Here is a 72,089-nt window from a genome sequence, read left to right on the forward strand (position 1 = left end):
TTTCCATGGACACTAAATTTAGATACAGATGAGAGAGAAAGAGAGAGGTTTGATATGGTGTTAATATCCTTCCAAGTTATGAAAGGGTGCTAATCTCCTCTCCTTCCAATCTCACCAATTTTTGCCAATAGATATTTTGGAAGATTCGGGTTTGTTCCGGTAAATAGAAATTAATTGATAAGAAGAAGGAAAAAGAGTGAGATCGGCTGGCATTTCTAGGAGAGAGAAATTAGTGATGGCTTGCATTCTCGGAATTCAACAAAATAATAAAAAGTCGTTCTTTAGCTTTACGAGTAAAAAGTGAGATTTTTATTTTGTGTTTTATAATTTATTTTATCATAACATTGTACTGAACAATTATTCAACTTGTTTTCAGGATATGAAAATTTGTATGGGACTCAAAATAAGATAATGAATAGGCCTTAATTATTGCAATTATATTATTTTAGTAAGCTTTTAAAAAATGGTAGAGCAATTTAAAAAAAATACTACTCAATAATAAATTTAAAGATGTTGATATTTTGTCTTCGAGCTACTTTTTATTTCTCGTATGACTTTCAAGAATCTATTTTTTGCGACTACTCTGCTAATTGAAAACATAAGATATTAATTGACATCTAGATTTTTAAATTCTCTGTAGTTCGACCCCAAAACTCACTAGTTTATATTATAAGTAGACACTCTTATACTTAGGAGTACTCAACCACTTTTGTGTCGTGTCACTACTATTTTGAGGAGGGAGTGTTGAAGAATATAAATGATTGGCTTGATGCACTACATATTATCCTTTCAATTACAAAATATTTTGTTCTCCAAATTTATATACTTTCCTACTTTTATTTACTTAATTTTAGAGATTGCACAACTTTGTATTTAGTTGCTTTCCATTACTAGTCTTTAGAAGTCAACTTGAATTTTGTATATAATTATTTATATTTTACACATGTTAATATAATACTACATGAAAGCATTTTCCAGACCTTGCATTTTTATTACATTGTCAAAGATTGGAACAACAATAAATTTATAGACAGATTAAAAAATATATTTTTGAGTCGAATATTAAACATAAGAAGAGATTTAGAATTTGTTACGAGTAAAGATAAATTATAATAAAATTATAATAAATTTGTAAGATTTTTAGAGGTAATGTGAGTGATTAGAACATTTATAGTAAAATATAGGGCCTAAGATACAAAAGACTAAAGATACTGGAAATATACTTAATTTTAGGATATTTTTGAACTCCTATTATAATTTAGTACATGACATTTTCATATTAATTTTTTTTTTCAAAAATCTTTCAAGTGCCATAGTCTATGTCTGTTACCATCCGTCCCAACGTGTTCAAATTGTAAAAGTGATAAATGACTGAAAATTTTAATTTGGGATTAGCCTTAAGTCATATCATGTTAGATTATACTTATTGGAACCTACCTATTAACTTATTGGGTCAAGGACTGGAAGCTCCAACTTATTCCTTCTTTAGTCTCATTACCAAATTCAACCTATTTAATCCCCTCCTTGCAATTTAAAAAATATAAAAAAGAATTGCTGCATATTTTTAATTTAAAACTTACATAAGATTTTACAATATATATATTTTTATAATATAAAACTAAACAAAAGAAAATCTTAAGAAAATAATTATTGATGTTTAACGTGACTTATTTTGTACTTGTTTATACAATTTCTTGAGTAACAGTGAGCTTGTCGCCTATTGCACTTCAAATTGATTCCACATAAACTTGCATAATGTGTATAGCATACACTTACGGAAACAAAAAATAAAAAAGGAGGAAAAATGAACTACCAGTAGTTATAGGCACCAATACTAATAATAATAAAAGAAAGTGTTAAAATTTTAAATACTAATAATAATAAAAGAAAGAAGATTTACATTACTTGGGTAGCATTATGTTTGGAGAATAAATTTTTCTTAAAGTTTAGAAGATATAATACCGACTCTAAGTTTTTATAGTAAATACTTAAGTATTTTAATATTTGTAAAAAAATTACATGAATAGAAAGTTTATAAAATTTTTATTAATTTTTAATTAAAAAAGGTAGAGGTGGGTAAAACTTAAATCAATTTTTTTCTTTAAAACTTAATAATTTGAGATATTAAGATATTGAATTATTAATATAATGTTTTAGTAGGTTATTTGGTGAAACATTTTTCGATTCTTAAACCCAAATTGTACTCGTGTGTAATGAATTTCAGTGACCCATTAACAATCTAATCTACTAAAGATAGACCCAACAATCATTTTTATCTAATAAACATAACACGTCCTAAATTTAATATACGTCTTTAAGGCCTCTCAACCACAGGGTAAAAAGACATCCTTTATTGAGCATTAAATATACTTTGGATAAACACAAACACTCACATCCTCTCTCTTTTTATATTTTCAAGTTATTATAGTTGAGGCTCTGGATATTTCACTCAAGCATAATAGGGTTTTCGCAAATAACAATGTAAAGTCATCGATCTTTATAACGTTCCCCTTGAATTTACTATTTTATTACATACAACTTTTTTTATGTGTATGAATTTAGATATGCTTAGTACTGCCTTATTAAAACCTTGCCAACAAAACCTAATGAGACAAAACTTAGTTGAAGGAAAAATAATACAATGCACAATTGTCTAGTATAACTGCACAAGTTCTTTTTTTTTTTTATACCTCAAAGTACCATGATTAGTAAAGTGCATTTACATGACATCTAGCTCTTTTGGAGCTCATGATTGTTGAAGATTGCTTTTAACTTCCTTTATTGAACTTAGGCTACATATAGGAAACTTGGATAACCCTCAACCTTTGAGTTAGGCCTGTAGGCTCTTATATGGTATCAAAGACAAACTTATGCACGAGTAAGCCCATACTAGCTTACCATTTGACAAAGACCAATGGAAAAGATTGGCTTACACCCAACGGGTGGTGTCAGGAAGAATATCCCACATTGACTAAGTATTCAACTTAGGTTAAGTACATAAGACTTGGACAACTCTTAACTCTTAACTTTTAAGCTAGCTTTTGGGTTAAGTTAGGCCTATAGGTTTCTATAGATGTATCCTTTTTGAACCTATGCAATATAAAAGCATTGTACATTGGAAGATTTGAAATAAAAGTCAATTTTCTTGTCCTCTTAATACAATGGTTTGATTAAGTGTGATATGGTATCAAAGCTCAACTTATAGTGAATTTATGGTATGTGTTTTTAGTAGATTTTAAGGTGTGAGTGGAAGCTACAAACCTAGCTAGGAACAATCAATTTATTTTTGTTGGGATGTAGGGTACCTCACTTAGTCGGGGTGTATAGGCTGTCTTTTTGGAGATGAAGGAAGAGTGAGAGGATGGTGGAAATAGTAAAGGTTCGAATATGGTCTCAGAAAGCTTGCAAAGTCATCTTAGACTTTAAAAACAATGAAAAAGAGATTAGAATTGGAGATGGGGGTGGACCAGCGACCACACTCTGATGCTCAAGCTAGAGGGTCAGAGAATCAACCAATCTTTTAGGATAAGGCCTCCTTTATCACCAGACATTTTTTCGAATATTGTTTTGACCTTTCTGCCCTTATGTAGTGCCACACACACACTCTGGATAGAATAAGACCTAAGTCTAGAATTGAAAATGCAGCTGGTGATTTTGTATGTTTAAGAATGAGATCTGAGGGTTGATGAATCCGAGCAAGCTAGATGACAGAGCTAAGTTGTTTATTGCAAGATTGTGTGAGTGAAGTGTTAATATTGTTGTCATTATTTAAGGAAAAGTAATGGTTTAAGTTTGAGGGTGTGATAACTCTATGAAATTAGAGTTATCATGGTATTTTTAGACTTAAATCAATATTACTTAGAAAGTAAATGATGTGTTTTTTTTTCATTTTTAGTTACATTTTGCATGAACATCTATTTAAGTTTAGTTTTAATAAATTAATTGTGTTTTAGATTACTTTGTGCTTTGATTATGTACATGATTGTAGGTGACCAAAAAGCTCAAGCTTTATTACTGGAACGCTACGGTAACATAATTGCAGAGATGACAAAAACTTGTCCGCAGATGAACTAAAACAAGTCTGAATAAGAGAAAATGTTGTAGCCATTGCTGCAGTAATCCATGAGCAACTGTATACAAGATTATGTGTGTGTTAACTGACAAAGCAGCAATAGGTGGCACAAAAAGACATGTGATCGAAGGTTTCCAAAAAACGAGACACGTGGCCACATGCTTTTGGTTGCCCTAATTCCAATATATAAAAAGAGCACACGCGAAAGAAACAAGGGAGAGTCGTCACTCAAGAAAAATAACTGAGAAAACAAAAGAAAAAAGAGAACAAGAGAGAGTTGAGGGCTGCAGCAAGGGATTCCAGAAGAAAAAGAAGGCGAGATCGCAAAGACCTAGCGGAACTCAATCCTTATTTTTATTTTCTTGTTTTTATCTCTCTATGGGAATGTATTTAATGGCAAAAACGAGTAGTTTTACTATTTTATCGCATATCATGAACTAAATTTGATGTAGTTGGGTGTTAAACAGGCTTAATGGTCATTTGACTTATATATGTGCATTGTGTAGAATCTGCTGTAGTATTTTATTTTGATTTTATTTATTGCAAATCCCTATTCAGTTGAAAGCCCATTTAGTGGATACTAACTAAGAAGGAGCTTAAAAAATGTCTAACTTAATAGAACAAATTAAGACAATACATAGTTTTAGATTAAGTTTCCCAAGTTGAGTTAATTTCAATTTAAATAGGGTCATACTTGATCTAAGATTAGTGAAGAAATAGACATAAGGATTCACCTTGTATGACAATTGGAATCTAGAATATATAATATTGTATCTAATGTTAGCATAACAACTAGTCACTGTTAAGTTGCATTTAGATATAAGATATCCAACATGCGACAGTTGAGGACGTATAAAGGATTCTACTCAATGTTGTAGCAACAATATCATAATTGAAAAAAAGTCAATACTATTAAGTGAGGATATATGATGAATATAAGATATCCAATTTACAACAGCTGAGGATGTATGAAGGATTTTACTCAGTGTTGTAGTAGATGTTGTAGTAACAGTACCATAATTGAAAAAATTATCAATACCATTAAATGAGTTTAAGCATTTAACTACTCCTTTTTCATTGAGTGCATCTTTGACTTTGACTAGAGATTTTTTATATTGTATTTTGTTTATTGTTGGTTCATTAATTATTTTAATATAGACTAAAATTTCACTATTAAGATTGTTGTAATAAGTCATATAACATTAATCCATGTGGAAACGATATGAATGCTCATCATTATATTACTTATTGTGTACATTTGCACATTGAAACCTATAGCAATAAACATCAACAATATGCCTCCGCATGTCTGATATAATGTAAAATAGAACAAAAATGTAATTATAAAAGTAATCACATAGAAATTTTAGGTAATTTTTAAAATATAAAGAATTAACTAAACAATTAACCTGAACTTCAAGTACTAAAGAATTCAATTGGACAACAATAGAAATAACGACATATAAATTTTAGGTAATTTTTAAAAATATCATAACTAACCAGGCAATTAACTTGAACTTTAAGAACTAAGAAGAATTTAGCCATCGAAAGAGTTGGTTGGACTAGGGGTGTCAATTCGTTCAATCGCATCGTGTACATGTCGTGTCTTATTCATATCACTATTGGAAAAATGATCTTTACTAACATTATTCTAATGTCAATAATTACTTTTAGTGACACTTATTAATAGTGTCAATAATCTAGTAGTTAGAAAAATAGTGACACTTGTAAGTGGTGTTAAAGATTACTATTACTACAATATTACAACTTTTAAGTCACTATGGTGATAGAAGTTACTAATAATTATTATGTGTCAAAAGTTCGTTTCATGATAGTATCACTAATATTATGACACTTTAATGATAGTGTTTACGAACAATTATTACATGTCAAAATTTTGTTTCACCATTGTGACAATGTTTTCTAACAATTATTACATGACAATTGTTTGTTTTTATACCCACAAATATGACATGATAGAATACATATACTAATACTTTAATGTCAGTAATTAGTATTATTATAGTATCATTAGTATGATCACCCCAATAGAGCTGGTACTTTCTGATATATTTTTTTTATTGTCAATGACTTTTAGTCGAATTTATAGTTTAGCATTTTTGTTGTTACTCTACTGTTTTCATTGTTATTTTAGTTTTGCCAAGCAAATGGTGTTATTTAAAGAAAATATTAAAACTAAGCTGAACCACTAAACTGAATAATTAAATATAGGATTCCTAATAAAATTTAAATAAGTATCAAATCAAACACTAATACAAATATCTCAGTAAAACAAATATTTCAAATATAGTTTGAAAACAACATAGTGAAAGTTTACAGAAATCAATCAATTATCTCGAGTACATCTGCTCCTTGAACTTCGCCTTTCCCTTTCCCTTTTCCTTTCCCACCTACAAGCACCACCTACAAGCACAACATATACAATCAATTAGCTAGTATGCAAATTCTTGGATATTTACAAGCAAAAATATACATATAATTTTACTTGATTATTGTGTGCTACAATTAACTTTGAAACATACGTGGCCCACTCATCGCGAAGTTGCGAAATATCATCCATAGTGTACTCATCACAACTCTTGAACTTAAAAAATAAAGCAACAAAATGTATAGATTTATTTTTAAATATGTTATGATTAACATCAAAAATCAAGAACATGCAAATAAAGAGTATCACTATAGTAACAATAATTACTGAAGTTGCATAACAAGTTGATAATTTATAATAATTATTTTACTTCACTCAATATTACTTTAGCATTCAACATTGGGCTTCATACGACTTCCATTTCTACATCCAACAACTGCGGTCGTTCTGGTTTGCACTAAAGTCCTTAAATGCAAGCAGAACACACTAAAAATTAGCATCAATTTTGCCAAACAACATCTTGAATGCATTCAACAAAATATTGATAGATTATGTTGAAGTAATGAATCTGCCCACTCCATTTAAAACTATAGTAGGATAAAATCTGGACATAGTTATGTAGCTTTTACCTATAATACATATGCCAAGTAAAGTGCATGCGATTATCTTAAGCATACAAAGTACTTCCCCTCATCCCTAGCTACTATAAATATAGATATTGCAAATTCCAAGCATTAAGCAGCAAGCAATTCAAATATTACATCTTTGCAATTCACATAATTGACAAGTTAGAAGTTCCTCTTGCAATTGGTTGAGAGGCTGAGAGAATCAAGTTATATTACTATGGAACACAAAGAATTAAAAAAGAGGCACAACTTGATTATGACAAATCTAACATTTTCAACCAAACAATTTTAAATTGTCAATGGTAGTAGTTATTGCATCAAAGTATGACGATCATGAAACTTAAGCCCGTGAAGATGACAATCATCCATTGAAACATGATTTCTAAAGTTAGAACAATAACCATCAAGAACTTTAACATCTCGTAAGGTTTCACAGAACATTTTTTTTCTCTTTCTTACTTAAAGTGCATGGGACAATTGGTAAGACTTTACTTTGTTCATTAGGAGCTAATGCAATAAATGCTTTATTTATTTTCTCTCTAAACTTTGGACGGGTAAGATCTTTTCTAGCATTAATTCAATCTTTTGTTTTCCCAAATTAATGGAGTAATGTGCCATATTTGCTCTCACACATATTTTTCGTAATGTGCATCACATCTAGTTGATGGCGAACTAACAAGTGTTATCTTTTTGTACAACAACCAAGCTAAATCCCCATTACACTTACTATCACCCTCATCCTCATCCTCACCATCACCTTTACTCTGACATTCACCTTCACCATCACCCTTGCCTTCACTCTCACCATTACCCTTACCTTCACCCTCACCATCACCCTTCCCCTTACCGTTACCCTCACCCTTATCCTCACCCTCATCATGTTTTCACTTTTTTTGGATTTTTTTCCCAAACTTGGTGTCAATATCAATCACTAAATTTAAGATCTCTGCACTAGACAAAGGTTTAAAAGGGTTCTTAAAAAACTGTCTATGGCTTATATATAACATTTTTCGACTATACGGCAGCCAACATACACATATGTTTATCCCACAAATTAGATAACCATAGTATCCCTTAAAAGTACACTCAGACAGGTTCCTATATGCTGGGAAGTAACTAATTGCCCACATCAACACAGTCTGTGAATTAAAATTTTCTTTCCTATATACATCGAACACATCAACTCCAATATCGCATAGGGTTTTCAAGTCCTCAACCAGAGGCACTAGGTATACATCTATATTATTTCTAGGTTGTTTAGGGCCAGATTGAAATACTAACTAGGCAACCCAAGAGGGGGGTGAATTAGGATATTAAAACTTATGCAAAATAAGCCACACAACAATTCAATCTAATGCCTTAATGGAATCAAAAACAATAAATTCAATCAAGCACACTAATAAAAGATAATGGAATAAAAAATGATAAATTCAATCAAGCACACTAATAAAAGAGTAAGGGAAGAAAAAACAAACACAAGGATTTTTACGTGGTTCGGCAATCCCTGCCTACGTCCACGCCTCCAAGCACACCGAGATTGAGGATTTCACTATCCAAGCCTCTCAAGGCTTCAAGCGCTTACAATTGACTTCCAAGGTGTCAATGGACCTTTACAACAAGAGATTATCCTCAATCTCTTAACCCAAGTGTATCCTAACACTTACGACCACTCAATGATAAAGATTATAAATGAATTTTCTCTCACACAATGTGTTTGATTACAAATGTATGCTCAATATGTGAATAAATGAATCAAGAATGAATTTAAAACTCAATGAATGTTGTATTCTCGATTACAAGCTCAATGATAATATTGTGATTCACACTTATTTGAATTTGATTGAGCTTATTTATAGTTAAAGCTGAAAACTAGCCGTTATTGACTTTTTGCTTGAAGTCGGATCGCCATTAACTCAAATTCGGATTGCCGTTTTGACTGGTCCAAGTTATCGTTGGACATAATTTCAAATTGTCGGATCGCCGTTTTCAAGATATCGGATCGCCGTTAGTGCAGTTATCAAGATGTCGGTTAGTCGTTTGCTACAGTGAATGCTACGGTGAACTATTTTCCATAATTATATTTTTACCCCAAAACTTTATAAAATTATATTGTGGCGTAAAACAATATGAAACTTTTCACATAAGTCCTTCTCTAGAATTCTAAGCAATACTTGTTAATTTCAAAGTTCTCAAAATTCTTTCAATTAGACCATAAACTAGAAAAACAACCAATTTTATAAAATCATTTTTTCATTAAATATAAAACATTTATAATGTGAAAAAAATGATTTATTTAAAATGTGTAAAAAAATAATTTGAGCTTTTAAAAACTTAATCATTCTTAATTTTGTTTGTTATCATCAAAATCAACATTGTGAATACATAAATGCTAACACATATATCAGTACAGATAACATCATAAACTTTCTCTTCATACACAACAATAGAGAAAGATTATATGTTATCAATGTAACAAGCCAACAACTATAAGTCATGTTAAGTGTGCTATATGGATTAATCCCATTAGATGATAAAGTCAATTGAAGATTTCTCGGCTCTTGGGGAAAATCAGGCCATTTATTGTCAATTAGCTGCCAAGCCAGTGAATCTGCCGAGTGGCAAAGCTTGCCATCTCTAGTTCTTTTATTTTCATGCAATGTTAAGTTCTCAACAGTTTTTGGTAATTGAAACATTCTTTTGGATTTAAGAATTATTGGAAAATACCATAATATCTTTTTAGGCATCCATTTTTTTAATTTGTTTAGATCCATCTTTTCTTATTTGCCACCTAGATGCTCCATAGCTTGGGCATTCAATAAGATTTTTGAACTCATTCTTATAAAAAAATGCAATCATTTGGACATGCATGTATTTTCTCATACTCTAAGACTAATATCTTCATTGTTTTTTTGGCCACATACACTGACTTAGACTTATTATTATCATTTGGCAATATCTCATTGAAGACTTCTAATAAAGCTGAAAACCCACTGTCAGGCCAGCCATAAAGTCCTTTTATATTGTACAATTTCATTAAACCCGATAGCTTTGAATGCTTTGAACCCAGATATAAGGTTTTTTCAACATCTTCAAGCATATTCTTAAAGGAACTAGGATCTTTGTCACAGTGCTTGAAATCATCATGAACCATGTCACCCAAATTACTGTAATTCGGACATTTAAAATGCTGAATCTTTTACTGGTCTTGGCACTTTGCAAAGGTAGGTTTTGGGTCTACCTCACCATGTCAATTCCAAGCTAAATAAATTTTTAAAAAACATTTTTTAAATAGATGTAGCCTCACTTGTTCAGGGGTCAAAAACTTCATATTACAACAAGAGGTACATGGGCATCTAATCGACATTCTATTTTCAAAATTAATAATGGCAAACTCCTCAAGAATTCATCAACCCCATCATAATACTCATCGGACAATCAATCACAGAATATCCAAGTTTTGTCTATAACATGTATTTTGGCCTGTTGATTTATTAGATATTGTTAGCCTAATAAGTTTAATTAAATTTGCACAAATAACTTCAAACTTTTAGGTTTAAAACAAAAATACAAATTACAAAACAAAGCAAAGTTTTGTTGCTTAAAGTCACTTAAATACATGTTCACATCAACAAGTCAACAAAACATGCCATACACATTTTTCAAAACTTCACTTTCATATTAGAATAAACATAAGTATATGTATATCAAAAAACAATCAATTTAATTCCAAAATAACCTATGCAACAAAAACAAAACAAAAATCGTGCATGTAAATAATTAAAAAATGTTAATACAAGTAAAACTCAGAACACAACAATAATAGAAACAAAAAAAAAGTGAGTGATTTGTAAGACTTACCAGATGAAAACAACTTTTATACCCAATACTTTTGTGATTATTCAGAAGCGAGAGATAGAACTGAACATATTGATTTAGGTGATTAGAAAAGAAAAATGCAAGATTCAACAAAAAGTAATAACAAACTAAATATTTTGGTCGAAAGTCAATAATGTCATATTAAAAACCAAACAAAAGTTTCCTATATAGGAAACAAAAGTTCCCTTTCAAAAAAAAATTATTAATTTAAAGATCATGCAACCAAAAAAATAAAAGACAAGCTGCCTGCCATAGTCAATAATCAATGTTCAATTATTCACGTCTTATTTGTTGCATTTACATTGACATTATAATCCATCAAATCCAATGAAAGTGCATATGAAATTAATTAATGGTGTGAAATATCTAATAAGTCTCCTAAACTACATGGCATAATTAAATTCATTCTCTAAATTTGCAATTTTTTGAATGTGATGATAAAATCATAAGCATTACTAACAAAACTCCATAGAATGAAATGACAGAAAGTGTCAGGCAGTTACAAACAATCAAGTTTACTGAAAGAATTAAGAATTTTAACGCCCATTCTATAGTTAAAGCGCAATAAAACAACATGTATGAGCAAAATATAAACTATAAATTACAAAATTAATTATTAAGAAGAAAAAAATGGTACCTTTAGAAACGAATGGATCGAAAGGGAGAGAGAGAACCAAATTGTTATAGAGATGTATTGCATTGCTTCGGCCTTGGTTGGGATTGACAATGGGGTTTGATTAGAATGTGCAATATCATGGATTTCAGAGTTTTGCTGTTTACTTGACTTTGATAGAGAAGATGAATCCAGAGGAAAGAGAACCAAATCATGATAGAAACAAATTGCTTTGCTTCGGCCTTGGTTGGGATTGACGATGGGGTTTGATTAGAATGTGCAATATCATGGATTTTAGGGTTTTGCTGTTTACTTATCTTTGACAGAGAAAACAAATCGAGAGGAGAAGAATGAGTTCATGACTTAGAAAAATATGTGGCGTTGACTTTTATCTACGGTTTGGTTTAAGACAATGTGTTTAACTTATCTTTTAGTTCTTTTCTTTTTCTTTTTTTTTATTTATTGAAACTACACTATTTCTAATTGGAAACTTGAAAAAATTCAATTAGAACTCGCTAAAATTTTCACTCAAGCCGCTAAATAAATTTTAAAAAATTATATCTTAAAATATTTTCCTTTAGTGTTACACTCGTGTGACTAGCAAAGAACCACAACAGTTTTTACCTTAAAAGCTGGGGCTCTCGAGGTCTTGTGTTCGAAATTGATCATGAACAAGATTAGAACTATTTTTTTTCTTTTTATTGATACATTAGTGTCATTGATAAAAATTATAACGGTCTTTTGACTATTAGAGGTCATCGGTTTGAGTTCTATTTGGAACAAGATCACAATTACTTTACTTTTTTACTAATACCTTAGTGTCAGTGATCTCTAATGTCTAACTTACAGACACTATAGTATCAGTAATTTGTGATACTTGTATGTTAAATACGTAAAATGACCCATATGTACGTAAATACTGATACTTTAACAAAGTGTCACAAACCAAGTGTCAATAAAGATCATTTTTCTAGTAGTGTATTATGTAAAATTTAAGCAAACGCAGATATGTTCCATTTATTAATTGTGTCGAAACATGAAAATGCAGATAAGGATAAGTTTATAATACAATATAGAAATGATAAGAATAATTAATTTACTATACATACATATATATATTCATGTTATAAACATGTAATCATGTTTACACAACATAATTATTTATGATATTGTGTCGTGTTAACTCATTTATTAATCGTCTTAATCTTTCTTAACACGAATATGGAGAAATTGCATCCGTGTCGTGACCCATTTTGTCACATCTATTCGATAAGGTTTGCTTATTACTTTTTAACCATTCTTCTAAGCTAAAACACAGTTTCTAACGTTTAATTTAAAAGAAATTCCTTTTGGAAAGAAAAAGAAGATTATATTTTAACATTTATGTCATTCTTCTAATTTACACAATCCATGTCTAACAACGTAACATTAATTGAGATATCATTATGCTTTATGTTTAAAATATGTTAATTTAAACTTTTAAAATCAATGGCTTACACGGGTGATTCCAATCGCTAAGAAGCGTGTTGCATCATTTTTTACCACAAAAAATTGAAAGCTTGTTTTATCAGTGATTCAATTTTTTATTTCATCCAATAATTTTCTGCCATTTTCTGTTTTGCAGCTAACTAATAGATAGATTTACATTGTGATCGAAATTTTGCAACCAGCAAGTTTAATTGTGCGACCTCAGCCAGGCTGTGTTTTATGGAATGGAAATGATTTCTTATGCAAACAAATAAATTAAACATAATTAATGTTTGCATGTATCACTCACTAGTTAAGAGTATACAGGTTATGGCCTATATATCCTGATGAAAATTATGTAGGTCTTTTATTTTTAAGTAATAATAGAGCCATAAACTCTTGTACAAACTGATGGGGCATTAATTTATTGATTGAATAAAAATAAAAATAAATCATGTGGGTCAAGAGATACTTAATTCAACTAATTTTATTATGTCACATCAGTTTGTACAAGATAAATTTGTACAAAAATTTATGGTTGTATCATTACTTTTTATTTTTTTATTTTTTTCGACCTTAATAGTATTATATATATATATATATATAAGTCTCGAAAAGTTGTTATGTCATTTGCTCTAATAATGTAATGCATAACAGTTTTTTTGAATTTTAAGAAAGTTTAAAATCCTAAACCATTTGAGTATAGAATGATTGGCGTTGTAATTCTTTGTAATGCCTTATCTTACATATGTAAATTAATATGATAAGAAAGTTAATTTGAGGCCCGTGTCACATCTTATAATATGCGACAGAATGTCGTGTTTCATGATCTCATTGGTTTGACAATAAGACCCACAATTAGGGATGGCAATTTCCGGGTCCGGGTCCGGGTTTGGCTGTTCCGGATCCGGACCCGGACACAAAATTCTCATAACCGGACCCGCATTAAACCCGCTTTTTTTTAATCCGGGTCCGGTCCGGGTTCAACCCGGAAAAATCCGGGTTTCCGGATTCCGGATTTTGAACCCGGATTGCTTTGTTTTTATCTTCTATTCCTCTGGCCAACAATGCAAGGTGTTCAAAACAACGAACATGGTTAGTGCCAAGATGATGATTGAGTAATGTTTATTTTATTTTATTTTAATATCTATTCTTTATCGTTTGAGTAATGTTTATTTTATTTATATATTAGCCTCCATATTTTTTGCTTCCAAAAAACGTTGGCAGAACCGCAGAAGGAAAAAAATTCACTCAAGAAATAATAATTAAGAAAATAAACATCAAGCTTTTCTAAAAGAACAGAGCTGGCTTGCTGGTAAAAACTTGTTATATAGCTGTTTTCCCAAGTGCCGTCGATTATGTAAAGATCTTTCGGACTCTTTTCGACTAGTTCCATTAATTTTTCTCTTTTGTAATTTTCTTTTTTTACTCTTAAATTTGATCAACTACATCATCGATTCATTTCCAATTCAACAATAAATTATAAATCCAAAAAAATATGTATTGTTTTTATACTATCCAAGACCAAACCAAAATTCATGTTAGGAAAGACGGTACTTACAAACGTTGAATCTTCTCAATTGTTAAGCCCTAACAAACCCAAGCAAAAATTTAATATTTCATCCCCTAAACAATTTAGACCACTGCCACCAGCTGTCAAAATTGCCGATCATGTCTAGTAATCAATTCCAGCTGTCTCTATTCTGCATATGCTTAATGCTCTCGTCTGTAGTCTCCGCACACAACTCTTAACACCGTGTTCTAAATGATGCTGAAACTTTAGATAAAAGAACACGCAACGCCAAAAACTGATTGTGGAACACAACCGCGATATGATGAAGAAGAAGATGATGATCCCAGTTGTGAATTTCAACCCCTTTTGCTGGCCGCGACAGAGTGAGAGATGAGACGAGGGATGCTGATGACTCATGAAACGAACACAGCCGCACCGTGAAGGTGACGACAGGCCATGCCGCGAAGGATCTGATCTGATCGGATCTGAAGAAGAGATTACAGGAGAGTTGAAGAGAGAGTGAGAGAGATTAAGTGAGGACTGAGGAACAGGTCACGGGTGAGAGAGATTGAGAGAGGAACGGATGAGACTTGAGAGATTGAGAGGAGAAATTACAGTAGAGTTCAGTTGAAGAGAGTGAGAGATTGAGAATTCGAGAGAGGAACGAGAGAGATTGGGAGATTGAGAGATTGAGAGATCTAGGGTTCACTTTTGTTTTTTTTTTTCTATTTATATTTACGGATTTGCAGATAAAAATTAACATTAAAATAAATAATATCCGGGTCCGGGTTTCGGATTTGCGGGTTCACCTGAAACCGGAACCGGACCCGGAAACATGCGGGTTCTCAAAAACTGATCTGGATTCCGGATAAAAATCATTCCGGTGCGGGTTGAACCCGGACCGGATTTTCCGGGTTCAGTCCGGGTCCGATCCGGGTCCGGGTTTGGTTGCCACCCCTACCCACAATAAAGGCCCGCACCCGCACCGGATTTTCCGGGTTCAGTCCGGGTCCGATCCGGGTCCGGGTTTGGTTGCCACCCCTACCCACAATAAAGGCCCGCCAATGAGATCTGACACGAGTCTCACTGCACAACAAAAGATGAGCAATGACTCGTATCAAATCATAATTCATTATGATAATAACTTTCGAATATATATATATATATATAAGTTAAAACTTTAGTTGGGCCTAAACGAATTTGAGCCCATAATAGTATTAATGAAATCCATGCCTATATGTATATATAAAAAGAAAAAAGAAAAAGAAAAGAAAAGAAACATTTGCCGCTTTTCCTAGAGAGCTCACGGGTAAAGAGAAGAAAATGAGAAAATTTTGAAGGCTAGGGAATTTTGCCAAAAATTGAGTTTGGGTATACAACTTGACTTTGGGAATTATTCCAGAATATTTCCATCCCTAAATTCATTTGAGAATATCCATTCCTAATAGATAGATTCACATTGTAACTGAAATTGTGCAACCAATAGGTTTAATTGTGTAGCCTGAGCCAGGTTGTGTTTTGTAGAAAGGAAATGATTTGTTATCCAAACAAACAAGTTAAACATAATTAATTCTTGCATGTATCACTCACCAATTAAGAGTATATAGGTTATAGCCTATACATCATGATGAAAACTAATTCTTACGAAGGTCTTTTATTTTTTTATTTTTTTATTTTTTTCGACCTTGATAGTATTCTTTGATGAGTTGTACGCGAAAGAGAGAAAGTTGTACTTAAGTACATGCTTCTGGATATAGAGAAAAAATTATAATACAAGTTATCACGATATATCATACACACCATTCAAGAAACCATGATGTGTTGATGTAATTCCTCTCCAAATAAAGCAAACAGAATTTAGAGGACTTTCGGAATATAAGCTTTTCATGCCGAACTAACAAACATTCAAGATAAATAAAAACATTATCCAAACTCACCACAATTCAAAACACTAGGAGCTCAAAAAATAAGAGACATTTGGAGCCTTAGAAGTGCATTTTCTTTCAAGCACATAAAAGAACTGGGGTATTGTGTGGTAGTGACGAAAGACCAAGGGAGGGCTGGTATAAATTAAAGGAAAACTATCCACTGTCCACCCATTTTTTATAATTTTTTTTAAAATATACAATTCTTTTTTTTTTTTTGCTGGAATCTATCTAAAGTTACATTTTGTTTCACTTTTCCACTTCCGTTTGGAATCCGTTAAAAAGACTAACAAAAACTTTAAAAAATGATCATTTTACCCCCAAAACAAAAATTACAATTTCACCCTAAAAAAATAAAAAATAATCAGATTTAATGATGAATATCATTATTGGTACGTTAATGACGTACAAAAAAATCTTAACTACTAGAGATTATAACTCAATGAATAATAAAACTCTACTTATCTTAAATTCAATTGATGGTTTGCGAGATTGGGTTATTTTTAATACTACTGTTATAATTTAGCATTCTAATTACAGACATATTTAAAAAAAAACCTGCATTTGATGGTTGTGGAATTAATTTCTTTATTGACCGATGGGAAAATAATCAGATTTATTTTTGGTAATTTTTAAGGTGAAATTGTAATTTTCGTTTTGAGGGGTAAAATGGTCATTTTTTAAAGTTTCTGTTAGTTTTCTTAACGGATTCCAAATGAGAGTGGAAAAGTGAAACAAAATGTAACTTTAGGTAGATTCCAGCCAAAAAAAGAAGGAATTGTGTATTTTTGAAAAGGTTGGAAAAAACGGGTGGACGGTGGATATTTTTCCTAAATTAAATTCTTATGCTTTTGCGAATAGGTAAAATGGTGTGGTAGGCTTTTGGAGCTATATTCCATAACCATGAGGAATTAGTGATGGCGCATTAGTCAGAGGATATTTTATGATGATGTTGATTGTTGAGGCCAATGTCTTATGCCTTTTTATTTGATTTATTGGAGAGATTGATTTATCTCTATTGATAGTTAAGTCAGATTCTTTATGCGTTGTTCAGTTGATTAAATGTATACATCATACTCATATTGAGTTGTTTTGAATAATTACTGATGTTTAACACTTACACATACCAAATTAGAATTTCAAAATTTGTCATTTTCTTTTTACTATTCTAACTTCACTTTTGGTCTAGATAGGAATCCTAAGTTGTTTTGTTATTTTTTAATCCTTTTTAGGAGGTTAATGAGGTATTTATTAAAAAAAATCACTTCTTTGCTAGTTGCATTTATTAAATATAAACTTCAAAAACCACTTTGTAGAGTTTTATCTGCCCTTACACTTCACAAGATCAACAAACTCTGCCCAAAACCACTCTCAAGATCAAATTAAGTTGTGCACACACTTAGACGAACCAGAAAGATTTAATTAAGACTAATGAACTATAACAAGCTATTTGGATCTTAATCAAGATGATCAAACTATGTTAACAAAGAACACGTAGAATTATATGGTTCAGTCCTTTGCAAGATTTACATCTATGGATAAAACCACCGGTCACAGCTTTATTGATTATTCAAGAATTGAGTTACAATAATATAAAATTGAGATTACAGAGAATAAGACTAAGCTTTCTCTTATAAAAATCTCTTTGATCAACTCTTTAGAATCTCTCCTAAATCAGGCTAGAAACTCAGCTTATAAAACTCAAGCATAACAAACTCAGGAACCACTAGAACAAAAATGTACATTGTCATTTATTTCTAGGGGACCTCAAAATCCCTAGGTAAATAGCCTATTTTTGAGGGATTTGAAGGTAGAGGTGGGCACGGTTTAGTTCGATTCGGTTTGGATCGAGATTGAGCAGAATTGATTAATTCGATTACTTTATAAAAAGAACCGAATACAATAAAGAGCCGAACATGAACCAATTCATTCGGTTTGGTTCGATTCGATTTTTTGGTTTTGAGCCTATTTTGAATTCCAAACTTTTAGCCCATTGGGCCTCATTAATAGAATAATTTTTCTCAGTAATCAGTTCATCATAATTTCATTACAAATACTAACAATAAACACAAAGTATTCAAAACACATTTATCACTATTGTCTTACTAACTACTACTAACAAAATATGAAATATTAAGATTTAATAATGCAAATCTAGACTCTAATGCTCCATCTAAATAAACATAAAGTTGTAAAGAAAAATAAAAATAGCAATAGTTACAACACAAAATAAAAATAACAATCGTGTATTAGTAGTTTTATTATAATCATTTTGCATAGCCAATTAACATATAACACATTTCATGTTTTGCTAAAATTACAAAAACATTTCGATTCTTCGGTTCAGTTATTTGGTTCAACTGAGTGAACTGAAATCTAAACCGGTATTTCGATTTTTTCTTATAAATAGGATGTTTGGATATTTATAAGAATTAAAATCGATTTGAACTCGAACAAAGCCACCGATTCGGTTTTTCCTAGGCCTCGATGTTTTTGTCCAGTGCTATTTTAAGGTTTCTTTAGTAATTGGAGAAAAATACACATGTTTTTACCTACGGTAACATTCCCCTCAGAAAAAGGAAAAAAACAAAACAAAATCATGTTGTTAAATTGATTTTTTTTTTTTTTGCTGGCATTATAGCGCCAAAATTTGGAGCAACGATAGGGTGGGCAAAAAAGTCTGGTCATGCTTGGCCCAAGCCCGCGGGCTTCAGCTCGGCCCTCACACATGAGAGCCTGGACAAGGGCTCAAGAAAAAAAATGGGCCAGGCCCAGGCCCACAATTTTTTAAAAAATTTATAAATTAGAATAATATAATTAAAATTAAAAAAATAACATAAAAAAAAAAAAATTAAATTCTTAATTTATAAATCAATGATAATTTGAAAAAGTTGAATTTATAATACTAAACTCTCTCTTATGCGTTAATTGGTTAAGAGAGTGTTTGAATTAGAGAATTCAGTATTAAAAAATTTTTTGTAAGCTTTTATTTATTATTTTACTTTGAAATATTTATTTTCTTTAATTTATTTAAATTATAACAACTTGTTGATTTCTAAATCATTTTAAATTTATAATTAATTTTAAATTTTTTTTAAAATAAATAAAAGTCCAAGTTCGGCCGCCTCAAGCCCAGCCTAGACCCGACCTTGATAATTATCTTAAAAGAAACTTGGGCTTGAGGTTGGGCTTGAAAAGGTTCGAACTAAACCTGCTTTTTGCCACCCCTAAGCACGACATCAATTACCCTAGCAAATAGGAATTTTTAAAATTTTTTTATTTTAATAGTTGTTGGAAAGACAAAATAATCCCGCGGTAATTACTTGTTTTTAGTATAATTATCTAGAAAGCTAAACTGCTAAAGGCACCTGTATCATGCTTTAGCTCACCACATTGTGATTTTTTCTCCTCATTCATGAATAAACATTTTTATTTTTTTAAGAAAGTCGTCTCCAAATTAAGTTAGAGAGAGCGAATTGTAGAAATGGAATTCTTGACCTCCATCAAAATCCTTATTTTGCTCCGATGAAAGTAATAAAAATCCACAATCGACGACGGTTGCGGAGTTGCGATGGTTTTGTTGCAAATCAGGTCGGATTTGAGCTATTTGAGAAACTGCTAGAAGTTGGGATTGTCTGGTTAAAGTGTGGTGCGTTTGATTTGAAGCCCCGGATGACATCAAGATGCACCTAATGCTGTGTAATAAAGTCCCATGCCTTTTATTGCATCAATTAATTTTTTATACTTTCGTAATGCATGTAGTAACTTTGATTTTGATGCATTTTATTGTGATTTGGACCCTTTGTATCGTTTTTTTTTTTTCTTTAAAACTTGCTTGCATGAATTCGACAGCTAATTCTTCTTCTTCTCCTCCTGTTATTATTGCTTTTGTTTCTGCTATCAGGAGAGCTGCTATCTCTGTTCCTCACGTAGCTGGATCATCGCCTCTCACCTCCTGGTGACAGGTTAGTTTTTCAACTACCAAAACTTATATTTTATATGTGTTTATTATACGTTATATGAAAGATTTTGTTTGTTTGTAGCTTGGATAATAAAAAGTAAAATTTTATTTTCTAAGAGTGAAGAAGTTTTAGGATTATTGACAGGAAAAACTTTATGTCGGTTATCAATAATGAGCCCATGGAAATCGAGCTCTTGATTTCTCTGATATTCTAGTTTCAATATAATTTGTGAATTATCTTATTTTGATCTTTTTTCAGTTTTTTATACTCAGATCATGATAATCATTAGTTTGATAGCTTCTAGTGTATAATTGGATATTTTAAAGTTGCAAAATCATATTGTTATTAGGAATGGCAGTGGAGAAGGGAATGGAGGGGAGGGGAGGGGAGGAGAGGGGATTAACATCGCCATATCCATCTTCGATTCTACTTATGTCCCTGCATCCTCTTCGTCCCCATTATAATTACTTAAGGGGAGGGAATGCGGATTCCCAAGGATACCCGATTCCCGAATCACTAATACTTACGGGAAGATAAATGTTACATTTTTGCCCATATCTTAAATATAAAGCCATATGAATTGAATGAGTGCACATGATTTATTGAATATAAGCAGGTAGTATCATTATTTATTGATTCATTTTAATAGTTTATGGCTGGAGCACATGTAATTTGGCTTTAAATACTACTTAAACTATTTAGAACGGTTGACTAGCTTTTGAAGTTTATATTTAAAAAACCTGCTTTGGACTAATTTTCCTGGCAATTCCCTGTAAACTTTAGATAGATAAATCGAGGAAACAATTATTTCGGTGGCCTATTGTTGAAATCGAGAAACTTTGCATTAACTAAGCAAAATGTCACTGAAGATTTCTGGCTGAAGTTTCAAATGTTCTATTCAGGTTAAGTTCATGTTTAATTCAATTCAAGTATATGACACTAAATTATCATGGCCTTGTCCCCCGGTACGGTGATAAAGTGAATTTTGATACAATAAAGTGCTTAACTTTCTAAAATTAATTACCAACACAAGAGTGAGATGTGAATCTCTATTCTTTTGTTTCTTTCTTTTCTTTTTCGATATTTTAAAGTTAATTCTTTTACATTTTAAACGAACATAAATATAAGGAAGTTTTTGCATGCAAAAAGTGTTGCATACTCCTTCCTCCATTTTGCCTAATTAATGTGTAAAATATACAGTGAAATGGGGTTTTGACATGTACATTTTAATAACTATTTTTCTTGAACATTTCAAAAGTTGCATATGGTAATTTTAACTTTGTTTAGGTTGCTCCGTAATGGAGGTATATTTTCCCAAAATATCCTTAAACTTGATGTTTATGTATTTAGATAAATTAATGACTTGAAAATTTGATTGGTAGTAGTTGATTAGTATTAAAAATAGTGTGATTATCAAGTGATAAGAATGTTATTTTGTGCTTATATTATAATTTATACCTGTGTTTATGTAATATATTAGGAATTATTAATTATGTTTAATTATATTTAATTTTGTGTATTTTTGTGTGTTTATTAGGTAAAATATTAATTTAACCTAATTCAAGGCTCCAAACAGATAAACTGATGCCAAATTTGAATTTCAGAGGTCTAAAAACCTTAAGATGAGTCCAGACCAGCTTAAAATTGATATTGTATAAAAAGTTGACTTTTTATGTTGACCAAGCATTGATTGGATGATAAAATGAGCTTACAATAGATACAAATGCATTGAATAGCTATTAATTTTGACTAAATCTCAACCATTCATAATTCAATTGCCACGATCGTGCCACGTGCCAATGGTTGGTGAAGTAAGTTGAAGAATCCAAACCTTTGTATTTGGGTGGACCCAATCCACCCATTAACCTTCTTAATCTCAACCATTCTTTGACCGAATCAGATGCTTCATATGATGCCACATGTAATGCTAACTTTTAAAGTTTAATTTTATACATTTTTTATTTAATTTTTTATATTTTTATTTAATTTTATATATTTTCTATTTAATTTTATACATTTTATACATTTTTTATATTTTGAAATTTTGATTTATTGTAAACAAATAAAGGAATTTTGGCACAATAAATACTTAATCCATAGTAAAATTAATGGGAAAATAATGATAATTTATACAATTAATCTTTTTGGCAATAAATCTAAATAAAAGAAGGCAAAAAGAATTTATTAAATTATATTTATTACTAAGAGTGAATCCGTAACCCTAACTAATTTAATTTTATGCTTTTGCTTAAATTAAGTTGCATATATTTAAATTTTACTTTCATTTTTTTAGATAAAGTAAAATAAACAAATTAAATTTTTTTCTTTGTAGATCAACCTCGGACTCATTGAATTATAATATAACTAAGTACTCTTATACTTGGGAGTAAATTAAACACTTTTGAATCGTATCAATAGTGTTTATGCATGTAGATTTTTTAAGATTGATGACTTTACAGAGCACATTTGTAGAAATTAAAGGTACGCATGCTGTGTAATTCTTGTTACATATTCTGGTCATGCATAATTAGCATGGTTAAAAATCGTATTTTGCATAGTTCATTAACTATTTTATGATCTCATGCATCAAAATAGAATCTAGATTCATCATGAATTAGTTTGACAGTGCTTGTAAAGAGGATTTGACTGGAGTAAATTTGGAGTAATCTAACATGATTGATATGCATTTAAAATAGTTTATTACCATTGCTAAGGAAAATTGTGACATGCCCTTTGCTTGCTTGATAGTTGTCTGCTAAAAGACTACTAGCATTCTATTGATATGGTTTTCAGTTATGTTGCTAACTAAATACTATCAGTATGGTTTTCAAATAATACAAGATCTTGTTGTAGAATATGAAGATGAGGAACAAATTGCAAGTGATGAGCAGAATATTTGATTGAATGTTTGAGAAGTAAGAATGTATTGTCCAACTTCTTGAAGTGTAAGACCAAATGAAGATGAAGAATCATTTTATATTTATGAAGTTGAACGATGGATGAATTACATTTATTTTTTGTTGCATGTACTGGATAATTATTTTGATAATGAAGTTATTATATCCTTTTAGTAATTGTTTCGATTTTATTGCAGTTTGATTATATAATTCATGTACAAAATTGATTAATATAATGGCAAAAATAAAGGAAAAAAATTCTATATTTTCAAGGGACTATCCAATATTTCCAAGGGTCCAAAATATGCTTGGAGTCTGGTTTTTCCAAGGGTTAAGGACTTTTACCGACGGACATATTCCATTGGAAATATCCAATTACCGAGAAAATATGTTCCTATAAGAAGTATTTTTATTCGTTGTTTGAATTGTTTTCCAACGGAAGTGTTTCCTTTCAACCAAGGGATATTTTCCTCGGTAAAAATCCATATTTCCGAGGGACTGTGTTGAAATTATAAAATTAACAATAAGCGTGTTGGAATTATAAAATTAACGACAAGCGTTTTCACAACGAACTCCAACAGATATTTTCCCTTGGTAATAGATATTATTTCCCTCGGTAATACATGGTTTTGTTGTAGTGAACCCAGATTGTACAGATGGTCGCGCCACGCATCCCATGACCGTTCTAACGAACTGAACCACTTAATAATTCACAAGCTTAAGCACGTGAGTTTCTGATGTCAGTTACGAACAAAAAGTAGCTGATGAACGCCGTTTTGAACTCAAGTGATCACGCATCAAACATGTGACCTTTCTCCATTGCTGAAACGGTGCCATTTTAGTCATGATTGTTTGAATTCACAAAACACCCAACACACTTCCAAATTAAAATTTTCATTCTTAATTTATCATTTTATATAATTTATGTTGGACTGAACCAACACTTATTTGATAAAACTAAATTCTTAACAAGTATGAAATTATCCACGCACAGTAAAGAGTTTATATATAGGATCACTTCTAATCATGGATTCAATTTTCACGAAGAAAAGAGATCGATCTGAAGTTTACAATACAATCTAACAGGGACGATATCCCTCTCTATATAACTTCAAAAAAAAAACAAAATAAGCTGCTCATTGTGGGAAAGAAATTAATTAAACATACAATTCAGCCTCAATTAGCACATGCATCCATTAGAACTGGAAGCTGAGCCATTTGACTGTGATTTTTCCAGCTTCATTGTTTTAACCTCATTAAGTACATTTCTGGCCCACTCAGAAAAATAGGTCTCATTGTATCCTATTCTTCCATTCTTGTAAATTGACATGCAGCGACGATCATCTTCAGAGTAAGTACAATTCTCTCCGTTGGGATCGCGCCATGCACCTTGGTGTCTCATCCCTGACCAGCTTGCAATCCAATGGAAAACGTACTGGCCGACGCCGGCGAGCTTCAGCCATCCTTTAGGAAAAAACTCCATTACACTGCTGTTTCTGTCCATTAGGAATATGTTTGTTAACTGGGCGCCGTGGGGAGAAACAAGAATGTCGGTCATGCTCATCAATTTCACCTGTGTATCAATAATCAATTTAGTTAATGTTAATTATTTAAGTTTGTTTGTGAGTGCATACAGTTCTTTGGTTAGTAAGTTCCTATAAAAATTGAAAATTTTCTATCTATGAGTTTGGTTTAAACTATTGATTTACCTAATTGAAAGTAACCGATTAGATTTAGGATGAAATCTATAAATTGATCGGTAATCTAATTTGAATATCTCTATAAGATAGAATTCAATAAAAATTTGAAGGGTAACAACAATAAAATGATTGAGTTAAGTAGCCTCTCATATAAAATTATTAACTCAAAAAATATAGTAATATAGAGAGGACGGATACTTTTTCATTTTATTTTTCAAGTCGAAGATTCAAGTTCTTGTATTTGATAAAAAAATATATATCATTTGTGATTGAAGGCTATAATCACATGCATAACTCCTCGAAAACATTAAAGCGATCAATAAAAAATGAGGAGGAAAAAAGTCTTCGATGGGGTAAGATTGAGGCAACCCAGTCATCTGATTGGTAAACTTATTATCATGTGGCCTGCCTTCCATATATCTCTTGACCTCAATTAAGTGTGATTTAAGGAAATGATTTAATGATATTCGGTTAATTAAAGTTTGTATCAATTACTGCGAAACTTTACAGCGCACATCCTTAAACATAAAGTCTAAAGTGGTAGGGCCAAATAATATCAACTATAAAGGATATTAACTACCCCCCACCCCCTAAAAAAAAAACACTATAACTTCTGCTAGTGCTACCTCCTCTTTTCACTATGCTCTTCACAACATCTTAATTGGATAAATTAATGGTATCAATAAATAGTAAAAAAGCCTCTCTCTTACCCTATTCCATGTCACAACATTATTCTTATCCCGCAACAATATCCGTATATATAGAACAAGAAGGAATTTTTAAGTTATTAAAATAAGAATAAGTTAGATAAGAAAAATATATACTTTAATATACTAGATGATAGAATATATAGTATTAGAGTATCTGTTTTACTTTTTTTTTTATAGTTTATCCCTTACTTTAAAACTTTTCAATAGAGATTCCTTATTAGATAATAACTCTGTAAATCTATACATTGTAACATATTAATGCAATTAAAAGTAAATAAATTTTTAAGATAGAAGAATGCACTAACCTGTTCACAGAAGGTAAGATTGTTGGAATAAGCCACCGTCATCCGGCAGCCATCAATCTTGGCACACTCTTTCTCAAAGATTCCGATGATGGCCGGCTCATTTGTAAAAGACCTCGGCCCCGTCCTCATAAGCAATGTCATTCCAACAGCCTTGTGATTATCATCCTTATTATCAAGACTCACATTACAATACATTCTAGCCTTACATCTCATCAAATCATATACTTCCATTCTCCTCTCTCTCGACATCCCACCTTCATTATGTCTCATTACAACAGCCTTTTCGAAGCAAACCGGATCACCACCATCTTCATCTTTGATCCCATCAAATCTCTCAATCACTGGCTCCCCATCAAATGTTGCATGCATTAGGGTTTGTAGCCACGGCCCCATCCCCAGCCTGAGCTCACCCCAATGGTACAAAATCCACCTGGTGGGCAACTCACAATTGTTTTTTTGATGCCATGCAACAAAGGGTACCATTGCTGACAATCCATGCCAAATATTTTCATAACTGTAATGATTATACGACACAAATGTTAAGCCCTTCATTAGAGTGGCGTTGTAAGGCAGAGCTTTGGGCCATGCTAAGGCGTAGTAATTCCAGGAGCCGTCATGATTGTCACGTCCTTTGATACACAGTAATCTATTTTGTGACGATTTTGATGGAAATTGTTGATACTGCACTTCACCTTCTTGATGACAATCATACAAAGAGCTTATGAACCATGTGTGACCCACAAGGGCTTTGTCCGAATAACGCAAGTCTTTGAGCGGGAGAAAGGTAACCGAAATTCTAAGCTTTTCGGTTATAGGATCAAGGTCTTGCGTGCAGTTATTTTTGAGTTTCTGCCATTGCTGGTAAATGAAAGGCCATGAAGCTGGTGAAGGGTAACAAGAAGAAGGAGATTGTGAAATGTGAAGGAATCGGATTTGAAAGACAACGAAGAGGGTAACAAAAATGGCTAAAATGAGCAATGAGAGTTTTGGTGAGTAGCATGAGAATGATGATGAAACGTTGCGGTTGAGGGGTTTTTCTGAGGATGCGGCTCTGTCAATTTGTGGATGTGGTTTAGTCATGGCGGAGAGAAATAGGAAATGAGAAAAGAATTTGTAGCTGGAGTTGTGAAAAAGCAGCTTATGGGTCAAGTGCTTCTCGAGTCAGCTTCCTGGATTCATCGCTCTCACTGATACTCAATTCCTTGATCAAAACAATAATAAATTTTTCATAAGTCATCAATTTAAAAATTAAGGAGAGGAAGAAGAGCAAGAAAAAAGAATGGAGTAAGGATTGTTTTTGTTGCTTGCCAGCTTTTACAGGATTCTACAGATGTGCATCACTTGCCAATGTTTCATCAATGGATTTATTTATTTATTTAGACTTACCTTAGTGACCTCCAGATTTTATGGCAGGAAGCACGAGACTTTTTTCTAAAGTAATTACGACCGTTTAATTTAAGGTGAAATGGAACAATACTTGTGCCTGTTAGTACACAGGATTCTTCACTATTCCATGCTCATATTCACATGAAAACAAAATTAATTAATGAGATAGCTTTAGGGCCTTGGTCAGGATTTGGATTCACCACTGACATATTCTTTAGTATTGCTTCAATGCGCACTTACGATAAAAAATCTTTTAAAAATTATAACACAAATCATAGTGGTACGTAATTAATTTTTTGTGAAGTATTTGTTTAGTATAATTTATCTATAAGGTATAAATATTTTTTTTAAATTTTTTTGTTATTGTTATTTTTTTTTTAATGAAGCTTTTGAAAGATTAAATAAATTATTTTATCTCTACTAACAAAAACTCAAATTTTGAACTTTTGAAAGTAAGTTTGAAAAGTTTTTTGAAAGTGTTAAAATATCTAAAATATTCTTTACTTATTTAACGATCTTATTTTATTTATTTCATAATATAACTTTAAAAAAAACTTATTTATTAAAATATTTTATAATTTCTAATAAAAACTCTCATTGACAACCAACAACTAACTTTTTTATAAAAGATCTACCTAAATAAGTTCTATTTAAAAAACTATCAAAAGTTCTACTTAAATAAATTTTATTTAAAAAATTATACTAAACGGAGTCTAAGTAGTTTTGTACTACTTTCGGTCCAAATTAACTTTTGAACCTTGAACTTGTTTCTTTTTCAATTTCAAGTTGGTAAAAATTTAATCATTTGTAGTTCTTAGCAGAGATAATGTATACAAATCAGAGAATTTTTTTTCTTTGGTAACTCCAGTTATAATCCAACTTGAGGATTTAAAAATATTTGAGATCAATATGATTGCGTAAAGGTGCACAAAGAGAAACTAAACCTGAAGTTACTTACGACTACTGATACAACCAAGTCAACTCTTAATCTAAATTCTACGTTATGCTTTGGAACTCATTCGATTACTTTTCAAGCGTAAGCAAAATGTATGCTCATGATCCAAATCCCAAGACATTTCTCTTAGAGAATTTGAGTGAAGGAAATAATCTCCTTCGAGCATTGATGGTATTATCATGCAATTACTTCAATGAAATTACGTACATCTCTAGTGCTTAACTTTAATTTCATGATAGCTATGACTTTAAAACTATAGTATCACAATCCTAGACGAAGGGTACGGGACAACTGCACTGCCACAGTGCAGCTGCTCCACCTCCTTAAAATACAGGGGGTGGAACAGTTACCCCAAATGGACCCCAAGCCTTTTATTCAGATTTGCATTTGCAATTGAGTAATTAAATCTGAAAATCATCAAGAAACAACTTATATGAGAATTGAGTAATTAAAGCTGCACTCACATTTGCATTCACCATTCTCATTAGAATTTCCCTGCTAAACTGGCAAATATATAGATTCCAAATTGGCAAATGTAAACGTGATAGAGAAAAATGGAAAAGGAAGCTGTAGATGAAACTATGGAAAACAATATTCACTTCATGGAAAATCAATCAAGTCACTAAACAAGGACCATTAACATAAGCAAGTAATTTCATTAAACAAAAGCTTAAGACATAAGCCAAAAAAAAAACCAAGACGAGCTAGAAGCAAAAAGTTGGGGGTGGAAGAGGTATCATTTGATCATAACAGGGTTATACACTGAAAAATATCCACGGAGGTGAATCTGGTAACCGAGAGGAAGCATTTGTTTAAATATTATGATCTAAATCGTTTAAATTCCTCTCCTCAAAAACATTCTATTTCATGCGGTATTAGTTATAGAAGTTGTGAAATATCAGTTACATAAGCATTAAGAAAGCCTGGAGCTCTGCTCATATAGTAAATGGGAATTATAAGGAAAGAACAATACTTATAGGAGCCATGAAATCCACTTTCATGAAAAATATGCAGAACATGCAGTAATCAGGCATGCTGAAAGTTTGCAGCAACTGTGAAGATCTTATTTTTCTTCAAAATATCCAGCCATCATGATGGTACTCTGGAATGCATTGTTCTGGTGATGATACACTAAACTCTATCCTGATGCATTTGTAGGGGCACAGTTTTTCTGCAGCAGAAGCATATGAAATTCATTGGCCTTTTCAGTCAATCCAACATCTGAAAATGCACCCAAAAGCCTATTACAGGCGGAGATATCAAAGTCTGAAGTGGCAGATTGTTTCCATTGATCAATAATTTCTCCCACTTCTTTCAAATGTCCAAGCATCAGATAAGATGAAAGAATGCAGATGTAGTTTCTGCTCGTCATCTTTTGTTTAGTCATCCTTAAGGATTTCCATATCTGATCAATTTTATCTTTGTTTCCCAAACCAGCATACAAAATGATAAGGAAGTCATAGGTTATCCATTGTCTTTGTGTTATACTCTTCTCTGCTTCCACCAGAGTGCTGGACTCTGCATTCACAAGATGACTGGCAGTTATATATATGTTGACGAGATTGACGTACTTCACCCAATCATCACTGCCACCAGAGTCACAGCTCATTTCATCCAAAATTTTTTTAACTTGATCGATGCTGAGTGTTGCAGCGCGTGAACTAATCCATAGATTATATGTGAAAATATCTGGCACAACGTTCTTCCGCTTTAGCTCTTCAACAACTAAGGCTACCTTTTCCACTTGTCCAACTGACATGTACAAAGTCATCATCTCATTATACATAAGGGCATTGAAGGACAGGTTTGACTGCTTTACTCTTTCAAAAAGCTCTTCGGCCTTCTCGGTCCATTTCGCCCCAGCATACAAGTGGAGGAGAGCAGTGTATGTTTCACTAGTTTTTGCCGAGAGAGGAAGCCCTTCAAAGTAGCGCTCACCCGAATGAATACCAAATACTTTTGTCATCAAGTCAATACGGGTAGCATAGTCAGAGTCTGATAACACAAACTCTTTATGAGTAACCATCCATTCAGATATCTGCGACCTTGTATCAGTTACACAACCGAATTGTTTACAAATTCAAAGGATATGAAAGCAACAAGAGCAAGCAAAGGCTAAGCATTTTTACAAGCGAGATAAATGTGAACTCATTTTCTACAAAATATAATTAAATAAAACTAGGGAACTCAGCATTTGAGCATTTGAGTCTTAACTTGAGTTCAACTAACGCGGTAGTATATCAGTAACTACACTGACTCTCAACTTGAACCCCAACTATGTGGCAGTTTATCGGTAAGTTCATTAAACATTAATAACTAACCTAGTGGGCAGTAAGCTGCTACATCACATCAGTTTCAAAGGCCGAATACTTAGAATTACTCAATGAATTTCAAGGTACAAATTTTACTAGTAACCAAGATCCAATCAGATTCAAATCCTGTTTAAACTATTTCTAAGCTTAAAGAACCATAAAATACGAAAAAGAAAATGAAAAGACAATCAAACCTCGAGGGCATGCTTGTAACGCTGAGACTTTCTGAGTTCTTTCAAGATGTGTCGAAGCTCAGAAACGGTAGCTTGGTTCCCTTCGCTGACCCACCTCTGAATAACGTTAGTTGCGCTACGTTTTGGCAGACTAATTCTGAAGATTCTGGATTTGAGATCATCCTTTCCATCCGAATTCGAAGTCTCTTCGTCGAGGCATTCGTTTTGCGAAGATCCAGAAGAGAGAAATCTTGAATAAAAGAAACACTCGTAATCGGAATTAGGGCGGTTCTTGATTTTTGTGTTGCTTGCTCTGCCATGTTTAAGTGTTTGACAAAAAGAAAGAAAGAAATATAGTCAAATAGTGACTGTTTAGACATGAAAGATACTAAAATCAGCTCAATATAGCTTAAAAATGGGAAACATAAGGAGAGTCGAATGTTCTTACCGTCTTAGACCGAGGAAAAATGAGCGAGCAGCCATTTCTAATTCTACAGTTGTGTTAACTGGGGCGACTCATTGAGTCACTGCAGACATTCTAATCTGTTTGTTCACAGAACGCGGCGTTTGGTTCCGATTTACAATTTTTTTAAAAAATAAAAATTCTGCTTCGATTTTCAATTATTTTTTTAATAATAGTTGTGGGAGAGGAAAAGAGGGGAGAGAAAATAAGCAATCACATTTATTCTCAAAAAAATATCACCATAATTTTGCCATATGCCAAGTCATTATTAGACAGATTCACCATCTCCGTCGGTCTCACATACATTTTTCTCCCACACTCACTCAACTTTTTTTTAAATTTTTTGTCAAATTTTATAGTAGGATTAGGCATTTTAAGTTTCGGTTTGAATTGCAACCTATTCGGTTTTGTGAGTTTAATCTAAATGAATTTAAAAATTAATTATATTTATTTCGGTTGGAGTTCGAATTATAATTTCGTGTTAGGATTTGGTTTGGGTTGTAATTTAATATTTATTCTATAACCCACATTCAATTAAATTGAATTTCTATTACCAATGTAAATTATCTTATGTTTTAAAATTATAAAACGTATCATCAAAATTGAATTGAATTTGTTATTCTACTTCAAATTTGATTTGATGACATAGTTACAATCGAATTGAAGTACAACATGCTTGTGTTAAGTGTTTGAATGAAACAAAATTAAAATTTATACTTTAGAAATAATGGATGATTTTATTTGCAAGATGCAATAAACCTTTTGAGAAAAAAATAAAAATAAAAATAAAATCATTGAGGTCTCTAAAACATTTTGCCAAGTGCATGACCAAAGTTGAAATCTGCGCAATCTCAAAATTAGAAAGATCATGATTTTTTATTTTATATGAAACGCCCATGCTTTTACCAAGGCGGCCCATGGTACTCGTGGGCTCGTCATCATTCCATGAGCTGCACTCAAAAACAATAGACAACGTGTAACATGATCAAGCTTAGCATGCGTGGGCTTTAATCAACTTCACTGACGTATAAAAGCTCCACCGGTTCGAACAGTATTAAGGATATAAGTTAGAGTAAATAAGAGCTGATGTTTAGTGGATAAAGTTTTTTTTTATCGTGGTAATTGAAAACAGTGACTTTTCAAGTTATTAACCCTTTGTCCGGAAAACAATTCATAATAATTTTAAAAAATTCCCAACTTTCTTCATAGTTCTGGAGTAACCCCCATATAAAATAAAAGAGTACTGATATTTGAACATTATCAAAATAAAAGATAAAATATTTTCATGTTATAGTACTACTGTAACACACAAAATGACAATACTATCCATACTACCAATTGCTTTCTTTAAAAAACACATTGGCAACCAACTAACGAGAGCGTACTCTTAACATGCCTATACAATCTTAATCATTAAGGTACTATAACTCCTTTAAACCACACATACATTGCCTTAATCCCTAAGGTAGGTAAGCCTAGAAAAGTCACATAGATAGTTTAGACCAATTAGTTTTTGTAATGTGATTTATAGAATTGTTACTAAAACCATTACAAATGGATTGAAACCTATTCTTTCTCAAATCAACTTTTCTACATGAGTACATTCATACCCAATAAACTTATTGCTAACAATATTATTATTGGCTATGAATGCCTTCAAAAGATTAGGCACAGCAAGGGGAAGAGAAATGGGAAAGTAACTTTGAAACTAGACATAAGCAAAGCCTATTACGATGTTCAATGGGGCTTTTTGAAAGAAACAATAAGGAGATTAGGATTTTCAAATTGGTGTATAAAATTAATCTTGAGCTGTATCACCACTTATTAATTTTCTGTGCTCATTCATGTAACTTCAAAAGGGTTAAGAGGGGACTACGATAGGGCTGCCAATGATCTCATTATGTATTGATCATGTGTACAAAAGCTTTTTCTAATTTGTTGATGCGGACAGAAAGATGAGCTAATCCAAGGTTTAAAGTTTAGTACACATGTAACCATATCTCATTTACTAATTGTTGATGACAATTTTGTTGGAGAAAATCAGTTTTTTAAATTTTCTATGAAACCTTTTAAGATCGCTCTCATAAAATATATAAGAATTTGTAATCTAGAAATCGTACTTTGAAAATTCAACTTGGCTTTTTCCGCTAAAGTGATTTAGACTCCCAAATCATGATTCGTCACCACCACTTATGTTAGATCACGATCCGCCACCAAATAATCTTCCAGGCTATGACTCAGGTTTGATCGGCACTTGTCATGTAGGCACCTTTACCACCACTAAAGCAACTAGCACGAGAAAAATTTTCTCTCAAAATTAAAGAGAAAAATATTTTTCTCTGATTTGTATAATGTGGCCTCCCTTTTTTTAAGAGAAAATAAACCTTTTTATATCTCTATTTAGTGGACACCCTAGGCTCCATATTTATTTATTTATTAATTCCATTAAATCCCTTTTGATTTAAATTAAAAAATCATTAAAATAAAAGTCATGTTACTTGTTCTTGTGTTATAGGGGTCCATCTTGTAAAATAACACAAGGCCCACTACACTCAAGCATATTAAAGGAGTCTCCCACTAAATAATATATTTAGGCTTTTGACCCAAATAGCTAGTTATCTTGCTTATTAATCCAGTCAATTAAATGAGCTAACTTGGAGATCATTTGGGAACATACAATAGTGGTTACAATAATTAAGCCTGTAATTAAACTAGCCCAATTATTTAATTCCAAATCTACTCCACTAAAAGATTGGAACTGACCTCCATAATTGTATGCTCGAATAATAATTCGTCCTAAGCCACATTGATTTCTTTACTGTATAATCATTTGTACCACATCGTTAATTAAATCGATATCTTAACGGAATCAATTTAATAACATCTTATTCCTTGATCCTTACTAGTTTTCTCTAATTATCATTTTCAACATACTAAATATGTTGACACACTCTGGCCAGAGAATTTTATGATCAAGTGCCGAAAACCCATCAAGAGGTATGTTGTACAAATTCTATATTGCTAATCGATAACTCCAATACTCATAATTGCTCCCATCAAGATACCGGGTAATCTTGATTACAAGTGTGTGTCGTGCCCATTGGTAATTCAAATGGAATAATAATTACAATCATAAAATTATAATTGACTCAAAATTAAGATTATAGTAAAATCAATGCCTTGTCTATGAGATTTAATAAGTCTGACAGTCATTTCAAGGTTAATTAAATCTCATATGTGATCCAGCTCAATGTATTCAAACTACATCAGTAAATTCATACATGATTAAGACAAATCATTCAATGAATTTACTACAGTCTAAACATAAATAGAGCGTCCAACTCTATTTATCAACTGCGAACTAAATTTATTTAATCATAAGATAACTTGTATTTATGTCTTCTGTGAATCCATATGATGATCACACAAATATATATAATATGATTAAACAGACATTTTTCAATATATATTTATGCAATTAAAATATCTCAAATATTTTATTAATCAAAAAATAAATTAATATGTTTTAAAAGAGCATATAATCCCAACAATCTCCCAATAGCTTTTAAAGCTTATCTAGCATATTGCACATGCTCTAGGGCTCTAAGTGCAGGCTATAAAGGTTTCCCACTAATGGCCATTGTAATAAGATCTGCCATATAACATCTAATGTCATTTGGGGTACTGTCATATAACATTTCTACACTATTCCCTTATAAGATGATACTTCCTCTCAATATGTTTTGTTTCTTGTGGTTTCTTGGTTCCTTAGATTGAGCTATCGCACCACCATTATCACAAAATAATTTAAGGGTGCGGTTACAACAAGTACCACCTCAAGATTTTATAGGAACTTGTGGAGCCATACAACTTCTTTTGCAGCTTTAGATGCAACCACATATTCAGCTTCCGTTGTGGAGTCTGTGATACAAGATTGTTTCACAGTCCTCCAACTAATAGCTCCACTTCTTAATGTAAACACATAGCCAGAAGTTGATTTTCTAGAATCCTTATATCACATCAAGTCAGAATTAGTATAACCCACTGGAATGAGTTCATCACCAAAGTACACAAGCATTTAATTTTTAGTTCTTTTCAGATGCTTCATTATATGCTTGACTGCAATCTAGTTTTCAAGTCTAGGATTTGATATATACTCACCATCCATACTGCAAAACAGATGTCTGGCCTAGTGTAAAGCATGACGTACATGAGACTTCTCACTGCTTCTGCATATGGAACTCGTCTCATTCTTTCTATCTCTTAAGATGTTTTCTTATCTACAATCTATGAAAAACTAACATATTAATACCTTAACTCTTTCTAAGTCTTCAATTAAATATTAATATTATATTATTTAGCTAAATAACAAAAGTAAAGAAGAATCTAAGTTTCAATTGCAAAAACGTATATTAAATTAGAGTCGAACTGGCTATCTCAAATAAAATACAAGAATACATCTTTGCATTTAAAAAAAGTATTTAAACTATTTTGTCATTTTCAATAACTTTATTTTAAATAAAACAAAAGAAATTAAAGAACCAAAATTTTTTATTTTCAAGTGTTGATGACATAAAAATTCTCATTACTGTGACACGATGACTTGCGCTGTGCTGCCTAGCAATTGTCACTACCCAACAAATTGTTTTATCTCTTTATTTAAATGATTTTTCCATTTTGGATGCAATTTGCAAAAATGTCTCTCAAAGTGTCATCATAATATTAATCTAATCACAGAAAAATCGTTGTCTGTTTAGTAGATGAGGCAAACAAATGGCACAAATACATGAAAATTTTTCTTATATTAATTTGGGTTAACTTCGATTCGTCCCCTCGCAATAACAATCTTTCATTTACCCTCAAAAGTATGAAAATCTCAATTCACCCTAATTGTTTTTAGAAGATAAACACAAACGGGGTACATTGATGAAACTTTTAATTGTATTCTTAGCAATAAATGAATGTAAGTTGAAGATTGTTAGGCGGTACATTAAAGTTTAACTTTAAATTAAATCAGACAGCCAAGTAATATAAGATTTCGATAAAATGAGGGTTTGTTTTTCTTTCTTCGGATGCAATAACCACCCCTAAGAGTAAATAGGCTTAAAATTTAAATGATACAAACATTACAAACGTAGTTATTATTACTATTATTATTATTTAAACAAATTGCTTTCCCGAAGATTAATTCAACGATATGTATACAACAAATCCACAGAAGATACAAACACAAAAAACATATGACATGACATTATACGCACAAAATGGATTAATTTCTTCTCTTATTAAAACACGGTCTCGATTTCACTACAATTGATCGGTATTGCTTAAAGCATTCATACAAGATAAAAGAAATAATTGTTTAGCAAAATCAGTGGCATCCCCCCTCAGGGCAGGGGTAGTGATAGTCTACAAGAATTTTATTAAACCTCTCGATCAAACACTCTTCACTTGTGAGTCCTGAGCAATCAACAATTTCAGGTGATGCTGCGGGATTAATAGAAAATAAAGCATCTGAGTCAGATCCTTGGCCAGTACTATTGGCTGAAATAAACATGTTTTTAGTGTTTGCCACTACAAGCAAAGCCAAAATGATGAAAGTAAGACTCTTAGACATTTTTTGATTTCTTAAGAGAATTGAAAGAGATGTGTAAGAATTAGAAAGGCATGAGCCTCTATTTATCTGAATGAATATTGAAAAACGAGCTCCAATGGCTTTAATGGAATTGAAAGATTTCATAAATAAGTATTAAATAAATTACGCTTCATTTGTTTGCTTTAACTACTGATTTTAACATCTTGTTCCATTATGAAGGTAATTTCAATTTACATTTAATTAAGTTTATTTTTTTAGCGTTATTTTTTGTTTAGTTTACTTTTAGAATTCTTTTGTTTTTAGCCATGTCTTTGAATGAAATTAACCACATTCTATATTTTAAGCAAGCCATTCTTTTTTGTTAATAAAAAACCTGGAGTAATTAATCGTCCCTTTTTATGCGTACCAGTGAAGCCCCTCATACACATTTGTTGGCTAGCTCAATACAAAAAAATGTCAAAATTTATTCCCACTTCCCCTTTGTAGTTAAGCAGGCTTTGGATATTCATTTATCACAACACTTCGAAAACATTTTGAAATGAATTTCGAATCATCAATCTTTTCTACCTTTAAAAGTGCGTCATCTTTTCTCCTACTTTTAATTTCTAGTCTTGTTTTTAAAGCTGCTGCCATGTTTTAAGCAGTTGTTTTGTTGCTCATCACTAGCCCGGTGGCGGCAGCCGGCAGCAGCAATACAATCAGAGAGACTTGGGCAAAAAGTATTTGTCCTTTATGACATTACAAAGTCAAATAGTCTTGGCAGCATAGCCTCACTTCTTCGGTGAACTTCCAACTGGTGTTGGATCTCCATCACTCGAAGTCTAGGTTCGAAAGACTTTATTTGAGAGAGGAGAGCAAAAACTTTACTTGGATTCTGGTGTGTTTTTTAAATGAAATTGGTGAAGGGCATTTTCGTCCAGAAAATGAAACACTAACTCTCGAATTTTATCTTGTGAATTTAATTTCCAAATAAAATTTGCAACTTTTATTCACTTTTAACAACCTTTTAACTGTATTTTGTTACGTGCCTTTTATGTGGAGTTTTCTATTTGCTGCAGCTTCTCTATTCAATCCATATCGTTGCATTGAAACCCCTACTTCTCCAAAAAAAATTTATTCATTGTTTCAAGTCTTTTTGGTCACCCAATTTGAGAATTTTTTTCCTCTTTCTATTATGCTCCCTATATAATAAGAGTGCATAATTCGAAACCTGTATTTTTTTAATTCATAACATCTCAAGAGCATTACAGGAGAAAGAAAAAATCAGAAAAGTCGAAAACAGAGAACATTGGTTAAGATTCCTTGTACCAATCCATCGAGCATGTTATTCTAAGTGACAGCCAAATCCAAGTCTTGAATTTGTAGAATTCGACATCATTATGTCCATATTTTTTTATCATTACATTATTAATCGTCACTACAAGAAAACAGACAATAAATGACAGACAATTTGTGACAGATTCTAGGCATGTCATAGAATTATGATGGACTCATGATAGAATTTTAAATCTATCATAAATTAATGATGGTCTTGTGATAGAAAAATTTTATATCATTAATTTATGATGATTTTATGATAAAATTATCATATATCATGAACTTATGATAGAATCGTGATAGAAATTTAATCTATCAAGAAATTGTGATAAAAAAATGACTTTGACCATATTTGACCCAAATTTAATGTATTATTTTATTTAAAAATGTGCATTTTAATAATTAAAAAAAGTTGAAAACGCTAACAAAACTATACCGTTTTGGGTACTCTAAACTTTCTTTTGTTTTTTCCTGTGTTGAGCATTTACACACTTAGAAATCAAAATCCCTAAACGCTACTTCTTTTGCTCCTTCTCGCCATTCACAAACCCTCTGTCTGAAACCCGCATACTTGTCGTCCTTCTTCTATTCACAATTGCCATTGCTGTCATACTTAATTTCTTCTTGTTTAGTTTCACTGTGGCCCCTAATACCATCTGTCTCCTTCACTTTGTTTCAATTTTTCCTAATTAAACCATTACCTCTTCATTTTGAAACCGCGTCACTATTGCTCGCTGGTCCCCCAATCATTACCAGTTCCTGGAATGGACATCAACTCCTCCCTCCTCCCTACCACCACTACCGTTCGTTCCTCCTCCTCCTCTGATGGTTGCGCTAATATTCTTGGCCGAAGTAACTCCCCTTCCTTCTCTTATTTCAAAGATTGGAAGTTTGATTGCGAGCCGATCTAAAACCCAAGGTGAGCCCTTTTCTTGTCATTTGCGTTTGGTTTGATTCATACTGTTTATGGATTTTGAAGATTATATCTTTGATGGGTTTCTTTTTTGCTTGTGTATTTATTTATATAGTAGACACATTATTGTGTTTTTGTTTTTTTTTTTCTTTTTGTTTTTCTTTGCCTAGTATCAGTCCTGAATTAGTGGGTTTGAATATTTAAAGTTGTGTTTTTTTTCTCTCTTTTGTTTTGGTTGAAGAAATTTGATATGTTTCACTTTTTGTGATTAACTTAAGTTTCTTCTATTAGCTTTATTTACTCCATAATTTCTGTGATGGCCAAGTGTGATCCTCGCCATGGCAAGTACATGGCTTGCTGCCTTATGTACAGAGGTTATGTAGTTCCCAAGGATGTGAATGCTGCTATTGCAACCATCAAGACCAAGCGTACCATTCAATTTGTTGACTGGTGCCCAACTGGATTCAATTTGTTGACTGGTGCCCAACTGGATTCAAGTGTGGTATCAATTACCAGCCTCCAACTGTTGTTCCAGGTGGTGATCTTGCGAAGGTGCAAAGGGCTGTGTGCATGATCTCGAACTCAACCAGTGCTGCTGAGGTGTTTTCTCGCATTGACCACAAATTTGATCTGATGTATGCTAAGAGGGCATTTGTGAACTGGTATGTTGGTGAGGGGATGGAGGAAGGTGAGTTCTTTGAAGCCCGTGAGGATCTTGCTGCTTTGGAGAAGGATTACGAGGAGGTTGGTGCTGAGTCTGGTGAAGGTGAAGACGGTGATGAGGGAGATGAGTACTGAGATGATCTGTGTTTCTAATTCTAGCTTGTGTTCTTTTCATTGCTTATGTGTTCTAGTGGTTGGATTCTAGTCGCACTGGTTCATATTCTGCTGCTGTTACTTTTCTGGGTGAAAAAGCTATGTGGCTGTATGTTGTTTCCATTGTATCCATCTTTATTATATCAACGTGGCCTGTTGGAGAAAAAAAAAAGCATTTCCAATTGAATTTTCCATTTTACTTTCACTATTTTATTTTATTTTTGCTCTTTATAACGAGTGAAGGTACAAGTGAAGGAAGTGATGCTAACTCACCAAATGTAAGTGCATTTTTTTTTTCTGTTTGTTTATTATTATTCATTTATTTTCAGTTTTTGCGGATCATTTCTGTATTTTCTTGATTTTGTCAAGATAAGATCTTGCTGTTTACAACTATCTTTTGTTAAAAATCCATTCCATGAATTTATGGCTCTTTAAATTATTTTTTGAGCTTGCTGTTGACATTAAAGCATTTAAGCTTAACCTTTAAGTTTTTCTAATTCATGCTTGATATTTTTACTATTGTCCTCTGCTTAAGTCATAGAGAAATGGTTGCTAGTCAAGTTTAAAGAGTTTCTTTCTTCTAACAAGGAAAGTTGAAGAGGTGTTTTGGTGAATGGTAAAATAGTACCCCACTAGATAGATTCTTTTGTACGAAAGCTAATTTCATTCCTGCCACTGTGTTACTGTAGTGGATAAGCCCTGAAGCTAATGCTAATTTGCAATGTAGTCACATATTGCACTCTTCAGGCTAGTGCAGCTGAACACAGACTGACGATTTTGACTGTCTGTTTATAATTTACATTTTTGTGGTTACTAGATATGCAGTATTTACTCACTTAGATTTCAAAAGTGAAAGTATAATGCAAGATCTTAATGATAGGATCCCCTCCCTATTTCTGTCCGGAGGCAAGAAGCTGAATATAATTAACTTCTAGGGAACATGAGCGTTGTGATATTAATTCAATTCATTGTTTTTGGACACAAGGGGTCTGAAAATTTACTTAATGTTTTCTTGTTTGAAACATCTATGGAAGCAAGTTTTTTAGTGTACTCATATAAATAGATAAAAATCTGAAAACAAGAAAGGTTGTTTTTGGTTTTCACTTGGAATGTTTTTTAATGCATTTATGCTATTTATCAATTTATTAGCAGCTTTTGCATATAATCTCAAATGTGCTTTCAGATATTATCAAAACCCAGGATATTAAATGATTGTTAACAAAACCCAAATTTTTAACTTGTATCGTGGTTCTAAGCACTGATTTTTGTTTTGTGAACTGAACACGCCCTTATAGATATGCATTGGTGTCATACTATCTGAGACATTCTAAGATTTCAAAGCAAAGATTGTAGATTTAAACCTTTCAAATCAGGCCCCTGATATGGCAGTTCGTCTTCATTCTTCTCGAGTTTTGGGAACCTTTGTTTATCACACTCCAGAGTAATGCTTCTGAAAATCTTCTTTCCTATTTATTCATTTTCTCTGTTCTTGATTCATTATTTCCTTGTTTGATGATTGGTTTGTTCAGTGCTTCTAACTGTCAAAGATAATGCAATTACTACTGACAAATTTCTATATACCATATGACCTTGATTGATCCGAAACTTGTGACTTTGACTTTTATCCTATCCAAAATGACACCAAGTAAATGTAAAACAGCAAATTTTAAGAATGGATAATGTTCTGTTGAACTAGAATGGTTTTTAAGAATGGGTAATGTCTATTAAACTAGAATGGTTTTTAGGAATGAGTTGTGTTATATTGAACTGGACTGCTCTGTCAGAGATGGTTTATAACGAAATAAAATATATTGATGTTTCTGAGCTTTCTAATCTCTTTATAATGGTTGTTAAAGATTGTAGTGTAGATGTTATGCATTTGATAATGTTATGCATTTGATAACATTGGGTATTTTGATTGATTTTGTATAGATTTATTTGCTGGTTTGGTTTGGAATGTTGCTGGGTATGTGGCTGGAATTAGAGTGCTACTGGAAGATGGTGGGTTGCTGGGTATGGGTTGGAGTGTTGCTGAGTGTCTGCATTGGAGTGTGGCTTTTGGAGTATTCCCACAGGAAGAGGGCATTACTGCTGGAAGTCAAGCTTAAAGTCTTGCTATTGGAATATTTCCATTAATCTTTAGAAGTTTTGTTAGGTAACTTGGCCTGGTTTATGGGGTTATAACTTAACTATGTTGTTTTATATTTGGGATTTTTTTTTTAATTTAAGATGTTTTATTATGTATTCATGGTGATTACATTGGATACTATATGTATCTCTTTTGAATGGATTTTAATTAATATTATTTGTTTTTAGTTTTTGTTCCCATGTTCATTTTATTAATTAATTAAATCTGTAAACAGGAATTAATTAATAAATTATAATTATAATATAATTTTTTTTAAAAATATCTAACTCTATGATGGAAAATAGCTATTATAAAGCCTGTCACAAACATTTTCCGCCAAAATTTTATATATATATTAACAAATGATAATTGAAAAAAAGGTGCGAAATTTAAATAAATTTTAATTTTAATTAAATTATTTTTTACATTGAAATATTATGTGATAGATATATGACCATGAAATACTATCATAAATTCATGATGGAAAAATATTCTGTCATAAATTAATGACGATGACATAGATGACGGATGAACTGTCTGTCATGCACCTCCTTTTATGACAGTTATTTTCCGTCATCATGACAGACAGTTCATCCGTCATCTATTACTTGTTTTCTTGTAGTGCGTAATTCTCATTGTTGCTTCCACTATTTTATTACAAAAAAAATCCTTATCTACAATCTATGAAAAACAAACATATTAATACATTAACTCTTTTTAAGTCATCAATTAAATATAAATATTATATTATTTAGCTAAATAACAAAAGTAAAGACGAATCTAAGTTTCTATTGCAAAAACATATATTAAATTAAAGTCAAAATGGCTATCTCAAATAAAATACAAGAATACGTCTTTGCATTTAAAAAAATTATTTAAACTATTTTGTAATTTCCAATAACTTTATTTTAAATCAAACCAAAGAAATTAAAGAACCAAAATTTTTTTATTGTCAGGTGTTGATGAAATAAAAATTCTCATTACTGTGACACGATGACTTGCACTGTGCTGCCTAGCAATTGTAACTACCCAACAAATTATTTTATCTCTTTATTTAAATGATTTTTCCATTTTGGATGCAATTTGCAAAAAGGTCTCTCAAAGTGTCATCATAATATTAATCTAATCACAGAAAAATGGTGGTATGTTTAGTAGATGAGGCAAACAAATGGCACAAATATATGAAAAAATTTCTTATACTAATTTGGGTTAACTTTGATTCATCCCCTCGCAATAACAATCTTTCATTTACCCTCAAAAGTATGAAAATCTCAATTCGCCCTAATTTTTTTTAGAAGATAAGCATAAATGGGGGTACATTGATGAAACTTTTAATTGTATTCTTAGCAATAAATGAATGTAAGTTGAAGATTGTTAGGCGGTACATTAAAGTTTAACTTTAAATTAAATTAGATAGCTAAGTAATATAAGATTTCGATAAAATGAGGGTTTATTTTTCTTTCTTCGGATGCAATAACTGCCCCTAAGATATTCCCACTTCCCCTTTGTAGTTAAGCAGGCTTTGGATATTCATTGATCACAACACTTCGAAAACATTTTGAAAATAAATTTCGAATCATCATTCTTTTCTACCTTTAAAAGTGCATCATCTTTTCTCCTACATTTAATTTCAAGCATTGTTTTTAAAGCCGATGCCATGTTTTAAGCAGTTGTTTTGTGGCTCATCACTAGCCCGGTGGCGGCAGCCAACAGCAGCAATACAATCAGAGAGACTTAGGCAAAAAGTATCTGTCCTTTATGACATTACAAAGTCAAATAGTCTTGGCAGCATAGCCTCACTTCTTCGGTGAACTTCCAACTGGTGTTGGATCTCCATCACTCGAAGTCTAGGTTCGAAAGACTTTATTTGAGAGAGGAGAGCAAAAACTTTACTTGGACTCTAGTGTGTTTTTGAAATGAAATTGGTGAAGGGCATTTTCGTCCAGAAAATGAAACACTATCTCTCGAATTTTATTTCGTGAATTTAATTTCCAAATAAAATTTGCAACTTTTATTCACTTTTAACTGTATTTTGTTACGTGCCTTTTATGTTGAGTTTTCTATTTTCTGCAACTTCTTTATTCAATCCACACAGTTGCATTGAAACCCCTACTTCTCCAAAAAACTTTATTCATTGTTTCAAGTCTTTTTGGTCACGCAATTTGAGAATTTTTTTCCTCTTTCTATTATGCTCCCTATATAATAAGAGTGCATAATTCGGAACCTGTATTTTTTTAATTCTTAACATCTCAAGAGCATTACAGGAGAAAGAAAAACAAGAAAAGTCGAAAACAGAGAACATTGGTTAAGATTCCTTGTACCAATCCATCCAGCATGTTATTCTAAGTGACAGCCAAATCCAAGTCTTGAATTTGTAGAATTCAACATCATTAACTCCATATTTTGTATCATTAAATTATTAGTCGTAATTCTCATCGTTGCTTCCACTATTTTATTACAAAAAAATTTCTTATCTACAATCTATGAAAAAACTAACATATTAATACCTTAACTCTTTTTAAGTCATCAATTAAATATAAATATTATATTATTTAGCTAAATAACAAAAGTAAAGAAGAATCTAAGTTTCAATTGCAAAAACATATATTAAATTAAAGTCAAACTGGCTATCTCAAATAAACTACAAGAATACGTCTTTGCGTTTAAAAAAATTATTTAAACTATTTTGTAATTTCCAATAACTTTATTTTAAATAAAACAAAAGAAATTTTCAGGTGTTGATGAAATAAAAATTCTCATTCCTGTGACACGATGACTTGCACTGTGTTGCCTAACAATTGTAACTACCCAACAAATTGTTTTATCTCTTTATTTAAATGATTTTTCCATTTTGGATGCAATTTGCAAAAAGGTCTCTCAAAGTGTCATCATAATATTAATCTAATCACAGAAAACTCGTTATCTATTTAGTAGATGAGGCAAACAAATGGCACAAATATATGAAAATTTTTCTTATACTAATTTGGGTTAACTTCGATTCATCCCCTCGCAATAACAATCTTTCATTTACCCTCAGAAGTATGAAAATCTCAATTCACCCTAATTTTTTTTAGAAGATAAGCACAAACGAGGGTACATTGATGAACCTTTTAATTGTATTCTTAGCAATAAATGAAGGTAAGTTGAAGATTGTTAGGCGGTACATTAAAGTTTAAGTTTAAATTAAATCAGACAACTAAGTAATATAAGATTTTGATAAAATAAGGGTTTGTTTTATTTTTTTTTCTTAGGATGCAATAACCACCCCTAAGAGTAGATATGCTTAAAATTTAAATGATACAAATGTAGTTATTATTACTATAATTATTATTTAAACAAGCTGCTTTCTCGAAGATTGATTCAACAATAAGTATACAAAAAATCAGCAGAAGATACAAACACAAAAAACAGATGAAATGATATTACATGCACAAAATGGATTAATTTCTTCTTTTATTAAAGCACGGTCTTGATTTCACTACAATTGATTGATATTGCTTAAAGCACTCATACAAGATTAAAAAAAAAATTGATTAGAAAAATCAGTGGCATCCCCCCTCAGGGCAGGGGTAGTGATAGTCTTCAAGAATTTTCTTAAACCTCTCGATCAAACACTCTTCACTTCTAAGCCCTGAACAATCAACAAAGTTAGTGATGATGCGCGATTAGTAGAAAATGAAGAATCTGAGTTAGATCCTTAGCCAGTACTACTGGCTGAAATAAATAGCACAAACGTAGGTATTATTATTGTTATTATTGTTTAAAGAGAAAAGGACAAACACACCTCCAACGTTTAGGCAAAGAGACAAAAACTCCACTAATGTTTCAAAAAAGACATTTACACCCCAATTCATTATAATTTTAATATGTAATTACCATTATACCCTTCTAGCATATAAAAAAATATATTAGATTATTGAATTTATCTATTTATTGTTAATAAAATTATAAACATACACTCATTGCCTCATTCCTCTATTTAAATTTTTATCAATAACCAATTTTCAAAAAAGACATCTACACACTTAAAAAAAATTCTAAATAAATTATGATTTTAAAAATAAATTTGGTTATTAATACCATAATAAACAATATAGAAAATTGGTTATAAATGTACAAGTTTAAATTATTGACATGTGGAGAATTGTTAATTATACAAGTTTAAAGTTTAAATAAATTTGGTTATTAATAACCAATTTATTTTTAAAATTATAATTTATTTACAATTATTTTGGGCGTATGGATGTCTTTTTTGAAAATTAGTTATTGATAAAAATTTAAATAGAAAAATTGGGTAATGAAAGTATATTTATAATTTTTTTATAATATCCAATTTGTCTATTTATAATTTTAATAACAATATATGGATAAAGTGGATAATCTAATAATTTTTTTAATATGCTAGAAGGGTATAATGGTAAAATTATAATAAATGGGGGTGTAAATTTCTTTTTTGAAACATTAGGAGATTTTTTGTCCCTTTACCTAAACGTTGGGGGTATGTTTGTCATTTTCCCTTATTTAAACAAACTGCTTTCTCGAAGATTGATTCAACGATATGTATACAACAAATCAGTAGAAGATAAAAACACAAAAAATAGATGACTAATTCAATTTCATAGTTTTTCTTAAAGTAAATTGTAAATATATATATTTTTTTATAAACTTAAATAAACAAATTAAATCCTTTCTCTGTGGATCAATTTCGGACTCACCGAGTTATAATATAATAAGACACTCTTATACTTGGGAGTTAAAAATCCCTTTTAAGACATATCAATTAAAAATATACAATTTAATTTAAGAAAAATTATGAAATTGAATTATTTAGGTTATGGATCTACTCCTAGTAATAAATACAATTTAACAAATTCTTTTTATTTTTATTTTATTTCCCAAAAGGTTAATTGTATAAATTAAAATAATTTTCCCATTAATTTTTATTATGGATTAAGAACTTAATGTGTCAAACTCAACTTGTCTACAATAAGTCAAAATACCATTTTACCATATTTTATACTAAGATATTAAGAATTCATTGAGCCAAACTCCCATTTTTGTCTACAATAAATCAAAATTTCAAAATATAAAATATGGATAAAATTAAATAGAAAATGTTTCAATTTGTACAATTAAAAATAAAATTTGATTATATCAAATTTTTTTGCTAAGAGTTTCACCTCACCCTAACTACTAATATTTAACTAAACATATTTGAAATAAAGGAAATTATTAAAATTAAAAAACACATCATTAAAAAAATAGTATTTGAAAATTGAAATAAAACTAATTTTATTTATTAAAAATATATTACAAAGAGAGATGAGAAGAAGAATTTGAGGGAAAAGAAGAGAAGAAAAGGTGTGGAGAGGTGTGTTCCCTCCTTCTCTATTTATACTAATACATAGTTAATCCACACCACACAAATAAATAAAACTAATTACATCTTAACTTTACATTTGTTCCACTAATAAAACATAAACCTAACTTAACCCACTCAAGCACATCCAACACATTCCATTAACAATTAACATACCTAATATGATAAAAACTTATAATTTCACAATTACCACATTTACCGTGGTAAAAATTTAAAAATTTCATAGTTTTTTTTTTCAATCTTACTTCTTACAGGTGGGTAAATATTTATTCAATTTCTATATTTTGAGTTAAGTAACTTTCTAATCTTTAGATTTAGAAAAATAGTTTAAGACAATTTTACTGTTAAATATGTTATACTTTTATCCCTTATTTATTTCTTTATTTTACCAATAATATCCTTGTAGCAATATTGTTGGGATATTAATAAAAAAAATAATTTATCAAATTAATCTTAAAAGTAACATGAAAATTTATATGAATTTTTTATCATAATTTTACTTTTAAGATTAATTTGATAAATTAATTTTTTATATTAAAATTATTGGTAAGGTCATCGTAAGAATATCATATATTGCTTCTTAATATAAATAATTATCAGTAAAACTGTTGTACATATACAAAAAATACTAGATCTTGCACACCAATATTTATTAGTTAATTTATTAATTAATTTTTAAAAAAATTAATTAATGTCAAAAATATTGTTTGAGATATATTTTAAAATATAAAAATCAAACATACACTTAAATTAAAATATATTATAAAACTAAATTTAAATTTAAAGCTTCAATGCTCTCACAAATCCACTCATGTATAGGCTATAAATTCAAACCCTCACACGGTCCAAAACAGATTTATTATCAAGTTGGTTGCTTTGCTGAAGTTCCAAAAAGTCCTTGTATTTTATTCCAATGTATGCCGGAGCTTCACTTTGACGTTCTATCAACTCTTTCGATGGTTCAACGACCGTATCAAGAGATGGTCCGTTCGCAATGGCTAACGATACCCTTGTCATCTTGTTGTTCACGACAGCTCTATGCACAACACTCTTGTACTTGCCATTACTCAGAATCTGGCATTAAGCAAACAGATCTTGTGATCAATTCACACACACACACATATTTTTCAGGTGCAGATATTTTATAAAATACGGATTCACCCATTTCCAACCTCTAGAAGTCCTCTATAGTCTACAACATATATAAATAGATATTTATTTGATTTGGATAGAAAAAGAAACTAGGCTAAAAAATTTGAAAAAAAAAATATCTTGCTTATTCATGTTTTGAAACCCATCAAAATTATTCAGCCGTTAGAAAAATTTCTATCAATTTTCAGCTTTTTTATCTTTTATTATTTTATTTCTAGAAATTTTCGATAATGATGATTTTACCACATCAGGGATAAAATTGTAAAATGCACTATAATTTTGATGAGTAGATAAGACAAAAATAGTTAATTTACTGAATCATCAAGGAGATTTTTATCATTTTGACAAAATTTCTTTAAGGATAGGACTATGTATGGTAGAATTGGCATTAAGAATCCAAGAAGATACCTCAATGTGATCACCAGTGTTAACAAGAAATGAGTTAGGGACAACATTGACATTGACCCACTTTCCATTGTGTAGCAACTGAAGACCACAAATCCCATTCTGTGTGAGGAGAGTCAATAGGCCATGATCAGAATGAGGGGGCATTCCCATTGCAAGCTCAGGCTGTGGACACGGCGGGTACAAATTTGCAACCAGGATTTGCAAACCTGAATCTAGATTCATGGCCCTCTCGATGTAGCAGAATTCCAATCCCAAACTCTCTGATATCCCTTTAAGCAACTCCCTTGCAACTTGTCTAATTCTTTTGCAATATTCTAGTGAAATCTCACTGCAGCAGCCACCAGAAACAGACAGTAATCAAAGACAAGTCCTTGCAACTGAAACTAAGCTACTTTGGTAATTTGGTTATTAATGACAAATGAAATTTGGCTGTTATTTAGTCGAGTAATTTTTAAATAATTTTATTTGACTGATCAGTTTAGGTCAAATTTTAAGAAAAATAAGGAACTAAAAAATTTCTATCGTGTATTAACCACCTCCAATCTCACCTTAAAAAAAAATTAAAGAACTTGACTAAGTAATTTTCAAATAATTTTATTTAACTAATTATTTTAATTCAAATTATTAGATAAATAGACACCAAAAAATTATCTGAATCTTGTTAACCCTCTATTTAAAAAAGAAAAAGAAAATGACATTAAATGAGGGCACCGCTTGTCAATCATTGACTAATCTTATCGTACGATATAATAATGGTTCACAAACATGGCAAAGCCTACGTTACATATAATGTAACAAACAACTAATGAATATAGGCCATTGATTTTGATTTTTCTTAAATCCAATGGATAAAAATAATTTTAACATAAAACAAAGTACAGGTGAAATAGATATTTACAGAAAATTTTATTTCTAATCATATGTTTACTTATTTTTTCAAATAAGTCCTCATTGATTTTTTATAATTAAATGATTTTTTCATCCATCTTTTCTACATTTATTTTTAAAACTTTATAAAGTTTTTACAACATTTTTATAAAGATTTAAATGATTATTATATTCATAAAGATCCACAAATTTTGAATATATTTTTGCACTTACATTTATAATTTCTTGTCTCTCTTGAGACATAAACTAATTTTTTCTTCTAACACACACACACACACATTCAATCTATTTTCCTTCTTAAATACATATCATCAATGCCATCACACAGATTTTGTAATATAAATTTAGTATCATGAATTATAAGAGATATTATATGTAATAAATATCTTATAAATCTAATGAATTATTAAAACGATGGTACAATGAATAAATTACTAAAGCCTCTAATAAAAAGATTATAATTCTTTGATCTTATCAATGATTCAAACATGTGGAGAAATAATCAATTAAATTGAATGTCACTATATTTATTAAATAAATTAGAAAATCTAAACTTATCTATAAATGATATAGAAATGGTAAACAAAATATTAGAAATTAATAATTTAAATGAAGGAATATAAAATAAATTAAAAAGTTAAGAGATCAAGTGATCAACTAAGTAAAGAATTTAATAAAGTTAAACAATTCATAAAAGACTTTAACATTAAAAATCATGATATATTAAACCAAGAGATTATTAATATAATGAATAAAAACTTAATAGATATAAAATTAAACAAGTTAAAGATTCAATTAAATAAGATAGAAAAAATCGTTGAACAGTTTGATACTAACTTTGCTATAAATATAAATGAAGAATTTCAAAAAAATTGAAATATTGCAGCTTGGGTGTAAACAACCTGGAGTATAATGTAAAACATTAAAACTTATTAACTTTTTTAATAATTATTATCTTTTCTAAAGATTTAAAAATTTATAGCTGTAACATACAGTTAATGTAACATAAGCTTTGCCCACAAACATCGACTTCAAGCAAATTGCATAATGAAGATGTATGCATTAATACTTAAATCAGTTGGGCCTGGAAAGAGCTAGTGTCCATAGAGAAACGACAATAATTTGTTTTGCTCTAAATTGCAACGGACAGCAAAGTTTGATCCAAAAAGCAGTACTCATGTTTATTATTATTGAAATTTTGATCCTCTTACGATGATCCCAACTTTCTGAAGGTGTCATAAATTTTGTAGTCTTTCAGTGTTATCCAATTTTTAAAATCAATACCTGAATCCAACTGGCTTGTTTGGTGAATGGAACTCAGGATGAACAAAGACTTTGAGAAAATCCCTCCAAAAGAAAACCTTCTCAACTGAAGCATTAAAGCTAGTACCACATCTTATTGGGTCCAAAACATGCTTCCCCGCAAACTCTCTCTTCTCCTCCTCCGTAAGGTTGAAAAATCTTTGACATGCATCCATCGTCATCTCCATTAACTTCTCAGGCACATTATGATTTATTACCTGATGAAAGCCCACAAGAATATTTACATCAGTAAAAAAATTTATACAAGTACATGAACATAAAACTACGGGATAAAACAGTCACAGTAACATTATAAGATCATCTACTATATGTTTTATTGTAATTAATTTCACAGTTCTCAAGTACCGCTGAATTAGGATTTTGGTTAGGGGTAAAATGAAACAATTATAAACTTGATAAGCCAGATGTAAGGTTATCCAAGAATTTATATGAATTCCAACTAGTAACCCGATCTTCCTTGGTATTGTATTCCGACCCGAGTCTAGGGAACAAGCCAACAACATTGGTCCTCTCCCCCTAGTTATCTCAAGTTAAGGATTACCATTAACTTTTATTTCTTTTTAAAAATATTTGAAATTTAAAAATCTAACATAAAGAATTACTTGAGACATGCATGTAATAAAAATTTTGATGGAATGAGAAATTATAGCATTGCAATAATTTCTTATTTCAGTTGGTTACACACCTCCTCGGTTTCTCGGTGAAGCCGACTGTTCTAGTCATATATGAATGTAGGACTATGTTTATTTATTATTTTATTTGGTCTGTATTTCAACTATGAGTCTGTAATACATTTAGACAAGTCCAAAATACTAATATTAGGTTGGGCATCATATTTCAGCAGGTATTTGAACTGTATATGTTTGCTTTTGATGAGTCGAGACATGTGTAGTATTTAAATACTTATACCGTGAAGAAGCCCCAGTCCCTGCAGGCTTTACCGAGATCCTGGATGACTTTGGACCGCTGATCGGGGCTGGAAGAGGTTAGTAAAGAGAAATCAATAACCGGGATCGAATCTTCTGGGTCGATTTCTGAAACAGCTTCATGATCGTGTTGATTTTGGGTGAAGTTGTATGTGGAAGGAATGGAGGTGAGGCCAGGAGATTCGGCCAGCGCTTTGACGCAAGCCATTTTTGCTGCCGTTGACAGATAGCTGCTAGGATATATTTAATAAAGAAATCGGTGATTGAATCGGATAAAAATAGAGCAAATAATTAAAGTGATGAGAAATTAATTGAACAATTGTGTTTAATAGAAAGGGACGTTATTGAGTCATTGTCACTCTGTGTTAACTGGGAAATGTGGGCATTGATTTCATTTGGCAACTTGCATGGGCAGGGTAACCCCACAGGCGCTGCTTAGTCTTCCAGTTTAGGAACGGGTCAAGTTTTGCTTTTATAATGCATGCACTTATCTGGCAACAGCCAGACTTTCTTAGGTCAGTTGACGGTGATAGCGGCGGAGCGACTAGAAGATAAGTTGGGACAGTTGTCCCTGCTTAGTGCAAAAATTACAGATAATTTTTTTTTATTTCGTTAAATTAAAAATTTATTTCTCTTGGATTAATTAAATATATTACATTTAGTTTCAAAATGTAGTAGAAAATTTTAAGTTTAAATTTATTTAAAAAATTACATAAATATTTACAACGCTCTTATTTTAAAACAAGAGATTTTACTGTCTCAAAATATATAATTTTGATATTTTATATATTTTTATTTTATCTTGGTTAAAATTTTTATCTCCGTTGATTTGATTTTTTTGGCTATGCTATTGGATGGTGATAATAAAAACACATCAATATCTAAAATTTTAATATGGATATTTATTGCCTTTTGGAATTTTGGACGTTTAACATAATACTTCATTATCTTTCCGGGGGTCCCTATGTTACATTGAATGTACCATACACAACCCACAAGAACCACATAAATTGTGTGACCCACATAATTGTGTGGTTCTTATTGGTTGTGTATGGTACATTCAATGTAACATAGCAAAATCTTATCTTCCCTAATGTTATGATATAAATAAGTTTCAATTTTTAATAGATTTTAGGACTAGTTTGAGATAGCGGTGGCTAATTAAATAAGCTACTTTTAGTGTGTGGATGAAATAAGCTGCTGATTAAGAAAATTGTTCAATCTTTGATAAACTGTGTTGTTGCGGTTGTTGTGAGTTCGAAAAGTGGAGTATATGTCTTCAGTAAATTTTATTATGAAAGTGTTGTTTTATTATATAATGACCAAAATAGAAATAAGCTTAAAATAATTACTTAATCAAAACCTTAATACTAGAGAGAACATACAATAGTTGTAGCAGTAATTTGATTGTGCTAGTGATGTGATATCTAATAGTTTATATATTAGGTTTTATGGAAAAGTAAGATATAATTGTCTTTTTGTTAAAATATTAAAGTTATAATAGGAATTTTAAAAAAGTTTAATTACTTATTTAATGAATGCTTATAAAAAGCAACCCCGTAAACTATTTTTACAAAAAATTTACCAAATACTATTTTTTAAAAAAATTATGAGATTAGCAAGTTATTGAGTTTCAACCTCAATCATAAAGGGGGCTTAGTCATTGTATAGCGACTGTCTGAGGTTGTGATATACACTAGCAAAATGATTAAAGCCTTCTCTCTTTTTAGGAAATTAATAATGAATAATAATTCGACCCCAAATAGTTGTACAAAAACAATTTTGAGAATTTTACGAATTTGACCTCTTTCATATTTTCACTTTAAAAAAAAGACTATACCTCTATTTTTCTGACAATATCAACCACTTAACAAACTTTTTGGATCGAAATACCTCTAAAACAAACAAAATCAAACCTCGATTGTTCGATAGTCTAATAGCCAAACCCGATCTTCACAAATGAGGGGTAAAAAAAAAACAGAACACTTTCCATTTCACACTTATCACATTCATGAAACAACAATTTTTGTGAGAAGAAGTTAAGATTACAGTTTGTTCAGTTTGTAATTTTTTAGGTGGGTTTGGTACAAAGGGCTGCTTTTGTCCATTTTATTGCAATATGAGTACATTAGATGGTTAATGTGAGTTAATAGACTCATAAATTAGTAAAATATGATGAAATCGGTTATTTCATGATCTTGATGACGAAACCCATAATTTGGGTGACAAGTACACGCCCCAGACTTGCAAGTGCCTCTGATCTGGGTGATAACACACGTCGCCTAGACTTACAAGCATCTGTTATCTAGGCTAACAGATGCTTGTAAGTCTAGGCGACAACACATTTCACTTGAGTAACAGGCACGTCTCTCAATTTTTTCCCTTGTAGCATCTTGCAAGCGAAAGATATTGTGCATGTGAAAATTCCTGGGCGATGCGGCGATTGCCTGGGCGACATCCCATCGCCTGATCTTTTCACGAGTTGCCATCTTGCTTTGTTTTAGTGTTTGCTTCATTTTTGCATAATTCTTTCATTTTTTTACCGTGCTTTTTTCTATTTTATGATTTTCAAATCCAATTTGGGGCCTAATAAGCCCCTCCAAGATAATGCTAGTAAATTTTTACATAAAAAAGTTTTTTTAAAAAAAAAACGGAATTAATGGGAGATGGCCTCCTGTCGCCCATATTGCAATGGGCAACGACATGCGATCATGTTCGCGTTGCTCAAGGTTGGTGTGCGCAAAATGACCAGGCCATTTGATCTTGGCTTGGGCAAAATGCACAAGCCAACTTGGCAATGCGGGTTACTCCTGCGTTGGCCGAGTTTGGCATGGGCATATGGCATGACCACATCCCAAAAGATTGGCATATGGCATGACCACATCCCAAAAGATTGGCATACCAATCTTCTCTTTATAATCATTTTGACAACCATTCTAGAGCAAAAATTCCTTAGGCGCTTTAAGAAAGATAATTTTATTCATTATTAGAGAAATGACAATCAATGAAAAGAATTCTAACATTTTGGAAAGTTACATTGCCTTGTTGCTTCTCCTTTGCAATGCGTGTAGGATAAATGCTATCTCAAATTTTGCAAGAAAATTTTCTTGAAGCTTTTTGATTAAAAGGGATTTTTCCATTGCATGTTTTAACTGATGATTTGTAGATTCTGCTTTTTGATTAAGAGGGTGTTGAATGTCGGATTCATCTGCTGCATTTTCTGTCATTATATCTCAAGAGTGAAGACTCCCCCTGCTGACATTTTCGGTGTTTGCTGAAGGTTGAATTAATTGAGCCAGATGATATATTCTTGGGAAATTTACAACCGTCCACCTGTTTATTTTGCCTTTTTCAAAAATACATAAACACTTTTTTTTTTTCAGCGCACCACCTGAAGTTTGCTTTTTGTTGCATTCATCCACTTCCGTCTAATTTCCGTTAGCAAATTTAACGGAATGACCTTTTTACCCCTCAAAATTACAATTTAACCCAAAATAAATAGAAATTAGAGATAAATTGGATGGATTTAATTTTTTTCAAAGGTGGATGCTAGAAATTGGAGGAAAATAATGTTTGTTGCTTGCTAAATTTAGAAAATTTATATTTATTTATTTTTTGGAGGAAAATAGTGTTTGTTGCTTGCTAGATTTAGAAAATTTGTATTTATTTTTTCTCTTTCAAAATAATAAATACAAATTTTCTAAATTTAGCAAGCAACAAACACTATTTCCCTCCAATTTCTAGCATCCACTTTTGAAAAAAATTAAATCCATCCAATTTATCTCCAATTTCCATTTATTTTGGGTTAAATTGTAATTTTGAGGGGTAAAAATGTCATTTTGTTAACATTCCGTTAAATCCACTAACGGAAATTAGACGGAAGTGGACGAATACAACAAAAAGCAAACTTCAAGTGGCGTGCTGAAAAAAAAAAGTGTTTGTGTATTTTTGAAAAAAGTAAAACAAACAGGTGGACAATTGTAAATTTCCCTATATTCTTCTTATTATTCAATTTAACGTTAATTGAAGGAAAAAGAAAATCTATTCATTACTTTTATAAGAATTCTTATAGTATTGTAGCATTTTGAGAAGATGCCCGCTTATATTTATGATTTTTTGGGGTTTGATTTAGGGATAAACTTTTTTTTCCCCTTGTTCAAAATCTTACTTGCTGCAATTTCAATTTATAACCATTTACTAGCACAAGCTTGGAAGAGAGGAGGGTTGTTTTTTAAATATAGGAGGGTTTCTCTGAGTAGAAATTGATTTTTTTTTTAATGATGGGTGTATAAACAAAAGTGGTTTAAAAATTATAAAATGGTTCAACTAACCTCATCTTTTAATAAAATTTTATATTATTAAAATAACCTTAATTGAATTTATTATTAAGAAAATTAATACAATTTAAAAAAAAACACTATTATTAGAGAAAGAATAAATCTGAACAGGATTCATAAATTGAGTATTCGCCATTCATTTAGAGCATCAAATGAAAAGTTAAGAGAAAGAATAAGGAAAAATTAAATCTGGAAAGAAAAAACTAAATCATAGAAGAAGCATATTAAATATAAAGGTATATGTATTTGATACGGCGCCATACAACATATTCCCAAACCTGCTTGCTATCTGAAGGAATATAAATCTACATAGCAGGGGCCGAAGGTCAAATGCCAATTAAAAACAGTTTCAACAAAAATCTTGAAACTTAATTAAGCTGGGAATCATTAGTTAACACAATATGACTTGAGAATTATGAATATTTTATGAATGTAATAGAATGATTTTTTTTTTTTTTTTGAGGAGGTAATAGAATGATTTTAAGAAACAACAGTTTTGACATTTGAAAGAATGTGTAGAGTAAAATTTATTTTTTGAAATTTATCGAATTAGTGTGTAGAATAAAGAGTTTTTATAGTAAATTTTAGTGTGTAAATAAATTCACCATTTCTATAATTGTTTTTAGTTCATATTCTTTAATAAATGTGAAATATTTAAACAAGCTGAAAATAAATCACTCATCGTACAGCAACCAACTACACAAAAGTTCATCATATAATTATAACCAGAGACTTTTCTCTAGGCTAGTAAGAGCATATACAGAAGGAAATTCATGAGGCAAAAGTAACGTAAATAAAACTTATAGAAGAAACTAGTAGTAATTCCGTATCCTTTGAGATTATGAAATAAAAGCACTAACTAAAACGGTATCAATTATTAATACGCAGACTAAACTTTACTTACAATTGATTGGTTTTTATATAAAAAATCTATTCTTTTAATGATCTACAAGCCTCAGCATCAATTTACTTTATTACCTTTTAGTATAATATTCTTGTAAGGAAACTGTAAATTAAAAGCTACTTGAGTCAAAAATCTAAATTGATAGGTATATCATCAATAGTATTTAAGACAAGTTTTAAGAGGCTCTTTCATGTGAAATGTGGACTAAGGCTCGATAATAGCACTTAAGACAACTCTTAACATTCTCTTAATTTCATGTGCAATATGGGAGAGCCTAAAAGTGAATTAAGAAATTATAAAAGTTATTGAAAGAATTTATAAGCAGGGGATTCGAATTTAAGGCCTTAGTTCTCATACAATGTTAAAAGAACCCAAAAAAAAAAAAAAAGAGTTTAACATCATTATTTAAGACAAGTTAATAAATTGTAGGGAAAATATATGACAAACACAATATATGAGGAACATATTTGAAATCACAGATCACAATTTCGGCTTTGAAAAATAGCAAACATCATAGTTGAAATTATATTCACAGCAATGAGATAACAATAAAAAAAAAAAAGATAAAAGAACAGAACACAAACCGAGGCCTATGTGATCATATAATTTTCTTAAAACAGATTCGCTCTTACTCTTAGGTGTTTTAAGATTTGAATGATGTCTGTTTTTAAAGACATAATAGAATCGAATAACTTGGCACATCATTAGATCATTCATAGCGAACTTTCATTGTGTCTAAACTCTATCAAAATGGATATAAAACAAAGAAGGAATTAAAGATTATCTAATCCTATTCTTTCATCTATCACTTCATTTTGAACATTCTATGTATCTTGCATTCTCTTTAAAGGAAGAGGAATGTGCCAATTTATAGAATTCTGTGACCAATGCATTTAATTTCTTATTAAACGCACTTATATTCGCTACTCTTAATATCTAACTAAAAGCGTAACCGCTGCCTGTTAAACCTTTAAACTAATTCTTTAATTAAATTCAAAGTATAACCGCAGCCTCGTTAATCACCTATTAAATGTTAGATTTAATTTCATATTTAAACTTGAATTTAACTAATTGTTACAATCTCAAAATAAATTTTGAATTTAATTAGTAGTTACAAATAATAAATTCTGAAATTGTTGCATAACTAATTTCAAACTTAACAAGACATCACAATCTTTGTAACTTGTACTTTTATTCAGAGTGTACTTTGAGCGTTCATTTATCATTCATTCCATCATCATTTTGAGCATACAAATACATTATTTTGACATATTCACGAGTAGCTCAATTATTCATGACCTTTCTCTTTCACACAATAGGTCACAAAATTATGCTTTAATATAAGAATCACTATGCTATTTATCCAACATAAACAATTTATTATGGGACTCTCATCTTGTTGAGAGTTCCAAAGTCAGAAATATATAGATAACTTACCTGAAACTTTAGACTTGCACATATGTTGCTACTTGAGAATAAAAAATTGAATCCTGATTCAGCTTGGTCTTTATAACAAGAATTTGCCACTGCAGGATAACGACCTCTTCAATGACACTGGCGCATTTTCCAAAGGTCTCATCAAGCTTTCACTTCTTCCAACTTTCTTTGGAACAGTTTTCACACTCAAATATCTCTCTTTAGCCAACTGGGTATCTGAATTTCTTGTAGTTTCTTCAGGATCAAAATTGCCAAGAGCATGAATCATCTTAGAGGCTGATAAAGAATCCAAAGAAACTGATCTTCTTATTGGTTGTATCTCGTCATCAGAATCTTGATCATTTCTTTCGTTAATATTCCGCCTTTCAACGGCACCAATTTCCGACTCCATGTCATTTCTACCACCATTTTCTGTCAAAATACCCACTTGGGTACTTTCTCTAGTGCCTGAATCCTCATTATTCGACTCCCATGTTGATGATGATGGTGGTGCTCTAGCTGCATGGTTGATCTTGACAATAGGAGAACGGCACAATGGACAATTGGTGTGTGATCTAAGCCAGGTGTCAATACAAGATATGTGAAAAGCATGATTGCATTTTGGCAAAAGCCTTAGAGTCTCATCTTCTTGAAACTCACTCAAGCAAACAGAGCACTCTGTTCCTTCAACAAGACCATCACTTTTTTTATACTTCAAAACAGCGATCTCTCTAATGACCGATGACTGCAGACCAACGGTGTTGATGTACCAGATTGGGTGATCAACCACAGGGCCATGATCCTCATCAAGAAAATCATCATGGGTTTCGTTTAGTATTCGCGGCTCCGATGATGATCTCCTTCTTAAATAGAACTTAACAAAAACAACATAACATAAAACTGCAACAATCGTTGTAACCAGAGCTGAGGCTGTAATGATCAAGAACTTGCGAGATTTGTGATGAATATGATATTTGAATGTCACTGGACTGGGAGTAGGGATTAGGGATTGCAAAAAATTGTGGCAGTAGCTTGGACAAGAAGTTAAACATGGTGGGCTACAAAAGCTTGATGTATCAGATAAGTCACAATATGATGGACATATATCTGCCGTTGCTGCCTCGTTGATTGAATATTTTATGAACTTTCTATGTCGTTGCAGCTGCAACTCCATGTTATCAAGAAAATGAAAACATCAAAAAAAAGAGAAGAAACAGAAAGAAGGAGAGAGAAAAAAGGAGACGGGTTAAATTTTAGTTGGTTTAATTTGGTAGGTCAACAAACAACAATCAAGAAGATAAGTGTTTTAGTTTTTCTTGCACGTTATTGACTTTGGATTTCATGGCGGCTATCTGTAGCTTGAGGCTTGAGCTCTGTCCGAATCAAATTGGATTTGATAATTGAGTACCGGCCTTCTAATAATGTATGGCTAATTTTTGGCAGCTCCAAGAGGTTACATTAATGCACCATATTGTTGATGATGCATGCAGGCTTGCAGCATTAGGGAAAGCCGCATCCCCCATGGGTTTGCCTAAGGGGCCTTCATCTTTTTTTTTTTTATATAAAAAAAAAAATATATTTTTTATTTGTTTGAAATCATTATAATTAATAGATATAATAATATATAATATATTACAAAATATTATATGCACAATGAAATCGCAATCGCTGGCCGCTGGCAGGGGCCAACACATTTCGATGAGTTTAAAATAAAATTTTGGTGTCGTCGGAATCACCATCTTTGGACCTACGCAACAATGCAACTATCACGTGAAATAAATCTTTCATTCCCTGTAAATCTACATTAAAAAAGATCTATGACAAATAAAAGTTCCTTTATTGGTGATATTTAATGCCATCGGATAGATCCAATGACTAAAATTCCAATGGCACTAAAATTACAATCTAAAGTCATTGAAATACGACGACTGGTATGGCATGTAGTTGTTGACACTAAACGTTGAAATATTTTATTTTAATATAAAGCATTATTATATATCATATCATCATATTTTACCAAATATTTTTTACTTTAAAGCTTAATGCAATGGATGCTATGCATCAATTGCAATACGGATAATATCATGCAATACATGTGCCGCCTTGATTTTTTTTTTTGTTTCTCTCTTGAATAGTGCCATCTTAAAGTATAAAATAAAAATATGAGTTAGAACTATTGGCACCCCTTGATTAATCTCATAAAACCCTTGTTATATTACAATTACTTTTAAAGAAAAATATAACTAGAATTAAACCATTTTTATTTTCCTTCTCTCCTCATTTTTATTTTGCTTACACAATATAAACTTTTTGTTGAAATGAACTCAAACTTATCAGTACAACGTGTCGATTGAATGTTGTGAAGATGAGTGAAATGTCGTTTCATTTTAAGCAATATACCAGAACTGACAAACTGTCAGTGTCGTTCAAAACCATTAAACCTCACGTGTCAAACACATGCCTTACTTAAGCTTAAACGGCAAAGCTAGCAGTCGTTTAAGGAAGGCTTATTAATAGCGCGTGAGAAGCTCGTGACAGGTTGGTTGAAAGGCCGTTAGATTTGGAGGGAAATCTAGATCTGTTTCACCTGCATCAACTGATATATAAACGAGCTGGTTCTGGTGTTATGTTGCATAAAAGAAGGAGAGAGAGATAAGGCATCTGTACTGAGAGAGAAGCTTGACTGAGTGGTCTCTGTATTGTATGTGATTTCTCTGTAACCTTGAAAGCTTAATAAAACTGCTCTCTGTGTTGGTTTTCTCCAGTGGATGTAGGCACCTTTCAACAGGTGCTGAACCACTTAAGCTCTGTGTGTTCTTTGCTTTTAGGTTGTGATATCTGATCTGTGCATTGTTCTTTGTTAGCGTAAGATTGGTTCTTGAATCTTTGAGTCAGAGTTGGGTCTTGGGGTGAGATTAATCTAGTAACTAAAGGGTTAATTTCTCAACAATTGGTATCAGAGCTTTAAACTCTGATTTCAAGGTTCAAGAATGGGTTCAAAAGTGGATCTTGAAAAGTTTACGGGCAGAATGATTTCAATATGTGGAAGATCAAGATGGAGGCTTTATTGATTACTCAAGGGCTGGGAGAAGCCATAGATCCAGTCACTAAGATTGAAGGAGGTGAGGCTTCATCATCTAAGACCCCAGAACAAGTAGTAGAGATGGACAAGAAAGCCAGGAGCACAATCATACTGAGTCTTGGTGACTCAGTAATTCGAGAAGTGGCCAAGGAAAGGACTGTTGCTGGTTTATGGGCTAAGTTGGAGAACTTGTATATGACAAAGTCTTTGGCAAATAGACTTTACATAAAAAAGAAGATGTTCTCACTGAAGATGATTGAAGGGGCATCATTAACTGAACATGTGGATGAGTTCAATAAGGTTTGTGATGAACTGGAAACTATAGATGAAGGGCTGAGTGATGAGAGCAAAGCTTTGCTACTAATCAGCTCCTTACCAAAGTCTTACGAGCACTTTGTGGATGCACTGCTGTATGGGAGGCAAACACTCTCCCTGGAAGAGGTTAAATCTGCTCTTGGCACAAAGAAGCTAAAAGATAAGCAAGATAATCCAGAAAGTGAATCAAGTGAGGGATTGATGGCAAGAGGCAGGCCTGAGAAAAGAGATAACAAAGGAAAGAAGTAAGGCAGATCAAAGTCTAAACAGAAGAATTTGAAGTGTTTTCATTGCCATAAAGAAGGGCACTTCAAGAGAGATTGCCCTGAAAGAAAGAACAAGAATAAAGAAACCAAAGAAAGAACAGGAAATGCAGCCATAGCCACAGAAGAAGAATGTAACTTTGAAACAGCTGGAGTACTCATTGCCACAAGTTAGAAAACTCAAGGTCAGTGGGTCCTTGACTCAGGTTGTACCTTTCATATGTGTCCAAATAAGAGTTATTTTACAACATATCAGCCATGTGATGGGGGTATGGTTCTAATGGGTAATAACTCAATGTGTAAGGTAGCTGGTATTGGGACTATTAGCCTTATGATGTTTGATGGGGTGATAAGGGAATTGACACAAGTAAGATTTGTTCCTGATCTAAAAAGGAACTTAATCTCAATTGGCATGCTAGATCAAACAGGTTGTATAATTAAGGCTGAGAAAGGTGTACTGAGGGTAATTAAAGGCTCAATGGTGATCATGAAAGGCATAAAACAAAATGGTCTGTATGTGATGGATGGACATACTGCTGTTGGGGAGGCAAGTGTAACTGACAGTAAATTGAACAGATCAATGCTGTGGCATTTAAGGATGGGGCATATGAGTGAAAGAGGTTTAAGAGAGTTACAAAAACAAGGAGTGTTTGGGGGTGATCAGATAGGAGCTTTGGGGTTTTGTGAGGATTGTATTCTAGGAAAATTCTCCAGGTTAAGGTTTGAGACTGCAGTTCATACCACTAAAGATAAGCTTGAATACATACACTCTGATTTGTGGGGGTCTGCACAAGTGAATTCACTAGGTGGATGTAGATATTTTCTGACTTTTATAGATGATTTTTCAAGGATGGTTTGGGTCTTTGCACTCAAAAGCAAAGATGAGGTTCTGGAAAAATTTAAAAACTGGAAAACTTTTGTTGAGAACCAGACTGGTCTGAAAGTGAAAACTCTGAGGACAGACAATGGCTTGGAGTATTGCAACAAGCTGTTTGAAGAATTCTGTGAAAAGAATGGTATTCAGAGGCATAAAATTATCACTTACACCCCTCAACAAAATGGCCTTGCTGAGAAGATGAACAGGACTTTGGTGGAGAAGGTAAGATGCATGCTAATCTATTCCAAGCTCCCAAAAACCCTTTGGGCAGAAGATTTAAACACAGCATGCTATCTAGTCAACAGGAGCCCATAAACTGCTATAGATTGTAAAACACCAATGGAACTTTGGTCAGGAAGAAGGGCTGACTATACAAAACTCAGAATTTTTGGGTGCACAACATATGCTCATGTGAAGCAGGGTAAGCTGGAACCAAGGGCATTAAAATGCAGATTTCTGGGGTATCCAGAGGGTGTCAAGGGCTATAGATTATGGTGTGTTGACTCAAAACCACCACAGTGCATCATAAGCAGGGATGTAAGATTCCATGAAGAAGAACTATTGAATAAACCAAGGAATCCTGATAACAACATTGAATCAGGCACTGAGACTGATATGGTGAAGTTTCAGGTGGAGCCTCAAAACTTGAAAGAACCTGAGCCTGAAACTGAAGGTGCTGAAGCAGAACCTGAAGCTGGTATTGAACATGAATCAGCTGAAAGTGAAGAGGACACCTATCAGTTGGCTAGAGACAGAAAGAAAAGGACAATAAGGCCACCTAAAAGATATGCAGTAGCTGATTTGATTGCATATGCTTTGAATGCTGCTCAAGAGCTGAATGATGATGAACCTAGGACCTATCAAGAAGCTATCACAAGCAAAAACAAGCTGGAATGGAAGAGGGCAATGGATGAAGAGATGACATCCCTGATTAAAAACAAAACCTGGACATTGATTGAAAAACCAGACAAGAGGAAAACAGTAAGCTGCAAATGGATCTTTAAAATTAAAGATGGTATACCTGGAGCTGAACCTAGAAGATTTAAAGCTAGACTGGTGGCAAGGGGTTTCACACAGAATGAGGGAATTGACTTCACTGAAGTATTTTCTCCTGTGGTGAGACATGTTTCCATCAGAGTTATTCTTGCACTTGTGGCTGTTCAAGATATGCATCTTGAGCAGATGGATGTAAAAACAGCATTTCTGCATGGTGAGTTACAAGAGGAAATTGTAATGCAGCAGCCTGAAGGATATGTAGCATCTGGAAAAGAAGATTATGTTTACTTACTTAAGAAGTCTCTGTATGGGTTGAAGCAGTCACCAAGGCAATGGTATCTGAAGTTTGATAACTTCATGATAACACATGCCTTCAACAGGTGCAGCTATGACTGCTGTGTGTACTTCAAGGAGACAAGTGAAGGGGGGATGATATATCTTCTGCTGTATGTAGATGACATGCTGATTGCATGCCATGACATGGAAGAGATTGATCATCTAAAGAAGCTTTTGAGCAGGGAATTTGAAATGAAGGAGTTGGGAGAAGCTAAAAGAATTCTGGGAATGGATATCATCAGAAACAGGAGCAAGAAGAGGTTGTTCTTAACTCAACAGAACTACATTCAGATGGTTTTGGTGAAGTTTGGAATGGATGAAGCAAAGCAAGTACAGACACCATTGGCAAGCCACTTCAAGTTGTCTGCTGCTCAGTGTCCTCAAACTGAAGCAGAACAACAGAGAATGGCCTGCATACCCTACTCCAGTGCAGTAGGTAGCCTCAGGTATGCCATGGTACTCACCAGACCTGATATCTCACATGCTGTGAGTATGGTGAGTAGGTTTATGGCAAATTCTGGATATGAACACTGGAGAGCTGTTCAGTGGATTATGAGATATCTGAAGGGGACTCTGGAGGTTGGTTTGGTGTATGATGGAGAAAACAAGAAGGGACACACCTTGATAGGTTATGTGGATGCTGACTTTGCTGGTGATCTTGATAAAAGGAGGTCACAAACGGGGTATCTGTTTACTATGGGAGGCTGTACAGTCAGCTGGAAGGCAACATTACAGAATGTGGTGGCATTGTCCACAACAGAGGCTGAATATACTGCAGCAGCAGAAGCTCTCAAGGAAGCTATTTGGCTGAAAAGCATGACAACTGAGTTGGGAGCAAAACAAGAGTCTGTAACAGTGTACAGTGACAGTCAGAGTGCTATACATCTTAGCAAGAATCAGTCCCATCACGAGAGAACAAAACATATAGATGTTAAGTTGCATTTCGTGAGGCTTGAGGTGTCAAGGGGAGCTGTAAAGTTGCTGAAGATTCACACTGAAGAAAATCCAACTGACATGTTAACGAAAGTTGTGCCAACTGCCAAGTTCATCCTTTGCATGAACTTAGCAGGTATCTGCAGGGTTTAAAGAAGCTACAGATGAGGAGAAGACAACATGAAAGGAGAGAGCTGAGAGTGTTGAGTTCAAGGTGGAGATTGTTGAAATGAACTCAAACTTATCAGTACAACGTGTCGATTGAATGTTGTGAAGATGAGTGACATGTCGTTTCATTTTAAGCAATATACCAGAACTGACAAACTGTCAATGTCGTTTAAAACCATTAAACCTCACGTGTCAAACACATGCCTTACTTAAGCTTAAACGGCAAAGCTAGCAGTCGTTTAAGGAAGGCTTATTAATAGCGCGTGAGAAGCTCGTGACAGGTTGGTTGAAAGGCCGTTAGATTTGGAGGGAAATCTGGATCTGTTTCACCTGCATCAACTGATATATAAACGAGCTGGTTCTGGTGTTATGTTGCATAAAAGAAGGAGAGAGAGATAAGGCATCTGTATTGAGAGAGAAGCTTGACTGAGTGGTCTCTGTATTGTATGTGATTTCTCTGTAACCTTGAAAGCTTAATAAAACTACTCTCTGTGTTGGTTTTCTCCAGTGGATGTAGGCACCCTTCAACAGGTGCTGAACCACTTAAGCTCTGTGTGTTCTTTGCTTTTAGGTTGTGATCTCTGATCTGTGCATTGTTCTTTGTTAGCGTAAGATTGGTTCTTGAATCTTTGAGTCAGAGTTGGGTCTTGGGGTGAGATTAATCTAGTAACTAAAGGGTTAATTTCTCAACACTTTTTTATTATCATTAAAATAATTTGAATTTAAGAAGTAATCCTCTAAGCCAAAACAAAATTCTTGTAATAAACATAACTTAATTAAGATACAACATAAAGAAAAAATAAATTAAATAAAATTTTATCCCATTGCAACTAATTTTTTAAGGATTCTCAAACTAATAGCTGAATTCAATGAACCCAAATTTTATAGATAGGATAAAATTGTATTAAACCCATAAAATATTCATTATTTTCTAAGTATAACCTTTTTTTTAGATTTTTTTCTTTAGAAATTAAATAATAAAGAAAGTTTCAAGAGAAGAATATAGATATTAAGACTGAAAGAGTGAAAAAATTATTAGAAACTGGAAAATTTATAAATAAAAAGAGTGATCATTAAAAAAATAATATTTTTAATAAATAGGATTTTAGAGGTGTGCTAATAGTCTAACTCTAAAAGTATTTTAAAGTCAAGCCCATGAGGCCCAATTAGCAAATCTGCTCCTTAATTAACACCCATTAATATCACCCATTATTTTAATTTGACGAAGACTTCTCTAGCTTCCATATCGGCGTATTTCTCCTCCCATCGTTGCCTGTAAGTGAATTTATTGATAGTTTTTCACTCTATTTTAATTTCCGCATTTTATTTGCTTATGCACAATTATTTATAGGTTTCCGAATTTCTAATTTTTTTTCTGTTTTATGGTCTTTCTTTCTTTCTCCCTTTCTAATTTTCAATTCAAATTTTCCTTTCTTGTTTGTGCCCTAATGAAATTAACACACAAGACAGTATCGGGACCTAATTTTACAAGCCTACTTTGGTCGTGTAATTGAATTTCTTAATAGTTTTAAATTCCATATATAATTAATTTTATTTCTAGTTCAGTTTTTAGGAATTTCAATTTCTAAAAACCCTAAATAACAATAGCAGGTTAAGTCCAAGTTAGTGCAAGTATGGGAGGGCATGGTGGCTTAAATATTCTGCCTCAAAAGCGGTGGAATGTGTACAATTACGAAAACAGAGAAAAAGTTCGAAAAGACGAAGAAGCTGCAGCAAGAGAAGAGCAGCTCCAGCGTGAACAGGCGAGAAAACGAGATGCTGAGTTCCGTTTAGAGCGTCTTAGGGCTTCCCGTGGCTTGGCTCCATTGACTCAAGCTCCGGAGCCTGTCAAAGAGACTTCGGAAGAGCCAGTTACAGAGACAGATGAATCAGGATCAAAGTCGAATCATATCAATCTGTTTGAGGGGATTAAGATTTTTGACCCTGTCAAATTAGAGGAGAAGGAAGGAAAAGGAAGAAGTACTGAGAAAGATGGTTTTAAGAGGAAGAAGATGAGGAAAGAGGAGGTAGCATCATCGGCTAAGGTTGTGATGCCAGAGGATGAGAAGTATAGGTTGGGTTATGGTGTTGCGGGGAAAGGAGTTAAGTTGCCATGGTACCTTGAAAAGCGGAGCAATCATGATGAGAATCATGAAAGTAATGAGGATGATGAGTCAACAAAAGTGCGGGAGGAAGGGAAAAATGGTGGGAAGAAGACGCTGCAGGAGTTAAGGGAAGAACGGTTGAAGAGGGAGAAAATGGAGAAGGAGAGGGAACGAGCATTGATTATGGAGAAGAGTCGGAGAGATAGGTCGTTTTCAAAGAGTAGTGGGTTTACCTGGAGGTGAACTTATGAAATTGTAGTTGCTTTCATTTTGTATATTGCTGTTTCTAGACTTGTTAGAATTTTGTTGGGCTATATGTTTGGTCCTTTTCTACACTTTTTGAGCAACACTTGGTGGGTGCACACGTTTCTGTTTGAGGCCCTGTAAGAGGTAATGCTCTGATTCATTGAATTAACAAAATCATTAGGTGTCTTGTGGATAACACTAATCAAGTATTTGACTGACTTTACCTAGTTTATAACTAGCAGCCTTGATGACAAGATGGTCTTATAGCTCATCATAGGTGCTTGATATTGGCGTATGGAATGGTTCATTGTAGTTTTAATGAGATCTGTGACTTTTAGCTTTGATTCAAATTTCCATTTTGTATCTTCAATGAAATTTGTGAGTTAAAGAATTGAATGGGAATATAATTTTTTAATGGTATCTAATCGCTACATTTCTTAGAAAATCAAATGTCGTGGAAATTGTTGCATGGCAAAGAGTAATAAAATACAGGACAGGTAATGGAACAGATAAAATAGGTAAATGGAACTGTGAAGGTTCCCCATCATATTCTTCCTGTAATAGGCATTCGTCAGGATATGTGTTTTCGGGGAAAAAGAAATTTATAATTTATCTGTGTTTTAGTGATTTATCTTGCAATTGATTGGTTATTAATCCTTTGGGATCCTGTGGGTTATATACCTGGAAACTTGTATACGTTATTTTTTAAGGTCTTGTCACTTGTGTGTTAGAAGAAAGAATGGTAGGGAAAATGATATTTTGGTTCATCTCTTTAGGTATCTATATAGATCTACATGTATACATTTACTGTAGTGCAATGCTGTATGAGTTGTCAGTAGGAGGTCAAGGCGATGCCGTACAAGCAACTGTCTCAATGGGTAGGGAATTGGCACATGGAGCATTCAGATATTTTGGTTCATCTCTTTAGGTTTCTTTATAGATCTACATGTATGTATTTACTATAGCGCAGTTGTTCTTTTAACTATAAAGATATGGAAACTTCTTGCACTTGCACTTGGTTGTCTCTCAGATTTGCTCTGATGAAGCGTCATTTTTGGTCGGTAGCTACCTTTTTTGATTGTTGATTGCATAGTCACTTCTCTATTTCCATTAGAATCTTAGAATGTATAACATGGTTTTTTAGTTAAGATGTGTTCATTTTGCTAAAAGATGACAGCAATTGGGATTTCAGTTGCTAACCATACCAGTTGTATTTACGCATGTATACTGAGAGGAAAACTTTTTAGAGGAGTTTCTTTATTATTATCTTGTACTGCTTGATACGTTCCAATTACTTCTAACTGCCATGTGTACACTTCTTTATCTATGTGTGTATATAAAAAATCTGTTCTGTTTTTGTTATCTGGAAATGGCTTTTTCCAGAATTGATCACTTCACTTCTGTCATTCTTGTAATTTTAGGATTGTGAACCTTAATGGGTTAACTCTGCATTTTTTACGCTTATGAAATTGTGCTTGATGAGGGTTTAAACATTGGAGGTATGCTTGTGCTTCCACGGTGGGTTAGCTCAATATGAACTAACTATTTTTTTAGAATTCTACCATGTCCCATTTCAGTTGACCTTGTATGTTGATTTGCTTGTGTATTTATGCATGCATCTTAATTTGTTCAACAAACCTGATATTGTACAGTTGAAGAGTTTGTGGAACTTTGCATTAGCCTTGTCGAAATTGGTGCCTAGTTCTCTGTAAATTGATGGGGGTGGAAAACAGGAATTATTGGGTTTAAGAGATAAAGAATGTGGTAAAATTCATTTTCCCTGGTATGTTGAAGCCCCTGATATTTTAACTTATGGCAGAGATTTTTAATGGCGCACGTAACAAGGGGTGGGCATTGCTTGGTTCTATTCTGAATCAAATTGAACCAATCAGTGTTTGCTCTCTGTAGAATCCGAATCGAATTGGTTCGGTTCCTGGTACGGTATCGGTTCATTTATTTTTCAGCTAAGTCCTTTGTATTTTTTTTTTTTTTTTTCAGTTTTCGGTTTTTGTTATATGAACCGATTAGTTTTTATTAATTTTTGAAACCGAATTGAGCTGATGGTTTTTTTTTTTTTGGGCGGGGGGAGAGGGAGAAGGGCACATGTATTTTTGTCCACCCCTACACATAACTCATTGGTTGGGTATTCGTGATAAGAGTGTGTAACTGTTGTCACTATTTTGGTTTTAATAATATCAATGTTACAAACCCTTGTATAAAATAATGTGATGTGCCGTATAATTGTTACAGTATTATTGACCTTTTCCCCTTAAAAATGTGAGATGACACAATGATATAATATTGCTACATTAGTTTGTATTAATGGAGTGTACACTTCTAATAATATTATTTACGGTTTGGATATAATGGAGTTGTTCCATCATAAAGTACTGTTAATAATCACACGATTATAAGAATAATTTTTTTAATTATTTATCAGTTTTATCTTGTGGTTGTTAAACAATGTTCTACGATAGAGTAATTTCTAGGGATGGCAATGGGGAGGGGAGGGGAGGGGACCGATCTCCCCGTACCTATCCCCGATATTTTGCGTATGTCCCCGTCCCCTTCCCGTTCCCGTCAGAATTACTTAAGAGAATCCTTATCCCCTCCCCGAATAATAACAGGGGGTCCCCGAGGGTCCTCGATCCCCGAATAATTAATATATATTTTTTTCAATTTTGAGTTAATCATATTAAAATAAAAAATTCAAATAAAAGTAAAGTTCGAAATATATCTTACATTAATATCTATTACAAAAGTCACATACATTAAATTAGTAAGTAACGCAACATGCAAGGGATACAAACTTTTGCAAACTATTATGAACAAATTAATAGTTTAATACAAAATTGTTACAAATAAAATCGAATTTAGATTCAAAATTAACTTTTTCAATGGTGGCATGGGCACTTTATAAATGTGGAATATTCTCTTTACAACACAATAGTTAAATCGGAGCAAATCAAAAGTAAATATTAGATTAGATTAGATTAGATATTAAAATTGTGATTCGTTGTGAGCAATTATAACATCTGAAAATAAATAAAAAATAGATTTAAGTTTAAAATATTTAAAGAATATTAAAATTAAAAAAAATGTTTGGCTATTAGAATCTACTCGGTCTTTTTAATATCCTAAATAAAAATTTAGGACTTTAATTAGTTAATTAGGCCTAAAAGTTTAATAATATAAATATTTTGATATTTTTTATTTTTACCAATATTTATAATTTTATAATTTAAATTTTATAATTTATTTACTAGTAATTTTAAAAAAATTAAAATGGGGAAATGGGTAGGGGATGGGGATTCCACCTCATCCCCGTCCCCTCCCCGAATAAGAAATTAGGTAAAAAAATTTCCCCGTCCCCTCCCCGAATAAGAAATTGGGTATGAAATTATCCACATACCCTCCCCGAATGGGAAAAATCCCCGAGGGTACCCGTCCCTGTGGGGATTTTTGCCATCCCTAGTAATTTCACCACAATGACTGCCTATTATTTACATTTGGTATTGGAGACTTTTATTTATGGATATAGATAGATATGACCATGTTCGGATTTGCCAAATTGAGTGCATCACAAATAAACAAATGGAAGTAGAATCACTTTCTTTTTAAAAAATAGACATCGAAATTTTATCTCAAATTTTCTTCAGGTTATGTGATGTATCAATGTTCGTTGTGTTTGATAAATATTTATAAATAAATTATCACAATTGATGAATAAGTTAATTGTCTAGTAGGTCAAGCCACTTGAGTATGGCATGCGTCTGTACAACCTGTAAGCGGCCTAGAATTTTAAGTATGCCGCCCATAAATGCAATGCTGAACAATTAAAGAAGGATCAAAGCAATTAAACAATTAAAGAAGGATCAAAGCACAGAACATGAGAGAGTATGTTTAAGGGTACTACTGTT

General features: G+C 32.1%; 6 protein-coding genes and 1 long non-coding RNA gene across 10 annotated transcripts; 2 read left to right on the forward strand and 5 right to left on the reverse strand.

The window, feature by feature from the left end:
- Positions 1–6,274: 6,274 nt before the first annotated feature.
- On the reverse strand, positions 6,275–12,143 carry LOC102620708 (uncharacterized). 2 transcript variants are annotated; one of them, XR_372707.4, is made up of 3 exons: positions 11,601–11,985; positions 10,946–11,005; positions 6,275–6,496 (listed from the first exon to the last, which is right to left on the reverse strand). It is a non-coding gene; the product is annotated as an uncharacterized LOC102620708 (long non-coding RNA). The 2 variants fall into 2 exon arrangements; XR_008051331.1 differs by lacking the exon at positions 10,946–11,005 and having other exon boundaries at positions 11,601–12,143.
- A 12,316-nt stretch (positions 12,144–24,459) lies between these two features.
- On the reverse strand, positions 24,460–27,350 carry LOC102627236 (uncharacterized). Its single transcript, XM_006492575.3, has 2 exons — positions 26,056–27,350; positions 24,460–24,913 (listed from the first exon to the last, which is right to left on the reverse strand). Exons 1-2 carry the CDS (start codon positions 27,133–27,135, stop codon positions 24,521–24,523), a joined length of 1,473 nt encoding a protein of 490 aa, XP_006492638.2. The 5' UTR covers positions 27,136–27,350; the 3' UTR covers positions 24,460–24,520.
- A 1,886-nt stretch (positions 27,351–29,236) lies between these two features.
- Positions 29,237–31,491, reverse strand: LOC102617354 (pentatricopeptide repeat-containing protein At5g09450, mitochondrial). The gene is made up of 3 exons (XM_006492540.4): positions 31,330–31,491; positions 30,903–31,194; positions 29,237–30,434 (listed from the first exon to the last, which is right to left on the reverse strand). The coding sequence occupies exons 1-3, from the start codon at positions 31,362–31,364 to the stop codon at positions 29,535–29,537; spliced, it is 1,227 nt and encodes a 408-aa protein (XP_006492603.2). The 5' UTR covers positions 31,365–31,491; the 3' UTR covers positions 29,237–29,534.
- A 7,530-nt stretch (positions 31,492–39,021) lies between these two features.
- Positions 39,022–42,301, forward strand: LOC127899356 (uncharacterized). The gene is given in 3 exon segments (XM_052432712.1): positions 39,022–39,109; positions 39,449–39,603; positions 39,606–42,301. Coding segments are annotated over 3 exon segments (606 nt in total). The 3' UTR covers positions 39,969–42,301.
- Positions 42,302–48,182: 5,881 nt separating this feature from the next.
- On the reverse strand, positions 48,183–52,514 carry LOC102617646 (2-oxoglutarate-dependent dioxygenase 19-like). Its single transcript, XM_006492541.3, has 4 exons — positions 52,175–52,514; positions 51,227–51,462; positions 49,055–49,382; positions 48,183–48,568 (listed from the first exon to the last, which is right to left on the reverse strand). Exons 1-4 carry the CDS (start codon positions 52,397–52,399, stop codon positions 48,323–48,325), a joined length of 1,035 nt encoding a protein of 344 aa, XP_006492604.2. The 5' UTR covers positions 52,400–52,514; the 3' UTR covers positions 48,183–48,322.
- A 6,091-nt stretch (positions 52,515–58,605) lies between these two features.
- Positions 58,606–60,257, reverse strand: LOC102617929 (RING-H2 finger protein ATL54-like). Its single transcript, XM_006492542.4, has one exon. The coding sequence runs from the start codon at positions 60,020–60,022 to the stop codon at positions 58,940–58,942; it is 1,083 nt and encodes a 360-aa protein (XP_006492605.2). The 5' UTR covers positions 60,023–60,257; the 3' UTR covers positions 58,606–58,939.
- A 6,729-nt stretch (positions 60,258–66,986) lies between these two features.
- On the forward strand, positions 66,987–68,365 carry LOC102618209 (uncharacterized). 3 transcript variants are annotated; one of them, XM_006492544.4, is made up of 2 exons: positions 66,987–67,093; positions 67,430–68,365. In XM_006492544.4, the coding sequence occupies exon 2, from the start codon at positions 67,453–67,455 to the stop codon at positions 68,164–68,166; it is 714 nt and encodes a 237-aa protein (XP_006492607.2). In that variant the 5' UTR covers positions 66,987–67,093; positions 67,430–67,452; the 3' UTR covers positions 68,167–68,365. The 3 variants fall into 3 exon arrangements, with proteins under 3 accessions (XP_006492607.2, XP_024948944.2, XP_006492606.2); XM_025093176.2 differs by having other exon boundaries at positions 66,994–67,093; positions 67,289–68,365; XM_006492543.4 differs by having other exon boundaries at positions 66,997–67,093; positions 67,427–68,365.
- The last annotated feature ends 3,724 nt before the right edge of the window (positions 68,366–72,089 follow it).

Source organism: Citrus sinensis, chromosome 8 (assembly GCF_022201045.2).
Source record: "Citrus sinensis cultivar Valencia sweet orange chromosome 8, DVS_A1.0, whole genome shotgun sequence".
Classification (NCBI taxonomy): Eukaryota; Viridiplantae; Streptophyta; class Magnoliopsida; order Sapindales; family Rutaceae; genus Citrus; species Citrus sinensis.

What these genes read in the sequence shown, in the direction of transcription:
- LOC102627236 (XM_006492575.3), bottom strand. Translation starts at nt 27,135, where the DNA reads ATGACTAAACCACATCCACAAATTGACAGAGCCGCATCCTCAGAAAAA. An exon ending in ATCTTACCTTCTGTGAACAG is followed by an intron (nt 24,914 to 26,055) that starts GTTAGTGCATTC and finishes ATTGATACACAG; the next exon opens with GTGAAATTGATGAGCATGAC.
- LOC102617354 (XM_006492540.4), bottom strand. Translation starts at nt 31,364, where the DNA reads ATGGCTGCTCGCTCATTTTTCCTCGGTCTAAGACG. An exon ending in TTTTTCCTCGGTCTAAGACG is followed by an intron (nt 31,195 to 31,329) that starts GTAAGAACATTC and finishes TAAACATGGCAG; the next exon opens with AGCAAGCAACACAAAAATCA. An exon ending in GTTACAAGCATGCCCTCGAG is followed by an intron (nt 30,435 to 30,902) that starts GTTTGATTGTCT and finishes ACAAGGTCGCAG; the next exon opens with ATATCTGAATGGATGGTTAC.
- LOC102617646 (XM_006492541.3), bottom strand. Translation starts at nt 52,399, where the DNA reads ATGGCTTGCGTCAAAGCGCTGGCCGAATCTCCTGGCCTCACCTCCATT. An exon ending in GGGACTGGGGCTTCTTCACG is followed by an intron (nt 51,463 to 52,174) that starts GTATAAGTATTT and finishes GGCTTTCATCAG; the next exon opens with GTAATAAATCATAATGTGCC. An exon ending in ACACTGGTGATCACATTGAG is followed by an intron (nt 48,569 to 49,054) that starts GTATCTTCTTGG and finishes GCTTAATGCCAG; the next exon opens with ATTCTGAGTAATGGCAAGTA.
- LOC102617929 (XM_006492542.4), bottom strand. Translation starts at nt 60,022, where the DNA reads ATGGAGTTGCAGCTGCAACGACATAGAAAGTTCATAAAATATTCAATC.
- LOC102618209 (XM_006492544.4), top strand. Translation starts at nt 67,453, where the DNA reads ATGGGAGGGCATGGTGGCTTAAATATTCTGCCTCAAAAGCGGTGGAAT.